Raw genomic sequence first — 72,089 nt, forward strand, 5'->3', positions numbered from 1 at the left:
TCATATATGGCAACATATAACATTTAGCACATAAAGCATTTTAGGCAACTTTCCTAAAATAAACTAGTGCTCGTGTCTAAAACACAACAGACACACATCTCAAAATTTCACTTAGCATTCTAAGTTTAAGTCTAGAAATCCTACAAATTCCTAGTTCGCATAAACTAATGCTCTGATACCAACTGTGACATCCCCAAAATCTCGGCCAGAAAAGACCGGTTTTCATTTATGCTTTTAAAATATTTTCAGAGTAAATCCTTTTGATTTGAAAGAGTTGCGGAATTTGTTCCCAAAAACAAAACATGATAAAACATTGTTTACCGAAGCATTTCATAAAAGAAATGTATTTTCATTATAATCAAAACTCGGGGTGTCATGTTCCGATACAGACCAATAAGCATAAACGAATACATTACAAGTCATATAACAAATATAAACATATGCAGACTTGTAAACAAAACAACTTGATGGTTCATCCATCTCATGCCCTTCCGCCACTACCTGTAATACAATTTAAAACTGAGTGGGTCAGGCTTGGGAGCCTGGTGAGCATATAGGGTTTTCAACCCACAATAAATATCATATTTAATTTTCACCAACCAACAATAACCCAATTACCCATTCCCGTTATTCTCACTTTAATGTCCCTAAAACAACTAACATAAGGGACCTAGTCTAAGAATATTTCATCGGGGCGACAACACATGCTTCGGGGGTACCTCAGCAATATAAGTCAAATAAGGCAACCATGAGGGGGATGGAGTACAACGAATGAACACCCAAGTTCATTAAAACCTACAGGTGGCGAACCTGCTAATGTTTCCACAAGACTGTCTAGAATAGTCAGTGGTCGTCATCTAAACTCCGCTAGATGACTCAATCAAACAACAACGAGGCCTCTCATCTATTTATTACACACCAACGGTCTACCCATGTTCTACCCAACATATTAGTAGATAAAAAATATACATTTGTATACATAGTTTAAAGAAAACCTGTATAGCATGCTTTAATCAACACATATATCACATAACAGATGAGGCACACACACACATAACACATATCTCATAAAGAAATAAGCAGATATGTAAGATAGAAGAGAGTGAATACTCATTCACACATAACACAACCAAATATATACACATAGCACGTATTTTTATATAAAATACTTCGTATTATTGTATTAGAAAGAAAATAACTACACACTCACATGATCAGAAGATGATCGGACAGCACTACGGCTTATAGAAGTAGTATTCCTCAGCAGATCTGGAAGATCTTCACAAAAATCGACTTTTCGCGGGCAGAGCTTCGACTCGGGAACCGCACTTCTCGGGATCTTCGGGATCTCGATACTTGCCTCGGGGCTAGAGTATGATACCGGGACTTCGGGATAGCTTCGGGGGGTTTTGCGCAGAGCTTCGACACGAAAATGAGAGGGAATTGGCAAAAATACCCGGAACCCTCGCATCCTATTTATAGGAGGCTGGAGCCTCGGAGTACGCGGGGCGTACTGCGTTACGCGGGGCGTACTGCCCAAAACGTCATTGCTTACGTATCCGAAGTGCTCGAGTGCGAGTGTCGACATCCCTCGGAGTACACGGGGCGTACCTTGGATCAGATCGGTGACTCCTTCGGATAATGCTTCCGAATTTTGATTTAAATATAAATACAAAATGATTAATAAACTTCGGAAATTCATAACTTCTTCATACGAACTCCGTTTTCGACGTTCTTTATATCCACGCGAAGGTGAGACCACGCTCTACGACTTTCGTTTAGACTCCGTCGGCTAATTTTGACTTGATTTTTATTAATTATTTTTAATAGGCCGGGACAGAAACTTTCGTTATAAATTCATAACTTCTTCGTTTGACGTCCGTTCTCGCCTAACTTTTTATCGTTTCAATACCAACAACGAGATCTTCGATTCTCATTTAGATTGCTTCGGCTAACAACCGCTCGATCTCAAATCGAGTAAAACAGGCTGTATATCGCTAAGCCGGAACTTCGATAAATCATAACTTCCTCATACGAAGTCAGATTTGGGCGTTCTATATATATTCGGAAACCTCGTTTCAATTACTACAACATTAACCAAAGATATTAAGTTTATTTTACACTTAAATTTTGACGCTTATTTTTATTCTTAATTAATCAAACCACATAATTAAGCAATTAAGCACAAAACACATAATACTCAAATAATACACTTTTACTATTTCAAAACGGGTTACAAAGGTCAACCTAGACTATTACATTGCTACAAATGGCAAGCCCGAAACACAGGCGTTACATCAAAGATTTTCGTGCAAAGAGTGTAAAAGAAAAAGAAATAAAGCAACTCTTTTAAGGATATTCTGTGATGTCAATAATGACACGAAACTGATGATCCCGGGCACGAATCTCTTCCTTTAAGGTAAAGAGAGACCTTAAAGTGTTAGTGTGGATTCCCGTTGAATTACGATCAAACACTTATTAATAAATGTTGAAAGGCTTCTTTTAATTAGGCTAAATAAGGGTGGCTTTCACTTTGATTCAGCAATTCTATTCTTGAAGTAAGAAAGAAAGTGAACAAAGTACTTGTGAGACCGGTGTAGCCTGTTGAACAAGTAGGTAGGAATTTATTTTAAATTGGCTTGGAAAATTATAAAATCTCAGAAAAAAATAAAAACTGGATCCCAAGGGAAGAAATGTTATGTTGTTTAACAATTTCATAGGAATCACACAAAAGAAAGTTTGAGATTTCATTAGGGTACATTCGTCAATCCTTTGGTGAAAACTTGAGCAAATTAATTGTTCACCGTCAATTCATTAGGTGTTGAATTTGGGGTTTCACTCAGCTCGTAGTGACACGAAACTAAGATCATAAACACAGATGTTGTGTAACCATAAACCTCAGTGGTAATTTATGAGAGTCTCAAGGGTTACGATGAGGAAACGAATGTAATGGAGAAATAAAATGGAGATGGTGTAAGAAAACATAGTACCTCTGCTGTGAAAATAAGGACCAAGCAGGAAACTCTTAACTCATGTGAGAAGAGAGTGAGGTAGCTCACGATTAGAATAAATGTGTTAGCCTTATTGGGAAGACAAGGTTTGTGTATACCAGGTCATGAAGACTATTATTCAAAATCTTATTAGGCTTGGGACACATACAGCAGCATGCTTCTAGGGACACTTAAGTAATTCATCAAATTATATTCCCATAAGCGAACGAACACACAAAAAAAAAAGAAAAATATTTTTGGTGTTTTTAAGAGAAAAAAAAGAGAAAACCGAACCCGAACGTTCGGTTGGTTTCGGTTGGGAAAAAAATGAAAAACCGAACCCGAGCAATCGGTTGGTTTTGGTTCCAGAAAATTTTGAAAAACCGAACCCGAACCTTCAGTTGGTTTCGGTTCAACAAAATTTTGAAAAACCGAACCCGAACCTTCCGTAGGTTTCGGTTTTGGAAAATTTTGAGAAACCAAGGAATTTAGACATGCAATTGGAAAATACTTTTAACACAAAGAAAATCAAAATTGTACAAGAAATATACAATAGAGAAAAACTACCTTTGAAGTGATGAGCGAGTCAGATGGTTTAACCGAACTCGAACGTTCGGTTGGTTTCGCTTCTTACGTTTGAGGTTGAGAGGTAGTGTGAGGTACTGACTCTGATTCCATCATACCTAGCCCTTGCAATATTTTATTGAATGATGCTTCAGGAAGAGCTTTGGTAAAGACGTCAGCCAGTTGATCAGTGGTTCTTACGAAGTGAACTTCGACGTTTCCATCTTCCACATGATCTTTGATGAAGTGATACCTCAGTGCTATGTGTTTGGTTTTAGAGTGTTGCACTGGGTTATGATAGATCCTAATTGCACTTTCAGAGTCACAATATAGTGGGATCTTCTTCATGTTGAGTCCATAGTCTCGAAGTTGAATCTGGATCCAAATCACTTGTGATGTGCAGGATGCAGCGGCAATGTATTCCGCTTCGGCAGTAGACAACGACACACACGTTTGTTTCTTGGATTGCCAGATGACCAACTTCCCGTCAAGGAATTGACAGCCACCAGTTGTGCTTTTTCTGTCGAGTCCACATCCTCCAAGGTCAGCATCAGAATAGGCTTGAACGAAGAAGCCTGAGTTGGATGGATACCATAGACCTAAGGAGGTGGTTCGCTTTAGATAGCGTAGGATGTTCTTCACTGCAAGCATGTGAGGTTCGCGTGGGTTTGCCTGAAATCGAGCACAATAACACACAAAAAACATGATGTCAGCCTGCTAGCAGTAAGATACATTAGTGAGCCTATCATTTGACGATAGAGCGTGAAATCGACAGCCGGTTTGTCTAGAGATGGGGTAAGCTTGGTGCCGAATGCCATTGGGACTTTGACTTTTGAGTCTCCCATCATGCCAAACTTTGCTAGGAGAGTCTTCGTGTAAGCTTCCTGATTGATAAAGATGCCTTCGGGTCCCTATCTTATATTTAAACCAAGGAAAAAGTTAATAGGACCCATTGAGCTCATTTCAAACTTAGTCTCCATCAACTTTCTGAATTCAGCTGTTAAGCTGGGATTCATGGAGCCAAAGATGATGTCATCGACATAAATTTGAACTATCATAAGGTGGTTACCTTCCTTTTTGCGGAAGAAGGTTGGGTCAACTGAACCTTGTTTGAATTTAGACATCTTCAAAAATTTAGTTAGCGTTTCATACCAGGCTCTCGGAGCTTGTTTGAGGCCGTACACAGCTTTATCCAGAATATAGCAATGATTTGGATACTTTTCGTTCACGAACCCAGGAGGTTGCTCCACATACACAGTTTCTTCGAGTTCTCCATTGAGAAATGCACACTTGACGTCCATTTGGAAAACTTCAAAGTTTTTGTGGGCAGCATAAGCCAGAAATATTCTAACAGATTCTAGCCTAGCTACTGGAGCGAAAGTCTCTTCATAGTCTATCCCTTCCTCCTGACAGTATCCCTTTACCACCAGACGAGCCTTGTTCCTTATAACATTACCTTCCTTGTCCATTTTGTTCCTAAAAACCCATTTGAGACCAACAACCGAAGCATCTGGAGGAGTTGGAATGAGGCGCCAGACTTTGTTCCTTTCAAATTCGTTCAGTTCGTCTTGCATTGCTTGAACCCAATCAGAGTGATCGAGGGCAGTGTTAACTGTCTTCAGTTCAACTTTTGATACGAATGAGTTAAACATACAAAACTCAACCTTTGAAAATAAGGATGTCTGTTTTGCCTTCAGTTGTGATCGGGTCAGAACCTTTTCAGATACATCACCAACTACTTGAGAGATAGGATGATCTCTGGTCCATTTGGTAAGAGGAGGGTAATTCGGATCAAAGGTTGGATCTAGTTCAGCATTGATCATTTCTTCTGGCTCAGATTGGCTATCGTAATCAAGCGTCATATCATCATGCTCCCCCTCGATTGATAAGCTTTGAGAAACTTGAGGTTCTGGGATTACTTGTGGTGCTGGACTTTCAGGCATTGAAGCACCTTCGGTTGGAGAGGCACCTTCGGTTGGAGAGACACCTTCGGTTGGTGAAGGGCCTTCGGTTGATGAAGGACCTTCGGTTGAAGTTGTAGAACTTGGCTCCGCTTGGACTTGTGAGCTTGGCTCCCCCTCGACTGAAGCATTGTTGGATAGAGAGTCATCAGTAGTCGATCCGCCTTCATACATTCTCCTTGCAGCATCTTCGACAATCCGCTTCATGTGATCAACTTTGTTGTCTGCTGCACCTGCTTCTGAGAGAGAAGCTTTCTCTGGTTCGTCAAAGAGCTCCAGAAATTTATCATATAAGTTAGCGATCGAGACTGTGACTTGCCCAGTTTGAGGAAAGATTTCCCCAGCGATGTCTTCTTTGGCTTGTAGCTTTTTGACATAGCCATCGTTAAAGGTCACATAGCTTTTTGAGGAAAGATGCCCAGTTAGTGATGTCTCTTCAATTTTTCTCGAACGCTTGTTTAGGACTCTGTATGCCTTGGATGTGAGCGAGTATCCCAGAAAAATTCCCATGTCGGCTTTGACGTCGAACTTGTTGCGGTGTTCTTTAGAGTTAAAGATGAAACACCGAGAGCCGAACACATGGAAAAATTTCACATTGGGCTTTCTATTATTGAGAATCTCGTATGATAGCGTGAATCTCTTGTTGAGATAAGACCTGTTCTGTGTAAAACAAGCAGCATAAATAGCATCAGCTCAAAAATAAAGAGGTAAGGAAGCGAAACTTAGCATAGTTCGGGCAGCTTCACACAAAGATCGGTTTCGTCTTTCGACAATTCTGTTCTGTTGTGGTGTGTAGGGAGCTGAGAAGTTGTGACTAATTCCCTTTTCTGCAAGAAACTCTTCAAACTCCTTGTTCTTGAATTCCAGACCATTGTCGCTCCTAATGTTGTGAACGACCTTCTTGAGCTGTACTTCAATCTGCTTAATGAACAATTTCAGCTTATGAGTCGCTTCAGATTTGAGCTTTAGAAAGAACACCCATGTAAATCGTGAAAAGTCATCAACAATAACAAGAATATACTTGTTACCACCGATGCTTTCAATAGATGAAGGACCACACAAGTCGATATGAAGTAATTCGAGTGGTTCAACAACTTTTGTGTTAATTACAGATGGGTGACTTTGACGACTCTGCTTCCCCATTTCGCATGCAGCACACAAATGATCTCTGTCGAACTTGAGCAATGGAAGACCCCTAACGTGACCTCCAGTGACAAGTCGGTTGATATCTTTAAAGTTGAGATGAGAGAGTCTTCGGTGCCACAACCAGCTTTCATCGGATTAAGCTTTTGATAACAAGCATATAGCTGGGTTTCCTTTGATAGGTTTAAGGTTTAAGGGAAACATTTCACCCTTTCGCTCCGACTTGAGAATTACCTTCTTTGTCTTTTTCTCAATAATTTCAGAACCTTCATCATCGAATGAGACTTTTAGACCTGTACCTCCAACAAGCTAAGATTCACTGATGAGGTTGTGTTGGATTCCTTCTACATAAGCCACCTTCCTTATAGTAAAGTCACCATTTGTTATCATCCCGTATCCCTTTATGGTGCCGAAAGAATTATTTCCAAACTTGACGTTGCCACCATTTGCAAGAGATCTGTATTCCCTGAGCTCCTCTTTCCTCCCTGTCATGTGACGTGAGCAGCCACTATCGATGTACCATTCTTCCTCGAACTGCTCGTCACTTATAACCTGCAAAAATTAAGCAGATTTAGGAACCCAAAGTTTCTTGGGTCCACGTGAGCTTTTCATGGGAACAGGAATAGTAAGAGAGATGTCAACTAGATATGTTCGTTTTATGAGTGTTGTTTCATCTTTCTTTTTAATGGTAAAAACTTTTATCTTATTAGGATTGGGTGCGTTCGGTTTGGACTCTGGTTTGGATTCATTGACCTTCTGCTTGCCCCTTTGTTCAGCTGACGGATGAGATTTTTGAGAATGAACAGAATCAGCTTTAGAGTGAGATGGAGATGAATTGGTAGAAGAATTAGAAGAAGTAGAAGAAGTGGGTTTAGATGGAGAGGACTTCTTGGCTGGAGACTCTAGGTGACCCTTTTGCTTTTGATCATTGGAGGGACATACCTTAGAGTTTTGTTCTCTTTTGACTTCAGAACCGAACCTTTGCTTTCGGTTGGACTCGTCTTGTGAACCGAACCTTGGCTTTCGGTTGAAGTCTTTCTCAGAACCGAACCTTTGCTTTCGGTTTGTATTTTCTTGTGAACCGAACCTTGGCTTTCGGTTGTTGTGACTTTCAAACTTTTCGACAGGATTGTTTTCATACTTCAGATTCTTGTCTTGATGAGAGAAGTATGCATTTTGGGATTGCCAGAATTGTCTCCTTTCTGAGAGATTCTTCCTATATCTTTGGTTCCTTTCTCGCTTCTTATTCCTCATCTGCTTTGGTTGATGATGAACATTAGCTTTCGTTTTCGGTTTCTCCTTGGCTGGTTCCTTTTGAATTGAAGGAGTTTTACTTTGAGCCGAGGGAGTAGAGGGAATATCTGAAGGAATTTCACTTTGAGCTGAGGGAGTAGAGGGAACGTCTTCTTTTGCCGAACTTTCATCCTCCTGAGGAATATCTTTCGTACCACTAGTGCTTGGCTCATCGAAATTATCCGGCTTATTCAAGGGTTCAGGTATGTATCTACATTTACTCATCCAGGAGGTTCTTTCAGATAAGCCAACCGTTTCGTTTGCATTATCTATTGGAGCAGACCAGAAGTACTCATCATAGCCATCAACATTGTCTTCGTTTACAATAGCTGTGAGTTCAGCTGTTTGATGTTCGGTTACTCCAGTCACCTTGTATACTTGATTCGGAGTGGTTCTGACCTTTTGATACACAACTGCTTTCTCTGCTAATTTCGGGGACTTTTGTTGGGACAATCGAGCGAACTCCACAGAATTTTCAGAGATAAGATTCTTGTGGTTTTCAGGTTCGCTTTTAACAAATTCTGAGCAGTCAACCGTGTCTTCTACAGAAATTTCACTCATGTTGTCGTCTTCGTTAAGCTCAGATGCATTTTCAACATCAATTTTGTTTTCTGAGCTTACGTTGGCGTTTAAAGAGTCAAATTTTTGTATGGTTTCGGTTCTCAGTTTAAGTCTATCATTTTCATCCAAAAGATTTTTAAGCATGTCCTTGTGGTCCTTGGATTTAATGAAGGACTCAATTTTGTCCAGTCCATACATGTATGTCGGATTGACATCATCAGACGATATCACTCTCACAATTGTAGGCTTCGGCATCGATTTCATCCTCCTTAAACTCAAGGAAGGGCAAAATCATGCGATGGATCTTTTGGCCTATTTCACAGTCCAAGTGAAGCTGAGTAATATTAGAATATAGACGTTTTGCAATTAAACAAAAAACATTCCGCTGTTTTAACAATTTTAAATTATCTCTTTGCAAATAAATGTTTTCGTCTTTAACTTTAACTAATTCAGACTCCTTCAACTCGATCCACATTCGCCGCTCCTCACTCTTCGACGCCACCCTACTTAATTGATCAGTTAGGTTAGAATTGGTGACTCGAGTTTGAGTTAAGCTACTATCTAGATGAGAAATTCTTGTATTAACGTTTTTTAGTTCTTTCTCATATGAGGATGGTGGTACTTTAGATTAAATGAAAACCGATTGTACCTTCTTTATCAGTTCATCAAGTTCATTGAACTGCTGGCTGAGTGGTTTGGCCGTAAAGCACATGTCCTCCTGCACCTTCGGTCCATCGCTTCCACCATCAGTGTTGTATCCCCTCATTTGAGATACGTCAGACACCATGAAGCATCTTCCTGCACTGCTCTCCTCCTTTGTCACATAAGCCTTTCCATGGGTAGGTTTCCTCACTTCATCATCTTCTGAGTCGGTAGACCAAACTTCCGTGCTACCGAACTCGTCATCAGCAACCGAACCCTGCACAATAAGAGCATTAATAGAAGGGTTAGCGGTAGACTTCTTCTTTCTCAACTCATCCAGCCTCTTCTGCAACACAGCTTCCTCATCCTTTCCATCATCCTTTTCAACCATGTTCTTAAGGACACAATCCTTAGCATAGTGGTTTTTCCCACCACAGTAGTAACAGCTTACTCCGGAATCGCCATCCACCATCGGTTCCTTCTTGGGCTCCTCACCCTTCGGTTCATTGTTCACCTTTTCTGAGCTGTAACTCCCCTGCCAGTTTCGGTTTTTATTGCTGGGGAATCTCTTCTTTATGAACCTCTTGGGATTGGACACCATCATGGCATAATCCTCAGACGTGAGGTCATACTCCTCCAAGTTGAGGTCTTCATCCTCCATCACAGCTTTACTTTTTGATAGGAGGGCCAACGAACCAAGGCTTGAAACAACGTTCTTCTCTTGCAGCACAATCTTCTCTTGGGACTTGAGAATACCCACTAGTTTCGCCAAAGAGTATGATTTAAACTGCTCATGGGCTTTGACTGTAGAAACCACTGCTCTCCATTTAGACCTCAGACCATTTAAGAAAGTAACCTTCTGCTCGATAAGCTTCCATTCAATATCGTGTTTGATCATCTTGCTAAGAAGATGATTGAAGCGATCGAACGTCTGGGTCACTGTTTCTTCGGCTCCTTGCCTGAATTCTCCAAACTCAGATAAGAGCAAGGTTTGGATAGAATGTTCAAGATCCTCGTTTGTAGAATACAGTTCGCGAAGTCTATCCCAAACTTCCTTCGCTGTCGTGCATGAGCTGACCAACCTAAAGGTGTCGGATTGAAGGGCGAATCTGATTAACCTTAACGCCTTGATATTGCACTGGAATTTGTCCTTCTCGTCTTGTGCAATATCCTTAACATCCTTCAGCAGATCATTGTACTCCTTTTGTGTCTTAATAATCCTGGACGTTGCAGAATGAGAAAACGGTCCATTAATGATGCCTTCCCATATGAGGTATCCATTATCCTCAGATCCAATCACGTAGTCTTCGAAGTGATGCGCCCATACTTCATAGTCATGGGTGTATAAGATTGGAATCTTTTTCGTCAAACCGATGCTGTTGGAAATATTAATAGGATTTGATTGCGTATCGTCCATTATGATCGAAAAAAAAAACCTGTTCAAAGATCAGACTTGTAATAAAGCAGATTAGGGCAAAACAATAAATATCAAGGTACGTCAATAATGAGATGATGGCTCAATAAATATCAGTAATTGCGGAAAAACCCTAATTGAAACCTTTTCACAGAAAAGATGTGTATTGATTACACAGCCTCCCGCTCTGATACCAATTGATGAGATTAAATTAACCTTTAATCTATGAAGATCGATTAGATCTTGAACAAGTAATTAAATATAAATCTGTGAGAACACGCAAATAAGAACGAGACAAGATTGAATCAAACGTGTCGAATGATTAAAAAAAATCCTCAGAAGAGCTCGATTAAGAACATCAACTGTAGAGGATTAGAAGGTTACAAGAACGATTAAAGAAACCTGCAAATACTATCGTTAAGCTCTGATCTATAGTTCTAATCCTTATTAATCATTGACCTAATATGCATGCAAGCATATACTTTTATATTTAACATAGTGGGCTCTCGGTTGGACAGCCCAAACCGGAGTGTAAACAAAATAACTAAACAGCCGAGCCCAAAGGACGCAGTCTTCAAAATAATCTTCAGCCCAACACCAACCCTTAAACTTAAGTCCAAATGGCAAGCCCAACACAAGGCCCTAAGATATATATATATATATATATATATATATATATATATATATATATATATATATATATATATATATATATATATATATATATATATTCCTCTGATCCAAAATCTCCAATACATGAAGCCCAAAATCCAAGCCCAACACTTAAGGCCCAACACGAGATTTAGCCCAAAAGCCCACAATGAGATTATGCGGGGCATACCTCCCTTGGTACTCTCAGCATACTCACAAATCCTGATCGGGGAAACTAGACCAATACGCGGCGCATACTAGGACTTACGCGGGGTGTAATGCTCAGGTCTAGAAACTCCATTTTCGGCTAAACCGCTTTAGCCCAAAGCATCCAAACCTCAGGGAAGCTTTGTTACAAGCTCCTAACTGATAAAGCTGGCAACTTTATCGGTTTGAATGTCTTAATGGGACCAAACTTCCAAAATAACCATTAAGACTCTCTTAAATCCTCTTAACACATGCATGAAGAAGTCTAGGCGAACAAGTTCTCATTTTTATGAATCAATGCAACCCAATACACTTAAAAGTGTTGGATTAGTGTCTAAGTCCGTAACTATAGTTGGTATATACTTGACCCGATCCTGCATGGTCTATTTGGGTTGCATGACATCATGCATTTTGATAGACTAAAATGAGAGAAATAACACTTAAGCTTTATTCATATATTATAAGTTCTAAAATATTAATTAATAAGATTATTTAATTAGTATTGATCAAGAATTGATCTAGAATTAATTAAATGATCAAAAGAAGACTAATTAAATATATGGGTAGATTGTGTAAATAATCCATACTTGTATAGTAGGCTAAGACTCCATGGATTATCAAGTTGGGCTAAAACCCATAGGATACTCCATGGATGCTCCATGGTGTATTTGAACCCATGGATCTAAGGAAATGCGAAGCCATGACAATTAGGGTTTACCCTAATTGTAACAACTATATAAGCATCTTATTCTTGTGCAAAATCAGCCACTATGTGTGTATGTAGAGGGCAAGCCGATTTCATGAAGTGTGCAGTTTTTTCTCAAGTTATTCCAAGTGCATTTGGTGCTGTGTGATCCATTTGAGGTGTCACACTTGGGGAACTAGGCTCTTGAGCTCGATGGAATCAACCACCAACAAAGAGGTATGTAATTCTACTAGATTTTATATTACTTGTACTTCATAATATGCTAGTTAGGATAAATACCTTGGAAATTGATATTTGCATGTATAATAGAGAAAACATAGATCTAAGGTATTTAAGGTTGCATGTACACCATAAGAGTGTTAGAATGCTGAAAACCCAATAGTGGTATCAGAGCCTAGGCTTGTTTTCACTTATACTTGCAAAATTGGCTTAAAAAACAAAGTTTTGTGCTGTCTGGATAGGGACTCGATGAGTCCATAAAGGGACTCGACGAGTCCAAGGAAAAACTCATCTAACTCGCCGAGTTGGTTCATGCACTCGACGATTTGGACCCCCAAACAAGATATCTTCGAGTTTTGGTGCTGGAATTGGTCTAGAATCATTACCTTTAACTGTTTTGGACTTATAAAACCTATTTTTTAATGTGGTAATGATTATGCTAAACCAATTTCAATGCTATAATCAAAGTTTCAAGTTTTATATGTGTTTATGTAATTCTTGAAAAATTGGTTATTATGAATGTTCATGCTTATGAGTTTTGTTAGATTATAGAAATTATGTGCAAATTGTTTGTTAGTATAATTCATGATCATGATAAAATTGTATGGACTCCATAACTTGTCATCAAGTTATGGATTACCAAAAGTTTTTTTTTGTGTTGCATTGTTTTATGAGTAATTTAGATTGATGAAACATATTATTTGTTAGTTGCTTTCAATCCATATTAATCCAAAAGAAGTTCATAAAAGGTATTTTTGTAACTTGTCATCAAAGTAACATAAAAGGTCACATTTATGAATCTTAAAGCTCATAAAAGTTGCATAGGTTACACAAAAAATGAAGAGTCTTTTCATTAAATTGTTTTGATGACTCCAAGTTATGGATGTTTAAGAGTCGCTTCTTTAAAAGTGTTATTAAAGAATAAGAGGTTACATAAAAATGAAGAGTCTTCATTTTAATGAACCATTAAACTCATAAGTTATGAAATGAAAGGTTTTAAATAGTTTCAAAACTTGCCCTCAAGTTTTGAAATTTGTAAAGTTTCACACACATTAATGCTTTAATTCCAAACTCTACAATTTTAAAAGTTAAAATTCAAACTTTATGAACTTCATTAAATTAATTCAAGTGTTTAATTAAAAGAGTTAATAATTCCATAAAGACATGTTTAAGTTTAATTAAATTAAGAGTATAGTTTAATTAATAGATTAAACCACCAAGTATTTTAAATGTTTAAAATACAACCTTATACTATTATTATAATTTTAATTATATAGATATGTGTAAGATAAAATCAATCTTACCATTAGTAGGCCTCATTCACGAAGCCGGTCTATAAGGGGGGTATAAGGTTACTACCTATAAAATGGCAGTTTAATGGGTGTCCACTCTTACCCACCACTTCCTTGACTGATGGGGGGTCGTTAGCCGAACTGGTAGGAAATGACTATAATTCTCCCTTCATTAAAAGTATAATGATAAATACTAAGTAACTAAACACTTATAAATTCCCAATCTTAGTTACTTAGGAAAATGTGAAATGGTGCTAACCCATGAAATTACACTTTGCACCTTTGTTAAGTCGTTAGTGGAGCGTGTGTGGTTAACCGGCACACTAACATGGGACTGACAATGTGTGGCAAAGGGTGACTTAAGTTTTATCATAGATCGGTGGAGTGTGTGTGGTTAACTGGCACATTGATTAAGTTATAAAATTAAGGGTACCAAGTCAATTTGCATGGTTATTCACACCTTGTTTGTGATCCTCGGCATCCCAGTCACAAAGTTGAGAGGGCACAATTGAGATTCAAACATGTCGTTGAAAGTTCAATGTATCTCAAAAGATTTAGGAGTTTTAAATCCAATTAAAACTTAATGAATAATTTCGTTTTTCATGGTCGAAATTGGTAAATCGTCATTTACCTACCTACAAATATTCTATAGCTTGGATTACAGCATCCCTCTCCCAAGTTATAAAATAGTTTGTTGGGTCCTAGCCTTAATATTTCATATTGGGTGTTATGTTAAGGACTTTAAATCAACTAACTTGAATTTCTCCCTTATGGATGTCTCCTTTAGACATCTATGGTCTTCCTAAATCTATAGGAACAAGCTTCCTAATGAAGATGATATCCCAAAAGGCAATTAAGGTGAAAGACTAATCCCTTTATTGAGCACTAATGGGACTGGAAATCACACTTCATTTCCTCCACCTCCTCCAGTAAATCTCCCTATCCCACATGTTTCATGACTTGATAAGTTCTAAGTCACTCAATCCCTATTGGCAACAAAGTCTATATGTGCTTAGGTCTTGGAGTTTAAGTCACATATTGACAAGCCGAGAGTGTCGGGTGTCGGAGTCTCGAGGTAGCTAGTTGTTGACTTGGTTCTTCAGTCACTCCCCGATGACAGATCACGACATGACCCTTAATGATCTTACCTATTTGCTTAGTGATGCTGAATCAGCAATGATTTGGAGCATTGGTAAAGCAAATTAGATTGGAAGATCTACTTCCCAAACCTATTTGGACATTGACAATGGTGACGTTGGAAGTCTAGAAAGACTTTCTCATCCCAATTGAAAGGGTATCCGCCATGGTCAAGTCGTTTGACCTAATGTTAAAGAGAAATGCTAAGTTTGTGAAAGTCCCGTACACCATTTCCAAAGAGTCCATATATTTCTTTTGCCAATAAAAGGGACATTGGTTGCGAAGCTGCCGAATTTACGTAAATGTCCATAAGGAAAGTAAAGTCAAATGTTTGACTCTACTTTAGGAAGAGCCCATTATCTAACTCTATTAAGATCCTGTTTCAAGATTCTTAATACATAATGCAATGTAATTGCATTTTGATGTTTTGGAAGAATCAAAGGAAGCTTAAAGAAAGAGTGTGTTGATTCTGATCGCATGGTCCGATGACCAGAATTTTGAGCCGCTGCATAAGAGTTATGAAATATTGCTAGGAATAGATAACAACAAGTTTTCATATGTATTTGCATTGTAAGGATAAGTTTTTTCCGCAAGTTTAAAATAAAAGAAAATATTGTTTTTTTATTTATTTTTTAAGTATCCTTATAATGGCACTTGTGAAAAAAAATTGTTGTTTATATGTTCCCATTGATAAGCAATATTGGTAAATGGATTTGATTCTTTCATTTGTGGTAGTCTCATAATTTACCAAATAAGGAAAGAATCTCATCACCCAAGTTTCATTTGGATAGAAACTTGGAATCATGCAAGTTGTATTGTGTGATGAATGAGAATTTTCATCTTTGGGAAATTAAGACTAAGACCTTGTTCACATGTATGTGTGAGTCAAGTGAAGGACTAAAGGATTGGGTACACTTGGTTGTGTGCTGGTCAGGTCCACCACAAAGGTTGATAAGATTATTCGTTATGATTTACTAAAGTTTAGAAAATAGGGTTATGCTTACAAGTTTAAGAGTAATTCTGAAATATTGGAAACGTTTCAATGTATGACTAAACGGATAAGAAGAATCAAATAAGGCAGAAAGATAAAAGTTTCTCCAATCTGAAGAGATGGGAGAGTACTTGAGTATCTTGTTTTATGATTATCTTAGTGATTATGAAACCATATCACAATTGATTCTCTAAGGACACCTTAGTGCATTTGTTTGGATACGGAGAGGAATCATGAATAATTGAAATGGTTAAATCAAAAGATAAATCATACTTTGTTCCAAATCAAATCTTAGAGTCACACTCCAAGATTGAGCCTTGAGTGACATAATATTAAGAAAGGTTTAAAACACTTGTCAAATATAGGGTAAAATGTTTTCTTACTCTTGTACATTTGAAATTGGTAAGTTGTGATGTTTTGGATAAAATAAAGACCAATTAAGGCCAATTGTGTGAAGTGTTTGTCTTGATTAGAATTCACACTATCTCTTAAATATTTGACAAGAGAGTCTTATCTGTCAAGAGGATAGTGGAAGTCTAAAAGATCCTGAAATAATTTCAAGAACTAATCAAGAGTATTGTTAATCACTAGCCCATGACCTTCAGTCCATATGTGTTTGGATTTTTCACTTGTCTTGTGATTAAGGTTATGACAAATTCACATGGATAGGAACACTTCCACCATAAAATCTAAGTGTTATAAGGTTTCTCTCCGATTCATGAAAATGATGGTGAGGAAACTCTTTCACTAAGTAGATTTAAGTAGATAGCAGTTATGATATTTGCATTATCATGTCGTTAGTGGAGTGTGTGTGGTTAACCGGCACACTAACTAGTGAGAATGGAAAAAGGTCTAGACAAACATGTGAACTATCTAAGGAAAGGTGTAGGATTTTGATAAAGTTTTATAAAAGCATCTCGTATCAGAAATCTGAACTTTGGTAAGAAAGTCAATAAAGTGTTGATTTCTAGAAGTCAAGCTGATTTCTAGGTACATGTCAAAGCTAGTGGGGGCATAAGTATCATGCTAGTAAGATAATAATCATTCTTCTAGTGGGAGCATGATTATTGTGTTAAGTGTTGCAAATAAGCAATTTTAATTATAGAAAACAAAAGTTTCAATTCGCTTTGAAAACTTCTTTTGCTATAATTAAGGGAGGGGATTTTATACTTCATTCCAATTCTAAAAGCTTAGATTGAGATTTTAATCAACTTTAGTCAAGGATATATATGAATGTTATGTTGGAATGGTTCAACATAAGGAAATTCTATATATGTTTCATTCTAAAAATTCGATTATGATTACGGCATACCTCTTCATAGTTCGAATTATGAGAACATGGCAAATAAAATCTTTTTATAGCATGAATCGTGTCCCATATGCTTCGGATATAGGTTCGATTACATGTGTTGTAATCTATTCCAAATTTTCCAAATGCCTAGGACATTAGGAGGGAAAAAGGAATAGAATTAGACATGACTAAAATGATTAAGCAATTTTCGAGGACAATCTGAGGTTTACCAAAGATTGGTCACTCATGGACAATTGGAAGTATAGAGTAAGGACCATATTGACATATTTTGAAAAGAGGCAACTCTTGTTCAAAAGTGATGGTCAAAATGGGAATATGGAATTGTTTCCATAGGTGGAAGTTATTCTTTGAATCTATGTAAGATTAAAGAACTTAATGCAAAGAAGGATGTTCAAAGGAATGTACTTTGAATTCGAGATTTCATTTCCATGGGATTGTATTCCATTGGACATACTTTGTAATGTCTGTTGCCAAGTCCTTGTGACTTGTGTGCATACTCATTATGTGACAACCCGATATTTCGAGTCAATGTAATGTAAAACCGATCAAATTTAGGTCAAAATGTAACCTTCCTAAAATCTTATTCGGATTAAATAAAGTAGTAGGAATCATATCAAGGTTTGCGTACATAAAAAGAACGTCCAAATCTGACTTCAGATGAGGAAGTTATGAATTTTTGAAGAAATTCCTTAACCACGTCATTTTAATAAATAAATAATAAAAATAATTTCGGAATTTGCCAACGGAATCTAAACGAAAGTTGTAGATCATGGTCTCACCTTCGCGTGGATATAAAGAACGTCAAAAACGGAGTTCGTATGAGGGAGATATGAATTTTTGAAGTTTATTTAAAATAAATATGAATTTAATTATAAATTCCCGGTAATATCCGAAGGGGAGTCATCGGATTGGACCGAAGTACGCCTTGCGTACCTTCGTACGCCCCGCGTACTGAGATCGAGGGTCTCGGATCGTCCACGTCGCACTATCCGAAGAATCTAACCCGTCCGACCCGTCCGAAGCTCCGACCCGTCCGACCCGCTGTCCCGTCCGACCCGCCGTCCCATCCGACCCGCGTACCCAGCAACCCGTCCCATCCGAACCGAGGCATTCGAGGCTTCGGTCATGCATGACGTACGCGTACGTGCTGCGTACGAGCGTACGCCCCGCGTACGGAGGCGGTTCAGCCTTCCTATAAATAGGATGCGAGGCTTTCCAAAAATGTTGCTCATTTCTCTCCTCTCTCTCACAACCTTGCCTCGTTTTCCGTGCCCGTTATAACCCGAAGCTCTGGTCTTTTTGCTCAAGTCCCGAGGGTCGATTTACTCCCGAGATTCCCGAGAATCCCGAGAAAAATCCGTTTTCCGAGACGAAACTCTGTCCGGTTTTCCATCTCGCTTTCTTCAATCAATCATGTGAGTTTCATACCCCTTAATCAACCTGTTAAATATTCTAAATGCTTTTATATGCTTTCAAAGGGCGGGGGGGAATACGAGTTAAATACTTATAGTTATTGTTTCAATCACATGTGATTGCACTAATCACATGTGATTAATAACTAGGGAAATAGTGATTTTATCACTATTCAAACTATCTATCAAACTGTTTTACTTCTAAATGTTTTCCAAACCCATTTACTTTTCGAATTTACACTGCAACTGTGATTTAAACAAATGTTCCTTATACTTAATCTGTTTTAATCAAATCTACGCCTTCAAATTGTTTTATAGATTGACATCAAGTCAATCTTTCTTTAAAAATAATACTTATGTTTCAAATGTCTTATAAATACTTATTTATGTTTTTATATTATAAATTGCATGCCCATATATGTATAGACGTATAAATAATGTTTAAAGGGCTTAGGAAGGCTATCCACCCTATTTCCTTTTCCTCGATTTGGATGTGGTCTGGTGGGATTTTGGGTGACCATCCGAAGGTCGTTTCCATGTTAATTACATATCAAATATACATATATAGACATAAAAGTACTTCCATAATCATACGTACTAGACGCACCGTTAACAAGTTACCATCGGGGTAACACAGAACCATACTATTACAACTGCTAGATCAATGAGTCAGTTCATTCATGAGTCTATACTAGGAAGATAATATATACAACTATACTACGAGAACATATACAACTATTCTAGAACAAGAAACATTTCATCACATATGCAAGAATACGATAACAAATGTGATCCACTGTATCGGAGCATGCCTTAAATGTCATGGCCCGAGTTGTAGCCAGAATTCTCTTGGAGGGAGAGCGTTGAGTTTGCGTATAGATCTATACTGGATTGACTATCCTACACCTTGCTGCTAGCTACAGCCGGACCTGCAGGTCTGCGGGTGCCAAACGTCATTCCGTTATCACGACCGTTCTTTATGTCGTTTGTTATCAGTCGATAGTATGGTGCAATTATCACATTATACCTTAATATAAATCCGGTTTAAGGTAGTAGTAATTAGTACAACAGTAGTTCTTATTATACAAAGCTACAGTACTACAATGATTTACCCATTACATATTTTGGTGATAAACTCACTTAAGCATTAATGTACAAACTATATTTTATCAAATGATAGTTATACTTGGGTAATTACACACTCTTACAACAGACGAGTTTACAAAACAGTTAAGCCTTCGTAGAAGGTTACTTTTATAGAAAATATAGGATTTTCTGAGAGATTCAAACTTTTGCAAACACTTTTAAACATTTACTTACATTTTTTACAAACCTATACATTGAGACAGGTTCAAACGTTTTTGACAATGAACATTGACACTAAAATACTTATGAACTCACCAGCTTAATGCTGATCTACTCTTTCAAAATAACTTGTATTCTCAGGTCATCAGTAGACAGGTACCGATGCCAGCTTTTGAGATGATGGAGCGTACTCAAGACTCATCATTTTATTATTTTGAGTTACGTTATATTTTTGGTGTCTAAAACTGTACAGAACACGCATGTATTAAATTTATATATTTAATGCAATGGATGATGTTGTTTGCCTATTTACATTTACTGTGTTGTGATTACCTTACATGACGTCCTCCGCCCCAGAACGTTTCCGCCGTTCTTGGTTTTGGGGTGTGACACATTACAAGAGGATCATTGCATATAAGTTTAGAATCTAACAAGATTACGATAAATGACAAGAATTTGGTGTTCTTACATTTATTGTAAAGGATTTGGGATTGTGAAATGAGCATCATTGAAATGTTGTCAATCGATCTGTTTCACAAAGAGAGGACCACATGTGAACATAGTGTGCATACTTGGAGTATGGCATAGCTATTGTTTGGACGAACATAGTGTGCATGCTTGGAGCATGGCATGACTATTGTCTCAATTCAAGTATTAAGTTGATTAATCGAAACATGAAATAATGAGTAATCACTATGGTCCTTAGATAAAAGGTGTTTTTATTTACACTTAAAGTATTGGGGCCATACAAGATTAGTATTATTTTTGTGTTTCACTTTGCATGTTTTGACTTCCAGAATAACTAGGTCGTTCTTCCTGAACGACTAAGTTATTCAAACCATCCACAATTGGTCATATGTTGGAAGTAGATATGAGTTAAGACTGTCATGAATCTGGCTTGTAAGATTTGTCTAAGGTGCATTAGACATAGAAATGGTTGCTACAACATTCATGAGTGCTCAAAAGTTCTGAGTATTGGATTCAACCCATGCTCATTTTAATCACTTCATGGATTTTATCACGAGTGAATCATGAGATGGTAATATCTTCTATTCTTCAAACCTAGAGATATGAGTTGTTGACTACGAGTTGGTTATACATTGATTGCATGAAAACGCATTGGTAACTCGATGTTATAAAATGTGCCTTTGTGTATGATTCAACAAGTAGTCAGTACAAGCATATGAGTCGAAGTTTATCCATTCCTTTTAACCTTAATGGGATAAAAGCGATATCTGTAGGCCCCTCGATGATTTAGTGATGACAAAATGTAAGTGCTCGGCCGGTCCTGGACTAATTTGATTTGTTCAATTAGTCGGTCGTCATAAATCGGAAATCGGGAAACATCGAATGGACAGAGAGAATGATTATAATCCATGTCTCAGTCCATATGATATCTAGAATGGAGGAATATATGATCACTTATCTAATGGACGCGTCATTGATTTGTTCAGAGTTCAGCAGCAGCTTTTAAGAGCTACGATTGTTGGTCAGGTTGTGAAGGCGTACTTGCAATAATAGTTATTAGACTTATCCAAGTGGGAGACTGTTGGATTAGTGTCTAAGTCCGTAACTATAATTGACATATACTTGACCTGACCCGGCATGGTCCATTTGGGTTGCATGGCATCATGCATTTGGATAGACTAAAATGAGAGAAATAACACTTAAGCTTTATTAATATATTATAAGTTCAGATATATTAATCAGATTATTTAATTAGTATTGATCAAGAATTGATCTAGAATTAATTAAGTGGTCAAAAGAAGACTAATTAAATATATGGGTTGATTGTGTAAAACATCCATACTTGTATAGTAGGCTAAGACTTCATGGATTATCAAGTTGGGCTAAAATCCATAGGATACTCCATGGATGCTCCATGGTGTATTTGAACCCATGGATCTAAGGAAATGGAAAGCCATGACAATTAGGGTATACCCTAATTGTAACAAATATATAAGCATCTTATTCTTGTGCAAAATCGGCCGCTATGTGTGTATGTAGAGGGCAAGCCGATTTCATGAAGTGTGCATTTTTCTATCAAGTTATTCCAAGTGCATTCGATGTTGTGTGAACCATTTGAGGTGTCACACTTAGGGCACTAGGCTCTTGAGCTCCAAGGAATCAAGCACCAACAAAGAGGTATGTAATTCTACTAGATTATATATTACTTGTACTTCATAATATGCTAGTTAGGATAAATACCTTGGAAATTGATATTTGCATGTATAATAGAGAAAACATAGATCCAAGGTATTTAGGGTTGCATGTACACCATAAGAGTGTTAGAATGCTCAAAACCCAACAAAAAGGACAGGAGATTCGCTATGGAGTTCACCAAACTCACAAAGTTCCAATCTTAGGACATCAAACCCTAAAAATGGACCCAAAACAAGAACTAGCACAACAATGAGAAAGTTTCAAACTTTATAGCTCTGGAAGATGCACCAACAAGGGTAGAACTCATATCCACAAGCTATCCTCTTTCAAGACTCCTTCTTCAACAAGAGCTTCACCAAAAACACTTAAATGAGCCACCACACTCACACAAGCCATGGAAACGAGATTAGGGTTTTGAGAGGAGTTGGAAGCTGGAAATGGTGGCTGAAAATGAGGCCATCATGTTCCTTAAATAGGGTTACCTAAAAATAATAGGATTTATATTCTCTGCATAGTACGCCCAGCGTACTAGGTTGTCTTCGCGTCCATGCTATGCACATAAGTATGCTGAGTGTACACATACTTACGCCCTGCGTACTCATTTTCCAGCCATTTCTCAATAAGAACTAAACTTGCCAAAGCTTCAAAGTATCATAGCTTCTTCATTATAAGTCGGTTTCCAACGAATATCATATCCACGGAAAGGTGGCGAGAAGCCCTACGCTTCTTGTAACTCATCACAACTTCAAGGCTTCCTCATGCCTGGGTTACAGCCCACGAACCGTAATTCATAGACGATCCGAAATAAGATGTTATGGTTCTAGGGGTTGCATGTAACCATGTAAGATAACCTGATATCTCTTGATCTAGGCTTTGTTGTCTATTCCTTGTTTGTTTATTGCTCAAGAGTAGATCACATGTTCGACTGTCTATTCTTCCTTTGAGTATATAGAAATCTGAATTCATTTAGTGATCTTCCAGTTGTGGTGTAGTGTGATGTATAAGACCTTGTATGTTGTAATGACTTGTTACATAGGTAGATTAGTGTAAACCGATGTATGTATTGTTGTATTGTTTGATTGTCTGTTTGTTATATATGTTGACATATTAAGGTGTGGGTTGAAGCGGTCATGCTTTGTGTGGTAGGCCAAGATACCCATTCGGGCCAACGATGTGCTGAAGGCCAAGTGCAGACGAGCTATATGCTGAAGGCAAGTGGGGAGAACCAGTCTTGGATTGAAGGCCATTATATGTATGCTTGTATGTATATTGTGGTATATTTTTTGGGAAAACTCACTAAGCTTTGGCTCACTACAAGAAAAATAGCCTTTTACGACGCGCAAACAACGACACTCATTGATTTATGTTACGCAATGGAGAGTGATGTTAAAAAAGTGTCATCTCTTCAAAAAATTTAAGGATTTAGGTCATGCATTATTGTGTGCCCTTAAAATAGTGTCTAAACAAAAACAAAAAAAACACGGAGGGCACCTATAACAAAATGTGTGTCGTCTAAAGACGTCGCTTTATAAATTTTAATGGAACGCGCGTTCCATCCGGGGGAAAATGAAATCCTAAAAAATTAAAAACCCTGCATCTTTTTCTTCTTTCCCCTTTCCCAGATTATCGACACTCCTTCCTTTCCCTCTTGTCTCTCTCGGTCGCTACCTAGGGTTTTTATTGAAATGTTGAATAGATTGACTGAGGTAACCAAAGGTCAAGCGAACCGGGAAAGGGTAGTGAAATCTACTGTTACTCTTTGAAATCGGATACAATCCTACCTTCGCCCCATGCCTCTTGTATCTATCAGTTGCTACCTAGGGTTTTTCGTGAAAGCTTGAATTGATCGACTAGGGTAACTAAAGGGTAAGCGAACCACGAAAGGGAAGCAATAAATCCAACACTCACTCGTAAATCGATTCTACTGGATAAGGTTTCAATTTGGGGCTCTTTACATTGCTATCGATTCTACTTTCATTCAAGCTTACATCGACTTTTTTTGGTATACAGTAACCGAAGCTTACAATCTCATCGATTCCAGTTTCTCTCTCTGAATAAAAATATCTCATATTCTCTAAAAGCCCTAAACCAGCCACCGCCGACTATAACCTCCGCCATCATTCATGTTGTCTTACTTCCCAGATGGGATGTGTTTGTGCGCGAGAAGACTGAACAAAAAATGGAAAAAAAAAAAGAAAATACGAGAGAGAGAGAGAGAGAGAGAGAGAGAAAAGATTTTAAGGCCGAGGAGAAGATGCATCAGAGTTGTGGTACTGTTCTTAACGTATTTTCAAAATACAATAACCTTATTATGGGCTTGAAGAAAAAGATGATCGTTTCCTCTGTTTTTCAGTTCTAGATGTTACGGGTTCGCCGTGATATGGTTTAGAGAAGTGTACATCATCTCTGAAGGTCACAATCATCCATACCTAATTTTCAATTTCTCTCTCTCTCTCTCTCTAAACATCTCATCTTTTCTTTCTTTCTAAAACCCTAGCCTATCATCATTGCAGAGGAATTTTCGTGCTGTTTTCCACCATCTGTGTTGGACCAAACCAGTTTTCAGTTGACCAAGATTTGAATTGGAAAAAAAAAAAAGAAGAATTTTCGTTGTGCTGGTGGCTGACGGGACACAAAAGCCAATCGGTTGGGGCTTGTACAACTCGTGATCTATGTTCTGATCGAAAAGGGGTAGGTATTTCCTTGAATATCTATCTATCAATTTACAAAGAAGAAAATGAATTGATCGATTTATATTATTAATCACAAGTGTCATCACTGAATCTCTCCACATTGGATTTGATTAGAGTTGGTATAGCTTCTAGTAATGTGATAAGAGCATCAGAAGATAATCGGTTAGAAAATCATATTGTCTGCTAAAACTTAAAAGTATGATATGGTTCCTTCTTGATGTATGAGTTTCCTATTCTTTAATATTCTGATGCAGGTCACTTATATTGAGGTCAGACCTTGGGGAGATGTACAAACTAAGTTATAGTTTGTGGGCTTCTCGATAATCCTGCATAATGAGCAGTTGAGTGGGCAAGGGAGATCATGTATATTTTTATCTCATGAAATCCTGGAACTTTTGTTGCCCTGATGAAATTTACATTATATCCTATGGGTGTGGGGTATTCATCAATATCAATAGTCTGTACAGTGTTGAGCTTTATAGGCCTCTAATATTGGACAGAAGTTTCTTATGTGAAACTAAAGTAAGATGGTTTGATGGGTGAAAACCTTCTCCATCCTGGTGTTGCCAACCGTGTATTGGAACTGTTGTTGAGTTCTTGTACCACAGTTGCATTAGTGGTCAATTTTGTCCTCAACATTTTTATACTCATCATCCTCTCTCTTAAGGTATTCAACTTTTCTAAATTTTTATAATGAGTCTTGATTCTTTTTGATGATATATTTGGTCATGCAGACAATATTTTTTGATGAGCTGCATGCAACTGAATCACGGAAAATGGTGGAGAGACTAGTTAATTATGTTATCTACAAGGGAACCAATGGCCAAGGCTAAGAAGCTCTCCTATAACCATCTTTTCCATCTTTCCTGCCATAGATCTTGGTACAATTCCATATCATATTTTTTATCTTTATTTCCATTAAAGTTTATATATATATATATATATATATATATATATATGTATGTATATATATATATATATATATATATATATATATATATATATATATATATATATATATATATATATATGTATCGTTTGATTGATGATGTGGCACATCTTGAAAGATTAAGAATACTTGCATTTATGGTGGGGTTCCAAAGGGTCCTCATGATTTACAGAAAGGTAGGTGGTGATAAGCTCAAACGTATCAATCAATCTTCTAGGAATTGAAGGCATTGAAAACTGAATTAAGGTCTATATATATATATATATATATATATATATATATATATATATATATATATATATATATATATATATATATATATATATATATATATATATATATATAAGCATTTTCTCATGGGTAATATTTTACTTGTAGTGTGTGATCCCTCACCTGTCTTTAGGTGGGGAAGTGTTTTGGGCTGGTCAACATCACAAATCTTGTCTTGGCTATGTTGCAAGATACAACATAGACAGCATGGTAATTTTACTCTCACTTACATATGTTTGTCTTTTTGATATAAATAAATATAAAATGAAAACTAATTCCTTAATCTGTTGCAGGTGGCCTCTGGACAAATAGCTAGCACTGAACTGTTGCACTTAGCTATGTTCAGAAAGTGTTTGAAAAGGTAACAAACTCAAAATTTTCAATAATTAGTATATGTTATGAGATTTAATTCAAAGTTATCAATAATTAATTGTGATTTTTGTCTCGCTTTGCATAGGTTTCTCTAGCAACTGATATGATGTACAATTAAGCTCTTTCAATCTGTTGGGACATACAACACCCATCCATGCTTGACCCCTTCTACTTGTGGGCCTATTTCTTGATTACTGGTTAACAGAAAAGAGAGTCGACATGTTTAAATATGATCTTTCCTATATGGTAAGTAAGAGTATATTTATACAACTATAAACGAGTGATTGTTAACATAATCATGGTTTTATCTGTGTAGTGTTTTAAAGTCTCAAATCTTTGAGTTTCTAACAGCTATCAAATAAACAATTATTTGCTATTCTACATTGACTCTAAACAGAAGGGTAAACAAAAACAACAATACCCAAATCCCATATGAAACATGAGCCCTTAATGGAGGATAAAAGTAAGAATGTAAATACTATACAAAAAGCACATATAGATTAAAAAAGATACTAGGAACTATACTAATCCACTACCCTGATTTTAAGCCTAAACAGAAGGGTAAAATGGTCATATATTCACGTTTACAGATTTCATTCGCTTAAAAGTGAAACAGATGATGTGTATACAGCACTTGATGAAAAAAACATGCCATTAGTGATATACAACAAACACTTGTTATTATTACATTTAGTGTTTAGGTACAACCTCAACAAAGTTGCACAATACAAGCAACTTACACTTGAGGAAGCAGAAGAAAAGATAAAAAAAACAGAAGGAAAACTGTAGATGGGTATGAAAGATGGATGATGAAAGCTGCAAACAATGGTGCAGCTGCTTTTGGTGAAGTTGAAAGGCCTGATGACAAGGAAGGTGGTGGTGGTGGAGGTGGTGGCAGAGGGCGTAAAAACAATAATGCAGATGATGATGAAGGGAATGTGTCATATAGAGGAGAAGAAGATGAGGATGAAGAGTTTGCAAGGAAAAATAGACTTGGACTTAATAAAAGAGGGAGTGATGATGATGAGGAATGCCCTAGAGGTGGTGATCTTGATTTTGATGATGATGATATTGAGAAAGGTGTTGTTTTGTTATTTGGATAATGGAACGGAATGACACATTCCATTTACTACTTGAATTTGAATTTTCCATGAGAAATGAAAATAGGTTGTTTGTTTATTTGTAATTATATGTGAGATTTCAGGTGATGAGTGGGAGCATGAGGAGATTTTCACAGATGATGATGAAGCAGTTGGTAATGATCCTGAAGAGCGTGAAGACTTATTAGCCCCTGAAATCCCTGCTCCTCCTGAAATCAAACAGGTTCACTTTAAAAAAATAGATAAAATTAAAATATTGTTTTTTAAAACATTAAATAATATATATAATATCCAAGATGAAGGCGATGAGGTTACAAAGGCCGCTGTGATGGACTCGTTCAATTTCCATTTCTACCCCTTGTGGCTACTTCAACACTTGACCAAATAAAGGTTTCAAGAGGCCCATAAATCGATCGGTTTCTTCTTCAATCTGATATTGAAAACACCAAAGACGTGTTATGCATATATTCACGTGTAAGACACACACACACACGTACATGTACATTTTCCTCTGTTTTAAAAATGATTCATTCTATTAAAAGCTGTAAATTTTTTTTCTATATTTAGGCACAGAAGTTGATAAGCCTTTGTGGGTGGGAGCCAAGGTGGCTTCCAAATATTCAAGATTGCGAAGAACATTCTGCTCAATCAGCTAAAAATGGTGTTTCTTTTAATCCTAGTAAACATCATAACCCTAATAAGAAAACAATATCCAAAGATTCTTCAAAGAAGGAAACTAGATCCCCCTTATTGGATTGCAGTTTATATGGGGCCACAGTAAGAATCTTGGATTTCATTCATGTAAATCGTCCTTCCCGTTTTTCCCCCAACAACATCGATGTCCCTGAAGCAAGTAAAAATATTGTAATCACACATGGAATAAGTGCAGCAACTGGAATTAATGGATGGGTTGAAGCTGAACAACAAACAGAAGACATTGATGAAGCTGCAACTACATGAATGGATTTAAATCTTACAATGGGAATTGGATTGTCTCAAAAAAGACCTATATCTGACTTATACCAAGACCCAAATCTCGGTCAGGCTGCAGGCAGTGAGGTCGGGGGTCGGGCAGCTTCGTATGAATTCTGGGGCCCAAACAAAAGAAATGTATATGAAGGTGGGAGTACAGTGGATAGGCCACAGGGGATTATCCCCCATACAAATTACATTGAAGGTGTTGTCATTAACCAATATGCTGATGAAGTCAACGATAGTAAACGGGCATGTGGGTCCGGGTCTTACAAATGGGACTACTCATCTGGTGCGGGTCCCAGTCGGGTTTCATATTTTGATATTGACATAAATGCCCTACCTCATTCCACTAAAGATTCAGCAAAAGCTTCATCTGTTATAGCAATGGACACTTTTATGTCACAGTGATGATGATAATGATTCAATGGAGAGTGTTGAAAATCATCCTGGATATGTAGGAGGAGATGCGGTTAATTACCCTTCAGTGTCTAGTGTTAAAAGCCCGGATAACCAGGGGAAAAATAGGACAAATGATGAAGAGGTTTTGAATCTTATGGGTCATGGAAAAGACGGTTTTACCCTTGCGATTAGTGGAGGAGGGAGTGTGGGAATGGGTGTAAGTCATGAAGCTGAGATTCAGGGGTCGGATGGGTTGATTCATAGAAGTGGAAGTGATGTTGGGAATTTCTCTGTAGCAGGGGTCGAGGTGGGGGTGGGATCCACCTCCACCTCAAGTGGTGGTGGTTGTGGGTGACAGTTGACTTTGGGTGCTTTGGATGGGTTTCAATAAACCCAATCAAACCCTTGAATCTAAATCAGGTAACATGTACAAATGGTTTGGTTTAATCGTTATTTTATTTATTTATTTATTGTGAACAGGGCTTGGCCACTTGAAGTCATACTCACACCTCTATGCTTCTTCTCTTGTGGTTTATGAACAAACAATGGGCATTAGCATGTGGAGATATTTTACGAAACTATAAAACTCTCATGCTTCCTTTGGGGTTTTGGTTCTCTTAATGATTGTACTAGAATGTTTGTGTGATTGATATGCAGGTGTTACTCTTGGGGCAAGTTTATATGGAGAAAAATGTGCATCAAGTTCAGCTGATGGGATCGAGAATCAGGTGGATGGTAGTTTATACTTTATTATTATTATTATTATTATTATTATTATTATTATTATTATTATTATTATTATTATTTGGAATAAGGGGAATGAAATGAAAAGATCCCCTGTGATGAGTTTAGTGGGTTGATGAATTTGCTCCTCTGAATGAGAGTGATTTCTTGTTCCTAAAAACTTATGATACTTTTTTGCGGACAAAAATGCCCCTGTGTGCCTAATATTAGAGCCAAGCTGTTAGTCCTTCAAATCACGAGTACATGAATTCCATCTAGCTATATATATATATATATATATATATATATATATATATATATATATATATATATATATATCCTGATAGGATTAGCCTTTGTTTGTTTCAATTGGTGGGTCAAACAATACAAGAAATGTTTACAATCACAAAGGATGTCAAAGAAGGTAGGACCAGAAATTCATACATGATGGAATTAACTTTCCCTCACATAAGTTTGGCTATACAAAGGTCTATCATTTAGTAATAGAGGCACAAGTAACAGAATATGGAATTAAGAATCATATTGCGGAAGCAAGTGAAGCATTGTCTGAAAGTTGTATGTATTATCTGATTTTTACAGGACATGGTGTTGTGTCAAGGCATGAAGCATTGGAACGTGCAAGGAGACACAATGTTGATTTAGTTGAGGTATAAATTATAATAAGTCATAACTGTTATAACAATATATATATATATATATATATATATATATATATATATATATATATATATATATAAAAGTGAATCTAGAACTATTCCATCATTGTGGAACTTTCAACACTGATCAGGTTTCTCACCTGACCTTTTTATAAAATTTTCAAGTTATTTTGTTTTCAAATCAACGTATTGAATTTGACAAATAAAATGTGATATTTCTATATTGTTGGTTTTCAACCTTAACAGTGATTCAGATTTGCAAATGGCTAATGCTTACAGGACCATGAGGAATGTCATGGAAAAACTGGAAAGAGACTTGATGTTATCAACCACATGGTTCTGTGGGGAAAGCTGCAAGGAGGTAAGAAGTCAGCTCCCAAATATACCTTGTGTCATACAGGTTTGCTATTTTTTAGTTTTTTAAATATTTTTTTCTGTTTTTTCATGGCAGGAATTCATTGTTATGTGCAAATTTGTTGTGGGCTTAAGCCGGCAATTTATCAGATCGGTCATACCTTCTGAACGTAAGATCTATTCCTATTTCCTTTCATATTTCAAAAATAAAGAAAAATAACATTACAACCTTAATTGGTTACCTTCTATCTTATAAACTGTTAAATGTTGTTGTGTACGATGGAATGCATGCATTGCTCTAGTCTGCGGAAATGCTTTTATTTGGTAAGTGATACCTAAACCTTGAGAAATGTCAATTTTATCCTTGAAAACCTTAAAGGAAATAGTACATTTCAATAATTGACTACTTTTGAGAGGTGGCTTCTCTCCCTCATTTACCGTACATTTCATTTGATGCCTACTACTGCACTTATAATATAAGGGTAAAAAAAGGTTTATAAATCTCTTGTAGAGTTGTATTTTATGAGGAAAGATTCAAGAATGAAGAAAAGTAAGTAATCTTATGATATTGTGATTGTCCCTTTTTCTGGATCAGGTTTAATTTGGATTTCAAGCTCACCAGCATCTCCAAGTAATGAGGGATCCGTTACACTTAAGAATATCAGCTTATCAAGAGCATCACTTGCATTACTAAAAGAAGGTTTTTTGTTAGAACTTTTGTTTTTAAAAACAATAAAAGATGGAAATCAAGCATGAAACATGTAGACTGTAGAGATGTTTTTACATGTAAATTTATATATTGTAAGAAATAGAATTGTAAGACATTAAATTTTATGAAATGGATTATATTTTTTGTATATGATATTTTATTTTATATTGTGAGGCATTAAATGAAAATTTAATTTGAAAATTAGTAAATCTATAAAAAATAATTTTTTTTTAACATTTAAAATTATGATACGCAAACATGCGTGTCATCTTCATTTATGACATGGCCTTTCTTGACAGAGGCTTTCTTGATACGTATTGTGTGTCATTAACACACGCGTCGTAAGGTTATGACACGCGAATGCATATCGTCTTCCTTTATGACAGGGCCTTCCTTGATACGCATTGCGTGTCGTAACCGCGCGTCGTAAATGCGCGTCATAAATGCGCGTCGTAAATGCGCGTCGTCTCTCTTTATGACAGGGCCTTCCTTGACACGCATTTGCGCGTCGTCTGAGCGTTTTACGACGCGCAATGAGCGTCGTAAAAGGCCCTTTTTCTAGTAGTGGCTTATATTTGTGGATTAAATCTTTTCAGGTACTTCCAATAATGTAACATCCAAAAAAACACAACCAAATTTTTTTTTATATTGTTATAAAACCCATATCCAATCAGAGTAAAAATCGAAAATCATGTATCATGTAACATCCCAAAAACACGGGACAAAAATTTCATTTTTCAATCAATATTTAGTAAAATCATTTGCAAATAAACATAGTCTGATCAAACCATTTCATAAACATTTACTAAGTCTAAAAACCAAAACAGGTGATCCATTAAAATGTCAGAGTATAAATCCCAGAACAATCCCATGAATGCGGAAACAATGTGTGTGTATGAAGTGTCGCTACCGTGCCAGCTCCTTCCCCTTCAACGAAGAGGTACCTAAAACCAAAACTGAAAACCGTAAGCACGAAGCTTAGTGAGTTTCCCCCACTGTACCACATACCATTTAACCACATAACATACATATATGGTCAGGCATATCTGGGTGCCTGACCTACCCCTTCGGTCCACTCGACCAGGTACTGACTAGCATATTTGGGTGTTGGCCTCCCCTTCAGTCCTCTCGACCGGATACTGACTAGCATATCTGGGTGCTGGCCTCCCCTTCAATCCTCTCGACCGAATACTGGGGACTATTTCACCCCCTACTACTACCGCATAACACATATCACATAATCTACCTAGCATGGTTGGGCATGACCGCCCCTTCGGCCCTATTGACTGGTAATTTGGGGACTATCCCCCCTACTATTACTAGCACATAGCATCAAATCGTACTAGCACATAACATAGCACAGGTAGTAGCAAACCTAGATGAATATCACAGAGACAATCATCTAACATACAACTTCTACTGGCGGGCCGACATTGTGGCCGTAGACCCACCGCTACTGGAAGGTAACTCAACTCGTAGTTGTTGCTGATCTGCGCGGGAACTCTCCAACTGCTGCTATTGCTCCGGAAATCCTCCGGCTATAAATCCCACAAAACACACTATCAGAGTCTAATATCTACTCTTTGGGTAAAATGACCGTTTTACCCCTGATCAAGTCAAGTCAAAGTCAAAGTCAACTTTCAGTTGACTCGACTCGCCGAGTTGGGCCTCCAACTCGTCGAGTCCCTAATCAATCAATTGCCCTTACTCTTGTCCCTACTCGTCAAGTTTGGCATTGACTCGACGAGTTCAGCTCTATAAACATATCCAATGATTCTTCATCCGACTCGTCGAGTTGTATGAACGACTCGTCGATTTTATCTTCATCAGATGAACACTCAGGTTTGGACTCACCGAGTTGTATGAATAACTCGTCGAGTCTGCTCTTGAGGTAACAAGGTTGCCTTGGACTCGCCGAGTCATGGCATTGACTCGCCGAGTCCCTCCATTACTGAGTATGGCTTCCGATTCACTGAGTCCACCAATAACCCACTGATCCCCACTTGGTATAACTCAAAAGGGGAAAAAATCGAGGACTCGCAACTCGACTTGACGAGTATGAAGAACGAACCGCCGACTCGTATGCATGCAATCACTATTAACTCGATTCTGCTTGAATCAAGTTCATTCCATTCATAGATCTAGGTTCTTAGGGCTTAATTAACACGTAAAGTTTCCAACTTTACGTGTATATATGCATCGATGAAGGTTAGAAGGCTTAAAATGCACTAAAAGAGTAGATCTAGGGCTTTTCATGCAATATGGCTCCATAAAGATATTAGATCTGAGCTCCTGGAGCTCAATCATGCCTATATCTGAAGTCCCTTAACATAATAAGCTTATTACTCAAAGATCAAGACTAGAAGAGGCCTCAAAATGACTCTCTTAAGCTCTTAATGATATAATAATGAAGGAACAGAAAGGGTTTCGAGTTATACCTTACTAAACTCTGAAATGGATTCAAAGCCCTTGCTCTTCTCCTTCTTCATTGGTCCTAACTTCCTCCTCTTCTACAAAACTTCAAGGAATTCACACAAAAGCACTTAAATTACCAAGGGAAGGGTTAGGGTTTCATGAGGGACGTTTTGGTGGTGAATAGGGGCCGACATGAGGCACAATAGGATGCTTAAATAGGGTGCAAACTCTTGAAATTAGGGTTTCATTCAGACAGCGGGGACTCGTCGAGTCCAGAATATGGACTCGTCGAGTCACCAACTTAAACGTGCTCAAAAACCCGGCTCTACTCGGCGAGTCGGACCTACAACTCGCTGAATCCAAGGCAAAAATACAAAATACTTAGATGAAATTACATACCAAGAACCAGGTGCTACAAATCTCCCCCACTTATTTTAGACTTCGTCCTCGAAGTCTGCTGCTCGATCCTGAAACAACTCGGGGTAGTGCTCCATCATCTCTCCCACCGGCTCCCACGTCCACTCCGATTCCTTCTGGTGCTGACATTGCACCTTTACAAGTTCCACCCTCTTGTTCCTAAGGTCCTTCGTCTTCCTATCAAGGATTTCCACATGCCACTCGATGTAATCCAGGCTGTCATCGACCTGAATATCCTCCAAAGGAACCACTGCCGAGTCGTCCACCAAACACTTTCTTAACTGAGAGACGTGGAAGGTGCTGTGGAACTGGCTGAGTTTGGCCGGCAGATCCAACCTATACGACACCTTGCCCACCCGGGCTATAACCCTGAATGGCCCGATGTACCTTGGGCCCAACTTGCCTTGTTTTCTGAAACGGATGACACCTTTCCATGGCGACACCTTCAGAAGAACCATATCTCCGACTTGGAATTCCATGTCTGAACGGCGCTTGTCAGCATAACTTTTCTGCTGACTCTGTGCAGTCTAAAGCCTGCTCCGAACTTGCTAAATCTTCTCGATCGTCTTGAGCACCACTTCGGTGCTCCCCATGACCCTGTGGCCAACCTCACCCCAACATATTGGGGTCCTGCACCTCCTCCCGTATAACATCTTGAAGGGAGGACGGTCAATACTCGCGTGGTAGCTATTGTTGTATGAGAACTCAGCTAAAGGAAGATAGGTATCCCAACTACCACCAAAGTCTAGCACATACGCCCGTAACATATCCTCCAGAGTCTGGATGGTCCACTCATTCTGACCATCCGTCTGCGGGTGGAAGGCGGTGCTAAAATGCAGACGAGTTCCCAACTCGTCATGAAATTTCTTCCAAAACTTGGAAGTGAAACGGACATCTCTGTCTGATATCACTGACACCGACACCCCATGCCGCGCCACTATCTCCCTGATATAGATATCGACCAACTTTTCGGTCGAGATACTCTCCTGGATTGGAATAAAAATGGGCGCTCTTGGTCAATCGATCCACGATGACCCAAATCGAATCAACTCCTTGCACGGTCCAGGGAAGCTTTGTGATAAAATCCATCGTAATACATTCCCATTTCCACAACGGGATATCCAACGGCTGCATCTTGCCGTGCGGTCTCTGATGCTCGGCCTTGACCTTCCTACAGGTCAAGCACCGCTCTACATACCAAGCCACGTCCCGCTTTATGCAGGGCCACCAATAGTCTAGATGAAGATCCCTATACATCTACGTCGCCCCTGGATGAATGGAGAACCAGGATTTGTGTGCCTCCTCCATCAATATCTGGCGTACGCCCCCGTGATACAGTACCCACACCCTACGGTGTAGTGCTAATAATCCTTGGCTATCGTAATCGAAGGAGGAAACCTTACCCACTATACGCTCACTCTTCCGATGTTCCTCCTTCATGGCCTCCTGCTAGGCCTCCCGAATCTGCTCCAAAAGCGGATTCACCACTGTCATCCGCATGTAGATACCTCTGATCGGCGCCGCCTTGCGACTAAGCGTATCGGCCACGACATTGGCCTTCCCCGGATGGTAAAGGATCTCGCAATCATAACCCTTTACCACATCAAGCCACCGACGCTTTCTCATATTCAGATTTGGCTGGTCCATGAGATACCTCAAACTCTTGTGGTCCGTGTAAATCGTACAACGAACCCCATAGAGGTAATGACGCCAAATCTTGAGGGCGAAAACTGATGGGTTTTGGTCATAAGACATCCTATGTGCTCATACAAACCCTAATGCTTGGATCTAGGTTTCTCTATTGTACATGCTTTGAATCCAATACTATAAACCCTAATTCTAGCATATGGAAATCAATATTAACATATAATTAGGTTTAAGATATTACCTTGATTGTTATGTAGCAATAACAATCCCAATTCCTCCTTTGAATTGACTTTGGAAGGCTTAGAGTCATAAGTGTCACTCCTCTAATGGTTCACAAACCCCATAAGCAAGAGGATGAAGAGGAGAGAGGATGGAGGCTGCCCAAAACGTGTGAAAACCCTAGAAGAGAAGTTCCCCACGTTTTTGAGCCTTAAGGGTTCTATATATAGTGAGGCTATTAGGGTTATCTAATAAGGAAACCCTAATTTGGTTGCTTAAGCCCTAAGCAACCCATAGACTCCTTTAATCAAGCCCATGGACGAAATTCTTATGGGTTTCCCCATAGAATTCGTCCACCTCTTGATTCAAGGCAATCCATGGCCCAAATTGCAATTATCCTATAATTACAATTCCAGTCCCTTAAGTTTAATTAAACTCTTTTAGTCACAAAACTAATTACCAATTAATTATTGACTATTATTAATTAAACAATATGATTTCTCCTTTAATATATTATTCCCATAATATATTAATAAATCATATTTAATCCTTTCTCTCCATAATTCATCCTATCAAGTTGCTTTGGTGAAGGCAACCCAAAAGGACCATGCACCATCGGGTCAAGTACATACCAAAATAGTTATGGACTTAGACACAAATCCAACAGTCTCCCACTTGGATAAGTCTAATAACTATTATGCGTATGACTTCAAATCCTGATCTACAATCGTAGCTTTCCAAAGCCGCTGTCAACTCTGATCCTATCAGATACGCGTGTCCTTAGATAAGGGATCATATATTCCTCCATTCTAGATATCATATGAGATATGATTTCAAATCATTCTCTTTGTACTACTTCTCGATTTCTGATTTATGACGACAGACTAATTGAACAAATCAAATTAGCCCTATCCCAGCCGAGCATTTACGTTTGTCATCACTAAACCATCGAGGGGCCCAAAAGATATCGCTTTTATCCTACTTTGAATAAAAGGAACGGATAAACTTTGATACAATGCTCGCTTGCACTCACGCACCGAATCACACACAACAATATGTTTTATAACACCAAGTTACTAGTGCGTTTACATATTATCAATGTGCAACCGATTTGCAAGATACAACTCACACATCTCGGTTTCAAGAATATAAGATGTTATCGTCTAACCAATCACTCGTGATACAATCCATGGAGTGATCCAAGTGAGCGTGGGTCTAATCCAATGCTCAAATCACATTCATAAGCACTCATGAACGTTGCAGCAAACAATTACTTATGTCTAATACTCTTTCAGACAATCCACACACCAAATCACGACACTCTTCATTCATATCTACTTCCAACATATGAACGACTGTGGCCCGTTTGAATAATTCGATTATTCTTAATAAACCCAATTATTCTGGAAGTCAAAACATGCAAATGTGAAACACAAGAATAATACTAATCCCATATGGCCTCAACCCTTTGAGCATAAATAAAACACCTTTTATTTATCACCATATTGATTACTCATTATTCGTCGTTTCGGGTAATCAACTTCTTACTTGAATTATTACACTTGTCCCATGCTCCTAGCATGCACACAATGTTTACCTACGGTTCTTACTTTGTGAAATAGATCAGATTGAACGCATTTCCAATCCTTCTCATTTCACAACTCCAAATCCGTTTTCCATAAGTTAAAGAATATCAAATTCTTGCTACTTATAGAATATGCTAGATTCTAACATTCTATGCAACTATCCTTTCGTAATGTCATTGCACCAAAGTCACAAAGACTATTGCCAATGATATTACAAAGTCCTCTATCGGAGATTGTTACAAGACAATTCCATAGACGTGATGTCTCTCACTCAAAGTACATTCTTTGAACATCCTTTTGCATAGAAGTTTCTAATCTAGTCATAGATTTCTCAATATTCAATTCCCAATATGGACACACTTCCATATGTTCCATATGACAACTCATTCTTAATAGAATCTTATCTATTCGTAATGATGTCGATATGGTCCATCCAATATGGAAACATTTCCATATTTTCCAATACTATACTTCCAACTACTCACAAGCGACCAATTCTTGTCGAACTTTGGATTCCTTTGATAGTTGTTTAATTATTTTAGTCAAAACCAATTCTAGTCCCTTTTCCCTCTAAATGCGCTCGACATTTGGAAAATTTTAGAATGGTCAAACATTAAAGCATTTGCAATCGATCCTATACTCGAAGCGTATGGGACACAACGCATAATGTTTTATTTGCTATGTTCTCAAAATTCGAATTGTGAAGAGGGATGCCGTAATCATAATCGAAATTTTAAGAACACACTTTGTACCTTTGACTAAATTTTATTCACATTTCTCAACCTAAACCTTTAGATTTGAAATGAAGCATAATATTCTCTCCCTTAATTATAGCAAAACGACTCTTCAACTATTGTGACTTTGAAAAGTATGACTCATGTTTTCTATAATTAATATTGCTAACCTTTCAATACTTGCCTTAATCATCATACAATCATAACATTTATGCTCCCACTATCATGATGATTATTATAAAACATAACACTTATGCTCCCACTAGCTTCGACATGTATTCATAAACATCTTCACTTCCAGAAAAACAATACTTATTGAATTTCTTAAGTTTATGTTTCTAATACTTAGTGCTTTGATAATCTTTTATCAAGGCTTCTTGAACTTATACACCTTTGCCTTCGATAGTTCATATGTGTGTGTAAACAATTGCCAAACCTCACAATTCAAATTATGGAAAGGGATGCCGTAACCATAATTGAATTCGAGAATGCAATTTTACAATCACTATCTTCTTAAAATCTCTCTTAGTGAAAGCATTTCCTCACAATCATTTTCATGAAGGTGGAAATCTTATGACACTTAGATTTGAGCGGTGTGTGTATTCCTATCCATGTGAATTTGTTAAAACTAAAGTTTACGACAAATTCAAACTCATATGGACCGAACTTTCTTAATCTTGATTTCTTGCCTTTATGGTAGCACAGCTGCCCACCATGTCTTCCAAGTAGTTAAGCAGCTCACCCTTTCCTATCAATGTACCTTTCATCGATTAAGGTGCTTTGCCTTTTATGCATTCAAAATGAGAACTCATAGAACTTACATGCATAATTAACTTAATTGGAACAACACAGAATCAAAATATTGTCAACACGATAGGTTGTAAACCTCAACTCGTGTGCTAGTGATGATCGTTAAGGTTTATTTGATTTGTTCTTGAAACCTTTCAAGACCATTAAAGCTCCCACTGACTCCTTGACATATAAGATACTTTTGTCAATAAACATTTCTTGACAAACAAATATTCAAGAGTTAGTGTAGCTTTTATCAAAAACACTTCATAAATTGGTCCTAGTCGGTCTTTGTCTTATTCAAGACATCACAACTTTCCACATTTGATGAATGTTGTAAAGCTTTAATACTTTTCACTCATTGTCACAATCTTAACTTTAAGACTTGTTATTGAAACGAAGTATGATTGACTTATTGATTTAACCATTTCTTCAATTCTTGATTCCTCTTCTTACAATTGTACTAAGACTCACTTAGAGGATCAATTGAGATATGGTTCTTAATCATTAAGACCTATCATAAAGCATAAAAGGTACTCTCCCTTCTTCTTAGAATGGAGAAACTTTTATCTCTCTGCCTTCTTGATTCTTCTTATTCGTTCTGCTATTGATTTAAACTTTTTCAATCAACTAAGAATTACACTTAATCTTATAAGTATAATCATATTTACTAAACCTTTAGTAAATCATGACGAATATCTTGTTAATATTATGGTGGACTTGATCAACACGCAACATTGTGTGCTCGAACTCTTAGCCCTTCACTTGACACTTTGTCAATGAATTTGTCTAATTTCCAAATATGAAATTTCTCATTCATCGTGCAACCAAGTTGCGTGATTCCAAATTTCTGTCCAATTGAAACTTTGGGCGATGAGAAACTCTCCCTATTTGGTAAATTCTCGACTTTCCATAAATAACATAATAAGAACCAAATCCATTATTGCTAATAATAGAAACATTTTAACATCAATTTTTCATACACGCCATTGTAAGGATAAATAAATAAAATTTAAAATCAAAAATTTATTTTATTGCGGAAAAAATTTTGTCCTTACAATGCAACTCATTGAAAAACTTATGCTAATACATCTTTCTTAGCAATCTAATTCTAACTCTAAGTAGTAGCTCAAGAATCTAATCTTCGAGAAATGCGATCGAAATCCCCTTTACGGTTAGATTTTGCTCACTTTTTCCCTTAAGCTCCCTTTCTTTTCTTCGATCCTACAAAACATCATTTGTAATCTTATTACATTATGTATTAAGAATCTAGAATAGAAGCTTAAAAGAGATAGTCAATGGATTTTACCTATATTAGAGCCATACGTTTTGACTCTCCCATCTCTTAGATCTCTTAGGTAAATAGGGCAGCTTCGTCTGCAATGCCCCTTCTCTTGGCAATAAAACAAATCGACTCTTTTGGAACAACACATGGAACTACTTCAGACATTGCCTTTCTCTTATGATCAAACTTTTCGATCATAGCATGTCTTTAGTTGCTATTGTTTATATCCATAGAGGTCTCGAAGGCAGATTCACCAATCAACTTTGCTTTTCTATTGCGCCAAATCATTGCAGATTCAGCAGCAATAAGCATATAGGTGGGATCTATAAGGGTCACGTCGTAGTTCATCATATAGTACTCTCTTACGAACTCACTATATGAGTTGGGAAGTGACTGAAGAACCCAATCAACAGCCATTTCCTCACAGACAACGGATCCCAACATTCTTAACTTATCAATGTGTGACTTCATCCCTAGGACGTGTGCACACACAGACTTTCCTTCTTTATGTTTACTTGCCAAAAGGGCTTGAGTGATCTTGAACTTTTCAAGCCTTTGAACTTGTGGGTTAGGGAGAATAATTGGAGGAGGAGGAGGAAGTGAAGCATGATCTCTTGTTCCTCGATTGAATCGTGGAATATCATCTTCATGTGGAATGCTTGTTCCACGGGATTTGAGAAGACCATAGTTGTCGAACTTTGACATCTACAAAACGGGAGAAAAATGAATTCAAGTTAGTTGATAGATTGAGTCCTTGGTAGATCACCCAAATGAAATTCCAAGGCTAGGACCCAACACAATACGCTACAACCTAGAAAAGGGATGCCGTAATCTAGTTGCAGAATATTTGAAGGTAAGTGAATGACGATTCACTAATTTCCACCATGAAAAACGAAAAAGAAATTTAAGTTTTAAATCTATGAAAACTCCTAGATCCTTTGAGATACATTGAACTTTCAATGGCATGTTTATATCTCGATATGCCCCTCTTGTTTGTGACTGGGATGCCGAGGATCACAAAGCGGGTGTGAATAACCATGCAAACTACATGGTGCCCTCACATGTTACAGTCACCTATTCGATGTGCCGGTAAACCACACACGCTCCACCGAACTATGACAAACATTGAGTCACCCTTTGCTACCTTTGCTTAGAACCATTTAGTGTGCCGGTTAACCACACACGCTCCACCAACGTCTTTGCAAGGGCACAAAGTGTAATTTCATGGAATTGCATCAATTCACTTTTGCCTAAGTAACTAAGATTGGGAATTTTATGAAAACATTTAGTTACTTTAGTAATTCATTATACTTATAATGGAAGGTTTCGTCCTATCCTACCCGTTCAGCTAACGACCCTCCACTAGTCAAGAGTGCGGTGGGTAAGAGTGGATACCCATTCAATCGCCATTTTATAGGCAATTTCCTTAAACACCCCTTATAGACTAGCTTTGTGAATGAGGCCTACTAACGGTAAGACTGACTTTTACTCATACATATATATACTGTTAGACTTTTAATGTTATATATATTATAGGGTGTATTTTAACACTTTTAAAATACTATGTGGTCTAATTTAACAATTATACTTTTAATTCAATTAAATTGTAAACCTAAACTTTTATGGATTTATTAAATCTCTTTTAATTATACACCTTAATTAATTAATAAAACCATAAGGGTGTGATTTGAACTTTTTCAAAACTATACTAGAGTTTTAGAATTTAACATTCCTAATTAAACTTTTAATACTCTTTTAAATTCCAAAACTTGAGGGCAAGTTTTGAAAAATTTCAACACATTAGGGTTTAGAATTTAAATATACATCAAAATTAAACTATTTAATCAAAATTTAAATTCCAAAACTTGAGGGCAAGTTTTGAAACCTTTTTCAAAACATTAGGGTTTTAACTATTTAAATTTCAAAACAACAAAACTTTTGGGTTCAAATTTAAAATATAAAACCTAAAGGGATTAATTTGAAACTATTCCAAACTTTGTCAAGAATATTCTAGATCACATAATTCAAATAAGGCAATTAACTATAATTGGTGGTTATCTAATTAGATCTAGTTCAAATTCTTGCAAGATAATGATGAAATAATTTACATAACTTAACATATATCAAATAAGGTAACAATTATCTAATTAGATGACCAAAATCTTTTATTTTGACAAGGATAATCATAAGGGATTAACAAAATTCGAATTTTATTATGTTTAAACAATTATGGCAATTATCCTAAGTCATAACAGGTAAAAATCCCGAAAATCCGCCTGTCTGACGAGTTGACTCGTCGAGTCAGCCTTGGACTCGTCGAGTCTGCATGGACTCGGCGAGTTCAGCCATGGACTCGGCGAGTCCAGCCTCCAGAATCCAAAAAATCGAATTTTCCAGTTATATCAAGCATCAATACAATAGAAACCAATCTAGTCTCTGATACCACTGATGGGTTTTGGTCATAAGACATCCTATGTGCTCATACAAACCCTAATGCTTGGATCTAGGTTTCTCTATTGTACATGCTTTGAATCCAATACTATAAACCCTAATTCTAGCATATGGAAATCAATATTAACATATAATTAGGTTTAAGATATTACCTTGATTGTTATGTAGCAATAACAATCCCAATTCCTCCTTTGAATTGACTTTGGAAGGCTTAGAGTCACAAGTGTCACTCCTCTAATGGTTCACAAACCCCATAAGCAAGAGGATGAAGAGGAGAGAGGATGGAGGCTGCCCAAAACGTGTGAAAACCCTAGAAGAGAAGTTCCCCACGTTTTTGAGCCTTAAGGGTTCTATATATAGTGAGGCTATTAGGGTTATCTAATAAGGAAACCCTAATTTGGTTGCTTAAGCCCTAAGCAACCCATAGACTCCTTTAATCAAGCCCATGGACGAAATTCTTATGGGTTTCCCCATAGAATTCGTCCACCTCTTGATTCAAGGCAATCCATGGCCCAAATTGCAATTATCCTATAATTACAATTCCAGTCCCTTAAGTTTAATTAAACTCTTTTAGTCACAAAACTAATTACCAATTAATTATTGACTATTATTAATTAAACAATATGATTTCTCCTTTAATATATTATTCCCATAATATATTAATAAATCATATTTAATCCTTTCTCTCCATAATTCATCCTATCAAGTTGCTTTGGTGAAGGCAACCCAAAAGGACCATGCACCATCGGGTCAAGTACATACCAAAATAGTTATGGACTTAGACACTAATCCAACAAAAACAACAGCCCCCAACTCCAAATCATGTGTCAGGTAGTTCGCCTTGTGAGGCTTCAGCTACCTCAACGCATAGGCAATGACATGCCCTCTCTGCATCAATATTGTGCCCAAACCTGCGATGGATGCATCGCAGTACACAACAAAATCCTCCATGCCCTCTGGCAGGGCTAAGATTGGCGCCTCGCACAATCTCTGTCTCAGTTTCTCGAATGTGGCCTACTGATTAGGCCCCCAACGGAAGACCACGACTTTCCTTGTTACCCTGGTCAGGGGTAATGCTATCTTGGAGAGATCCTAGATGAATCTCCGATAGTAGCCTGCTAATCCCAGGAAACTCCAAATCTCGGATGGAGACTTCGGAATCTCCCATCTGATCACGGCCTCCACCTTGGCCGGGTCTACTGAAATCCCGTTCTGGTTGACAAGGTGCCCAACAAACTGCACCTCGCACAACCAAAACTCACATTTGGAGAAATTGGCGTACAAGCTCTCCCTCCTCAAGGTCTCCAAAACCTTTCTTAGATGCTCCTCGTGATCCTCCTGCATCTTGGAATAAACCAAGATGTCACCAATGAAAACTATCACAGACCGATCCAACATCGGTCTGCACACGCGGTTCATGAGGTCCATGAACGTGGCAGGAGCATTGGTAAGCCCAAACGGCATCACCACGAACTCATAATGGCCATAACGCGTACGAAACGCGGTCTTCTGCACATCCTCCTCTCTGACCCTCATCTGATGATAGCCTGAACACAAATCGATCTTGGAGAACCAAGATGCTCCCTGCAACTGATCAAAGAGGTCATCAATCCTCGGTAGTGGGTAATGGTTCTTCACTGTTACCTTATTTAGCTCCCGATAATCAATACACATCCGATGCGACCCGTCCTTCTTCTTTACAAACAGGATCGGGGCTTCCCAGGGTGAACTGCTCGGTCGAATGAATCCCTTGTCTAACAGCTCCTGTAGCTGTGTAGACAACTCCTACATCTCAGGAGGAGCCAACCGATATGGTGCCTTGGCTATCGGAGCCGCACCCGGAACTAGGTCAATCCTGAACTCCACCTGTCGCTCCGGAGGTATCCCAGGCAGCTCCTCGGGGAATACATCTGCGAACTCTCGTACTACGGGCACATCGCCCACAGTTGCCCTACCCGCCTCCCGGGTATCCATAGCATACGCGACATAACATGCGCAACCCTGCTGACGTAACGCCTAGCTCTCGCTGTTGAACACAAAACTGGTCCTTGCTGTGGTCTCTTACCCTGAATTACTAACTCTCCCCCACTTGGGGTCCTGATTCGCACCAGCTGCTGAGCGCAATCTATCACTGCCCCATTGGGGCTGAGCCAATCCATGCCTATAATCACCTTTTTTCAATGCAATGGAATGGGAACCAAATCCACCAAGTAGCGCTCCTCAAACAATCTCAAAACACAATCTCGGAAAACCTCAGATGCTCGCACCGACCGATCGTCCGCAATCTCCACCTCTAAAGGGAAATCCAACATGCCCGAAGACTCAGAAAACTTCTTGCTAAGCGCAAGGGAAACAAACGATCGGGTGACACCCGAGTCAAACAACACCTGAACTGGGATACCGTTCACATGGAACGATCCTAAACGTATATACACAGAGTACATATCAATAACATAAAGATCATATAAATAAGTCAGAGGGAAAGAATCATACCCGTCACCACATCAGGTGCGGCGCGTGCCTCCTCGGTAGTCAGCTGAAATGCCCGAATCCTCACCACTGGAGCCTCTGTCTTGCCCTGCCTGCCATCAATGATACGCAGGGTCGTTGGAGCTGGCGCCTTTACTGGCGTTGATGTTGTCAACTGGGGGCAATTGGCCTTCTTGTAGCCCTTCTGGTTGCAGTGTAAACACAGCAACTCATACGTCTTTATCACAGGTGCAGGGGCGGTACAATCCCTGCTGAAGTTCCCGGACTTTCCGCACTTATAGCAGCCTGACGACCCCAACTTGCACGCTCCCTCATGCGTCTTGCCACATTTCCTGCAGCGGCCCCGCCCCTGTTGGCCTTTAGGCCCCGCATCCGATCCCTTGGGCTTCTTCCTTGAAGCCCCCATAACATGCCCCTCTTCCGCATTCCTCTTCCGGATGTGCTCCAAATCTATATCCCGCTCCCTCGCCCTGGCAATTATAGAATCCAAAGTAGGGCAAGCTGAAAAACTGACATGCTCCCGAATGTCGGCTCGCAGCATGTCGTGGTAGCGGGTCCTCCTCATGTCCTCATCACCCGCATACTGGGGCACCAGTAATGCCCTCTCCCGGAACTTGGCGGTGATCTGCACCACAGTCTCCGTGGTCTGCCTCATATCCAAGAATTCCCTAGCTAACTGTTGGAGCTCCACTGCAGGTGCGAACTCCCCTCTGAACCGTGTCACAATGTCTAACCATGTCATAGCCTCAACAGTCGAGGCTCCCAGAGAGTCACCAACCGACTCCCACCAATCCCTAGCTCGGTCCCTCAGACATCCTGCTGCATATCGTACCTTCGGCCCCTCGGGGTAGAAGCTGGTCAGCTGTGCAGACTCAATGTCTGCAATCCATCGTCTGGCAGCAATGGGGTCCTTTGCCCCATGGAAATCTGGCGCACCACTTCCCCTAAAGTCCTTAAAGGACAGTATGCAAGATCCTGACTGGCCAGATGCCATGTCACTCCTGAACGCCCTGAGGCGGTCCTCCATCAACTAAACTATCCCTTCCTTGATCGACCCGAAAATGATGAGGGTCGACTCAAGGATGCCTCTGGTGATCTCTGACAAGATGAACTCGCGTAGCCTCTCATCCACTGGTTCGGAACCTGAACCCGAACCCGATCTGTAACAGCCCGAAATTCAGGTTCAACTATTTAACCCTTCATCTTTTCTAAGTTGTCATTTTGGGCCCTTTGTGATTGAGTGTTAAGCTTGTGAGTACACTGGGCGTACAAGGAGTACGATGCGCGTACTAGCACGCTTATTCTATAAGAGGTTCCATTCGGGTACGCTGTTCGTACCTAGGGTTACGCCGGGCGTAACCGGCCCAGACTCCAAACCCTAATCTGACTTGAGGGCTATAAAAGGAATAAGATGGTCTTGTCCCTCAGCCACCATCTTTCAGAAAGAAACCCTAAGAGATCTTTTCCCTTCGTTTTTAGCTTGGGTGTGAGTGTTCTAAGCTTTAAAGTGCCTTTTTAAGGTGGAAAGAGAGAAGAGGAGACCATTTTGGAGGCTAGAAGTTGGTGGTCAAGTGTGGATCTGAGGACTATAAAGGTTGGAGCTTCTTCCTGAGGTAAAAAGTTCAGATCTTGGCTTGTAGTTTTTATGGTGTGCTTCTTGGACCAATTTCTAGGGTTTTTAGTGCCAAGATGGAGACTTTTTGAGCAAATAGTCTCTATTGGCCTAGATCTATCATATTCCAGAGCTATATGAGTTGTATGTTCATAAAAATGCAATCTTGGACGTGAATGTTGAGCCATGCATGAGATCTAGACTCTTGGAGGTGAAAGGAAAGGTGTTAGAAGGTGTGGGGAGCCTTTATAGCATGCAAAGGCTTAAAGGTTTTCGACTTTATGGATTAAGAAGTGTTAAAATGGCCAGATCTGGAATATGGGGTTAGGTCTTAATCGTTTAAGACATTATAATAAGGAAGTGAGAAACTGGGATGTACGCTGGGCGTAATCCCAGTACGCGCCGCGTAATGGGTCGTGTTCCCCGTTTCTGGAATGCAAGGGTATGCCCCGTGTACAGGAGCCGGTATGCCCCGCGTACTGCTTGCTGTTGACTTTTGTTGACTTTTAGGGTTTTGGTCAACAAGTGGACTTTCGAGTCGGGGAGGGGTAAAATGGTTTTTTACCCTTCTGTGGGAAAGTGAAAAAGGACGTAGCATAGCCTTGGAAGCCGATATTAATTAGAATGATTATTTGTTGAATTTAGGCGGTGCCAGGTCGTTGTTTCGAGATTTCCGAGATATCGAGCATGTGAGATTTTAGACATCATACGAGGTGAGTCTTCTCACTATAATGTACCAGAAAGGTACCTATGTGTGACCAGAAGGTCCTGTATGCTATGAGATGCATGTCTTGTATGATATGTGTTGTATGTTCTGTATGCGTTATGTATGTGATATGTATGTTATGTATGATATGGGCCGGAAGGCATTATGACGTGGACCGGAAGGTCAGGGAGTCATGGACCGGAAGGTCGATACGAGTAGGACCAGAAGGTCTACTGGGACTGGGACGGAAGTCCCCTGAGACACATGGACCGAAAGGTCGTGTTGAGCATGGCCTGGAAAGGCGTATATGTGTAAGGGTGTTTTGGGGAACTCACTAAGTATGTATGCTTACAGTTGTTGTGTTATGTGTTTCAGGTACTAGCAAGGACCGTGGAAAGGCGTCGGCGTGACTCGTACACACTAGAGAGAGGATTTGATTTTTTTGTGATCTTGGGAAACAATATGCTTTGATAACCAATGTTGGGTATTTTATAAAATATTTATGTGAAAATGGTTGTGACAAAAATTAAATTTTTTGCTTTGAAATTTACGTTGTTACACGATCCCTCTCCTGAACTACCAACTGCTAGCCTCGGACGTAGTACCACCATTCTGCAATACATAACAACAACTGTGAGTGGTACTAATACACCTTAGAGGGATCACCTCCACTACAAGTTCCCTGGTCTTGTCTCAACCTTTCTTAATCCAGGTACGGATCCTCTGCTTTCAGTAGTACGGGCCCATACTACCTTCCACATCTATCCGTACCTTCCTCAAGGTCTGCCTTGACTCCACCAAGTCACTCGTACTACTACTGATCTCTACTACTCTCATCCTAGGCTTGCCGTAGGGAAATCTTTGACTCCACCCAATCTAATCCTCAGCTACTGAAGGTCTCCTTGTAATGCCAATTAGCCATCACATGAATACCATCACATGCGACGAGGCTCAGATAATCCTTCGAGTAAAAGACTCGTCCCTATAACAGCTAGACTCAAACGAGAGCTGGCAATAGGGCCAAATCCAGCACTCTGAGATTATTCAACCATGATCACATGTGGCATGATGTATTCACCTAATGGCTAACTCCCATCACTCTGAGTCCTACAAAGCACGAAGCAAGCAGCATTCGGATACATGAAACTACTCAAGCATATCTATCCTCATAACGAGAAACTGTACTAGCATAGGCATAACCTAAACGGGCCATCCCATTGCTGTCTACTCAATACTAGCATGCAATTTTAATACACTGAAGCACATAAAGCAGGCACATAAGGCATCACTCCTAGATCCTTAGTCCTATTCTAGCATGATGTTCTACTGAAACTGATAAACGTAACATAAGCTTGTATGGGTACTTTGGGAAATCCTTACTTGAGCTCGGCCGGTCGTGCACATCGCACACTTTGTTCCTTCTTAAATCTATTTACTTAGCCTTTTAGAAAACATTTTCTTCTTTAAAATCTTTTAATCCCTCAATTTGAGTTCAGACACCCCCGAAGGTGTGTCCGAATCCCTCAAACCAGGGCTCTGATACCAACTTGTAACATCCCCAAAATACGGGCCAAAAATTTCATTTTTCAAACAATATTTAGTAAAATCATTTGCAAATAAACATAGTCTGATCAAACCATTTCATAAACATTTACTAAGTCTGAAAACCAAAACAGATGATCCATTAAAATGTCAGAGTATAAATCCCAGAACAATCCCATGAATGCGAAAACAGTGTGTGTGTATGAAGTGCCGCTACCGCGCTAGCTCCTTCCCCTTCGACGAAGAGGTACCTGAAACCAAAACTGAAAACCGTAAGTGCAAAGATTAGTGAGTTTCCCCCACTGTACCACATATCATTTAACCACATAACATACATATATAGTCAAGCATATCTGGGTGCCCGACCTACCCCTTCGGTCCTCTCGACCGGCTACAGACTAGCATATCTGGGTGTTGGCCTCCCTTTCGGTCCTCTCGATCGGATACTGACTAGCATATCTGGGTGCTGGCCTCCCCTTCGGTCCTTTCGACCGGATACTGGGGACTATTTCACCCCCTACTACTACCGCATAACACATATCAGATAATCTACCTAGCATGGCTGGGCATGACCGCCCCTTCGGCACTATCGACCGGTAATCTGGGGACTATCCCCCCTACTGCCACTAGCACATAGCATCATATCATACTAGCACATAACATAGCACAGGTAGTAGCAAACCTAGATGAATATCACGGAGACAATCATCTAACATTCAACTTTTACTGGTGGGCCGACATTGTGGCCGTAGACCCACCGCTACTGGAAGGTAACTCAACTCGTAGTTGTTGCTGATCTGCGCGGGAACTCTCCAACTGCTGCTATTGCTCCGGAAATCCTCCGGCTATAAATCCCACAAAACACACTATCAGAGTCTAATATCTACTCTTTGGGTAAAATGACCGTTTTACCCCTGATCAAGTCAAGTCAAAGTCAAAGTCAACTTTCGGTTGACTCGACTCGCCGAGTTGGGCCTCCAACTCGTCGAGTCCCTAATCAATCAATTGCCCTTACTCTTGTCCCTACTCGTCGAGTTTGGCATTGACTCGACGAGTTCACCTCTATTCACATATCCAATGATTCTTCATCTGACTCGCCGAGTTGTATGAACAATTCCTCGAGTTTATCTTCATCAGATGAACACTCAGGTCTGGACTCGCCGAGTTGTATGAACAACTCGTCGAGTCTGCTCTTGAGGCAAGAAGGTTGCCTTGGACTCGCCGAGTCAGGGCATTGACTCGTCGAGTCCCTCCATTACTGAGTCTGACTTCCGATTCACTAAGTCCACCAATAACCCAATGATCCCCACTCGGTATAACTCAAAAGGGGAAAAAAATCGGGGACTCGCGACTCACCTCGACGAGTATGAAGAACGACTCGCTGAGTCGTATGCATGCAATCACTATTAACTTGATTCTGCTTGAATCCAGTTCATTCCATTCATAGATCTAGGTTCTTAGGGCTTGATTAACACTTAAAGTTTCCAACTTTACGTGTATATATGCATCGATGAAGGTTCGAAGGCTCAAAATGCACTAAAAGAGTAGATCTAGGGCTTTTCATGCAATATGGCTCCATAAAGATATTAGATCTGAGCTCCTGGAGCTCAATCATGCCTAGATCTGAAGTCCCTTAACATAATAAGATTATTACTCAAAGATCAAGACTAGAAGAGGCCTCAAAATGACTATCTTAAGCTCTTAATGATATAATAATGAAGAAACAGAAAGGGTTTCGAGTTATACCTTACTAAACTCTAAAATGGATTCAAAGCCCTTGCTCTTCTCCTTCTTCTTTGGTCCTAACTTCCTCTTCTTCTACAAAACTTCAAGGAATTCACACAAAAGCACTTAAATTACCAAGGGAAAGGTTAGGGTTTCGTGAGGGACGTTCTGGTGGTGAATGGGGGCCGACATGAGGCACAATAGGATGCTTAAATAGGGTGCAAACCCTTGAAATTAGAGTTTCATTCAGACAGCGGGGACTCGCCGAGTCGCCAACTTAAACGTTCTCAAAAACCCGGCTCTACTCGGCGAGTCGGACCTACAACTCGCCGAGTTCAAGGCAAAAATACAAAATAGTTAGATGAAATTACATACCAAGAACCAGGTGCTACATACCATGTATCTCAAACATCATAATAAAATCCAGTGCATAAAACATGTGCTAAAATATCATAGTAAAAATCCCAGGCTAATGATGGTGGAGTGTGCCATGCGATCATCCCGAGCTCTTCCCCTTGCTACCGGAAGTACCTGAAATCAAAACTAAAACTGTAAGCATGAAGCTTAGTGAGTCTCCCCAAACCACCACATATCATACACAAAGCATAACATACATAATATAACTCTGGGACTACTCCCACTGCATCGGGACGAATCCCGGCATCGGACTCCTACCCGGCATCGGGCTCACCCCGGTATCCGACCACATCGGGCATCGGGCTCGCCCCGGCACATACATAACATATCGCATATCATAAACACATAACATAATCACATAACTTGCATCGGGCTTACCCCGACATCAGACCGAAGTCCGGAACATAACACATAACATATGACATAACTACATCTATTGCATCGGGTTTACCCCGGAACACATAACACATAACACATAATCATGCATGAATCACAAAGACATCAAACATTTATAACTACTGCTCAGGACCACCCCCGACATCGCACCGAAGTCCGGAAGTATATATCTACATCGGGCTAACCCCGACATACTCTACTACTTAAACGGGCCGGCATTGGTGCCTTAGACCTGTTTTTACTGGAGGAAAACTCCCACGTCTCCTGGGCTGACTCTATACAATAATACATAGTGAGAACACTGAGGATACTACTAAAGGTAAATGGACCAAATTACCCCTGCTCTAACTTTGGGCTCCCTCCAAGGCCCAAATCAAACTAATCCTCCTAAGTCCACCAATGGCCCACTAAAGACCCACTAATGGCCCAATTTTCTAAATTGGGCCTAAATCCTCATATGGGCCCTACATAAGCCCAAAGATGCCTTTGGTACAAAATCTGACTTCTGATGGACTTAATGAGGCCCAATAGCTGACAAGTCCAACAATTGGCCCAATCTGAGGCCCAAAATGCAAACGCCCAATTCTGATGAGTACTCGAGGCGTACTCATCTGTACGCAGCGCGTACCTGTTGCATGGCTTGTATGCTGCGCGTACTAGCTGGTACGCCCAACGTACTCCCCTGTTAAGCTCCTTTCCACATTAAGCACTTAATACTCAGTCCCTGAAGCTACAACTGCAGATCCAAGTCCGTTTCATCATTCTAATCCATAAAGTCGATCACTTGGTGGCTTGCAACCCACCAAATGAGCCCAAACATGAAGTAATGACAACTAATTCCATAGAAGTGTCTTGATCTCATGCATGGCCTCATAATGTCCTCAAAGCTTGCAACTTTACAGATAAAGGAACTCATTAAGCCTCAAGGGTGGCAACCCTAAGATCAAATTCGAAGTTTCATGATCAAGATCCAAACTTTGGACCTAAAGAGGTCCAAAACTTCCAAAACCTTAGATCTAAACTTTGAGGAAGAAAGTTAAGAGCTTTATACCTCCTCTAGATGCCAAAAGATGAGTTTAATCCAGATCTTTGAGCTCAAGGCACTCAAAGGCTTCTCCTCCAACCTCTCATTTTCTTCTACAAAGCTTTCCTTCACCAAAATTAGCTCACAAAGGTCAAACACACACAACAATGGAGTATGGGGCGCAATAAGGGTTTTATGAGGGTGAGGGGACTAGTAAGAAGCCAGGGGTATGGCTATAATGGGGTATTTATATGACTTAAACCCTAAAATTTAGGGTTTGCTATCTGCTCACGTATGTTGCGCGTACGCCTGGTATGTTGCGTATACGTGTGCGCGTCCCCCAAATCCGATGCAGAACACTACGCCCCGCATACACCCAGGCTACACCCAACGTACGTCTTATGGGCTGCCCAAATCATTGGCCCAAATGCTTAAGTCCAATCCAATAGTCCTTTTTATCTATACTTGGCCCAACCATAAATTAAGAAGAATTAATTAATAAATACCTCGAAAGTCGATCGTTACAGATAATTGTGGGAAGACAAAGGTGTGATTGTGTACACACTTATCATCAACATTGCTATTACATATTTATTATTATACTCTGATTTTCGTATAATCTTAATTTGAACAAATGAGATTTCTTAACTTTGGGTTTTTATGAAAAATGAAGTTTTATCTCCACCAATAATGTAAATTTTTGTTGTAAAAAAATGGGACGTTATTTACGCCTCATAGAGTTTCTAATTGAGTTTATTCTAAAATTGTAATAGATTTTTTTAAAGGAAAACAACTAGATTATAGCCCGCGTTAAACGCGGGAAACGCATAAAAAACATATAATTGTTTATAGATATTGTATAATGATTATAAAAAAATATATGGTTATTGGTATTATTGAAATGTGTAGAAAATACATTGAAAACGATAAATATATATAATCATTGAAAGATCTCTTTGTAGACATAATTTTTTGTTTTATTAGTTGAACGACTTTCCTTGTCTCATATAGTTATGATATTTATACATTTATAAGCATTTTAATTAGACTTTCCTTGCATAATAATGTTATCTAATTTAAACATATATTGACAACCAATATACCGTTTTTTCTATTGCATTAAATATTGACAGCTATTTCATTTATTCAAATAAAGTTATGTAATATAATTTATAAAATGTTAAATGTTATATAAATTTAATTTTAGTATATCATCAATGGAAATTCTTTTCTAAATCATGATTGATTTATTTTAAATTAATTATAAATATAAATGCTAGCTTTTATGTTTGTTCTTATTTATTTGGTGTTTGCAAGAACTCTGTATTAGTTTTGGCGCAACTTTGAATAATTTTAGTATATCATCAATGTAATTTGACATATCTTTCAATTATATGAAATATCAAATAATGACATTTCATTACTATTGTGATAATTTAGTTTATATATTGTATTTTCACTAATCTTAACGGTCTTATTTTTTCTAATAACCATAACGCTTTTACTAAATGTACTTTTTACAAATCTCCTAACATCTTATAATTTTTATCTCACTTTATAATTTTTCATAACTATGTTATTTTGAAGATTGACTGCTTTAATAGTGTTTTTTTCAGTCTATTCAATTTTATATTTCATTGTACAACATCATCGTTTGTATATATTCTGAAATTTCACTTTAAAAATGTTTAATGTTTACACCTTGATATTAATTTTTTTTAATAAACACATCTAATAATTATGGAATATATATCTCATTTTAATTAACATTCACTTCCTTTATTATATCAAATTCTTCGTTAAACGGATATACTTTTGGAAAATAATAATTATAATAGGGCAGCATTATCTAAGATGTAAATGTTTGATATACTTTTGGAGAAAAAAAATTAGGATCATTAAAAAAAATTATATAAAGAAAATACAAATTTAAATTTGTTGAAATTATGGATGAAATTATTGGCGAAAATTTATTTTGGAGAGAGTTGTCTTTTGTAAGGTATAATAATATTATAAAATTTGAAATATCTATATTTGTTGTGTAAATTAATAAATTTTATTGTTACTATATAAAGATAAAAAAAGTAGGTTGATATGATATACAAAAACATAATAATTTCAATGATATTTTTAAAATCATGCTAAAATTAACCAGATTCTTATGACATAAAAATTTAAAAAAAAAATCATAATCATCTCTAATATATAAAAATAACATTTTTGTAATTAATGTCAGTTCCAAGATAGTTAATTTTTGTTTTGTTAAAGGTACCTAATATCTTTTCATGTTTATTTGAAAATTTTCAAAAAAGTAGTTAACTGATATCATGTAATTTGTGACAAAGAAAATCGAAATATATTAATACATACATTTGATATAGGAACAAAAAATAATCGAAAAAAATATAAAAAGCGAAAGAAGGTACTGACCTTCTAGTGCACAAGAGCGAATGTTTATAGCAGAGAATGATGATGGAAGTTATAAGCAATATTAACGATGTTGTAGGAGAAGGTTTGAAGAAAATAAACGATTGAAAATAAATGTGAGCCGCGGATTCAATGATGAATCGTATATGTATGTGATAATTTGAATATGATTTTTCGATATTAATGATTTCCTAATAAAAAAAGATTTTATATTAATGGTTTACTAATATAAACGGATTTATATTAATGGTTGATATTAAGGCCTTGATTGAAATGAATTGTTAGTAATATGTTTTTAAAATTGACCATATTAAAATTTTCATAATTGAAAATTCAAGATGTAAAATATGGAAAACTTTTATTGGAATTAAATGCATTCCATTTCAACGAATGTAAGTTATTGATTGATGATTCGAAAGCATTTATTGGAATTAAATACATTCTATATTGGGAAGATGACATCAGCAATTTGATCTACGGGTGGAAAAAATAAGTTTGAAATACAATCAATGGTCCAGATTATTTAAGATGATGTAATAAGGTTTCTCTTTTAATAATATTTAAGATATTATTAAAACGAAAGGATGACTAAGCGAGAAGCTCGAGTCATATTAAAAAAAAAAAAAAAAAAAAAAAAAAAAAAAAAAAAAAAAAACTTTATATTAGATAGTATTAATTATTTGGATAGTTAGGATAGTATTTATGGTTGTCATAGTTTCCATATTTAGTCTTAGTAATTAATATTCTCTCAAGTACTCTATAAATACCTTTTTTGAGTACAAGAGAATGCATGGCTTGAATTACAATATCTATCATATGTAATCAAGTCAAACACATCAGTTAATTATAATTTGTTGTATAATTACATGATACGTACGCACGAGGAACAAAAAACATAACAATAAACATGAAAACTCACACTTTTCTCCTAGCTTACAAATGTGGTAGGTGTTATTTATTTAAGAGAAAGAGAGGCTACAATATGGAAAAACTGAAGGTTTTCCAGAATCTCCTCGGCTTTGTTTGTAGCCCGGTTAGCCACCCGCAAAAAGAGCTCGTCCCCAAGCTTATCTCCGATGTGAGCGTCCACCAGAACCCCACTGACACTCCTGCAGCTGTTGGCTAGAGCCCTACCCACCTCCGCCGCATCATCTGGCCGGTTGACCACCAACGGGCTCCCTCCTTGGAATACCTCCAGCTTCTTTATGCTAAACGACCCGTTCGCTTCCACCACCTCCTTGAAGTCTTGTAAGCTTGGGGCATACACCGGAATGTTGAAATCATCTCGCTTCTCACTCGTTATTAGTCCCTGCAAGCATCGTCATACAATATCCGTTAGTTAAATGATATATATATATATATATATATATATATATATATATATATATATATATATATATATATATATATATATATATATTCATGTTTTCCTGTGTGTTAAAAGCCTTAAATTATCGCGCGAATGAAAGAAATAGAGTAGGAGAGAGTAGTAGTAGTAGTTTTAATTGGTTGGTTGAGTGGGGGAGAAATGAATGATAGAGTACGGTAGCACATATATGAAAAGTGGAAATTATGAATGATACGATATGAGTACCTCTTGGACAAGATCATTCCATGCATCCTGAAAATGGGTCCCGAATAGTAAGCCTGCCCCACCCTGGTCAGTGGGATCCTCTGACGTCCGACCCAGTAGAGCAATAAACATTGACCCACCCTTTTTCATTTCTTTGGATCTCATCTTTAGAAATGCTGCAAGATCCGTCTGGAATTGTCTCCGATATGCATTTGCAGTGCTTTTATTTGCACCGTGAATAAATATCTTTCCTTTGTTGTATGTCGTCGATGATTTCTCCAGTACAATTTCTGGCACCTGTAAAATTATATATATATATATATATATATATATATATATATATATATATATATATATATATATATATATATATATATATATATATATATATATATATATATATATATATATATATATATATATATATATATATATATATATATATATAAATGAACAACCATGGTTAAATTAAAATTTCAATTAACTAACTAAAGGATGCTGGTTAAGTTATGGTATTTCACTATATATTAACGAACCTGAGAGAGCCAATGCAAGGAAAACGCCGAGTAGAAAACATCAATTGATTTTGCGGGAAACAACCGGCGGTAGAAGGAGCCAGGGACACCGGCAGCAAAGAAAGAGCGGTGGCCCGTGGAGGCAAGACACTCTTCCATGCTACCGACATCCTGGTTGGCCAGCGGCGGGAGGAGCTGGAAGAGAGTGTTGAAGTCATTGGAAGGAAGGTCGGCGAAGAAAGCAGAGAACTCGGGTAGATCCGAGTGTCCGGATGCCTCGTAACGCTTGATGATATGTTGGATGATGACGTTGACGATGAATATGGTGTTGCTTCCGCTGGAGCAACCAAGATCCGCCACCACAAAAGGTATTTCCGGCGAGTTCAGGTGAACACCGTCGAGTGTTTCCTTCAAAAGGTGTAGCATTGAGCGAGCATGCTTTGCCTGCATGCATGCACCATGACACGTCAATTCATCAATTGAATTTTAAAAAACGAAGGCGATGAGATCAAATAAATTAAGACCGATGTTCATTTGTTTTGCATTTGGAGGAATATTTATGATCGATCTTGTAAATGAATGAAGAGGGAAAGTCGTGATCCAGATTTAGAAGCTAGTTAGAACGAGTATGGAATATATAAAATAAATTAAAGCGGAAATCAGGAAAGAATGGAAACCTGGGCTTGAGAGTTGTTGGCGTAACTGGTTTCGCCTTTGCCTCCTTTCATGCTAAGAAGCCTTTCAAGCTTAATGTTTGATGAAACCACCACATTGTTTTCACCCGAGGGAGGACCCATTTCTTCTTCTTCTTCTTCTTCAACTACTGATCTCTTTACCTTCTCAAAATAACCACAACCACCTCCATATATATATGTATATGTATGTGTATATATACACAGGAAAAGGGTACTTACGGAATTTACTTACTTTCATCACTATGCTCCTAAAAAATTGATTTGGTAAAAAGTAATGTGTTATTGACCACGACCACAACCATAACTTCTTAACCATACGTTAACTTAAATTAGATTTCCAACTTTTAAGTTTGAATACAATATAGATCTTATAATTTTTAGAAAACTAATTACAAGAAATCAAAATATATATTTTATTTTATATTTATATAACTTACTTAGCAATTAATATAATATGATATTTTAAAACTATTTCTTATTTATATTTTTCTAATCGTATAGAACAGTATAAAAAAATTGATTTAAAAGTTTGATGCTATAAAAAATAAAATCAAAAATGCATTTTAAAGATATAATAAAATTATTGATTGACATCATGCCTTCTTATATAAGTATCAAGAAATTGAGGAATTCCATGGAGTACATTAAATTTTAGGGACAATACAAAAGCCTTTGAATTTTATCAAGTTCTAATTAGTATTAGGCCTAACTTAGCGGTGATGGCAAGCTTCAAACTTTTACAAGCTGTAACGAGTCACGTCGTTAGTAAGGCGTAACTTAAAATGACGATTTTGTTGATATATATATATATATATATATATATATATATATATATATATATATATATATATATATATATATATATATATATATATATATATATTCTACTATTATTTATTTTTATATATATACATATATAACTTAAGACGACATTTTGTTAAAGTTTGACGTTAAATACAAGTCATAGAGTCATGATGAAGCCATGATGGACTTTTTAGAACCTTGGATTTTATGCACATATTCGAAAAAACCTACTAATTTTATATGTAAAAATCATAATAATTCAGTAGTTGACTTGTTAAAACTTTCATTTTTGTGAGTTGTAGCATTCTCATGTGTCTCTTACTTCTGATATGTTAAATTTTAATGTCTAAAATGACAATGTATCCATTATTTTCCCCATCAAAGTCAATATAAACACATTAGAAGCATATAAACTTTCAATTCCAAACTAACCGATGCAATTTTTCATCTCGAAGGCTTCATATTCATCGATGTCAAGCTTTAAAATTTCGTAAGCGGTAAATCATAATGCTTAACGCACAATGCTAAAGTGCATAAGTGACGTTGTGGTGTTGAGACAATATGTTGGACTCATGGACTATCAATAGCCTATATAGGAGATTTATAGGTTGTCTAGTTTTTTAGGTAAAATATTAAAAGTTCATTTGTAAGTGAAGGTTGTCTTTTATCTGATCCATTACATTATCTACATGAATCAGTCAATGATTGACATGATTTCAAGTTGATCAGCATATGAATACCAAATCAATGTTACAAAGATATTCTTCATAAAATACATATATAAAGTTGAAGGAAAACAAGTTTATGTTGGCGTTGTTACTTAGAGTTATTCCAGTGATGTTATAACAAGTTTAATGTTGATTGATGTGGTTGTTTTGTTGTTTATAAAGATATTTGTATTGGACTTGCCATAAAGTATATATCAATGAATTAACATTTTTCTATTTTGTGTTATATGACTGAAAAGTACATTCCATATATATGTACGACATCATAGACCATGTCCTTCATTGTAGAATTAACCAGCATTAAAAAATATCAAATATACATGCACCATATGACATAAGCTTGGACCATATAACAGTAGTATATGATAACAATGCTACATAGATCAAACATATGGGTCATATGTATTCTATCTATATGGACCACTATACATATGCGAGCAACACATGCTTTATCCATGGACCATCAAATACATTTAACAAGTTACATAGCAACATGGACCACTTAATCATTCTGGTTGCATTTCAAATTGATCATAAATTGTAAACAATATGTGGTTGTGTATTCCAATTATAGGTAACAAAATGTTTACGAAAAGACCGACCAAATTCACTATCAAATTTTGTCCCTATTATACTATTTCCACAGTATACCCATCTCATACTACTAACTAATCTAACTTTATTGTATTATTAAAGCTTGCATCACCCCTTACTTTTCATTAACAACTTTATCTAACTTTTATTACTTTCCTTAAAGTTGCTTAGTTGTCTTCAATACCAAGTTATTCACCATAAGCAACCCTATATCTTTCACTATCTAAAATAACATGTCCTTGACTTTCTCTAGTACCAACACCTATTTATTTTGTCTAAGCTACAACATCTTTAGTAACATTAATAACATAAGCATCTTCATTCTCCTTAAGGTATTGTAAGACATAAGAGTTTCAATGTTACCTCAGACTATTATAAATATAATTAGAACTATAAACAAATGAAACTTCAATACTTCAGTTACATACCATTTACATGCCATTTTCAACATGTTTTTCTACTTGATGCACTACTTCTACATGTTGAAAAGGAGTGCTAATTCACGTGGTTCGTAACCAAATTATTAATAAACTCTTAGATGCATTTGAACATCGACTGCCTCAACTTGAAGACTTGTCAATCAATTTATTTAGCAAAAATCATTTCGTAAACTATGTCAACTTTTCAAATATTTCCTATAGCAGTAAATGCATCAACTTTCACCAATTTATTAGTAGAAACTGTGATATCCCCAAAATCTCGGCCAGAAAAGACCGGTTTCATTTATGCTTTTTAAACATTTTCAGAGTAAATCCTTTTCATTTTAAAAGAGATGCGGAATTTTTTCCCAAAAACAAAACATGATGTAACAGCCCGGATTTCCAGGTATCTTTTATGCTTATGTTTTTGGTGTTTTGTGAGGGGACTCAGCGAGTTGGAGCTCAGACTTGCCAAGTAGGATCGCGGTTCTGGACGCGGGTTCGCGCCTGGACTCGGCGAGTCCAAGGTATGGACTCGGCAAGTCCGCGCTGTTTAATGAAACCCTAATTTCTCAGGTTTGGGACCTATTTAAAGGGCCTTAAGGCCGTCATTTGTGCTCACGAGACCCCTGAGTGAAACCCTAGCGAGTTTGAGCGTTTGGAGCAAAGTAAGGAGCCATTATTGACCTTGGAGGTGTTATATTGCAAGGGAAAGGAAGCAATAGCTAAGGGGAATCAAGAGAAGCCACTTCCTGAAAGATTTGAGGCCAGAACATCACATTTGAGGTACTACTTTCGAGCTATTTTCTGTTATGTTGATGTTTTTGTTGATTTACGGCTTATTGAGCCCTTTTGTGGTTAGATCTAGTGCTTCCTTGGTCCCTTAAGTGAATTAGGTTATAGATCTGGACCTTTGGAGGTCCAGAGTGTCTCTTGTCCCAAGCTTTTTATGAATCCATGAGGGTTTTGGATTGGGGTCTTTGTGCTTAAGGTCAAAACACCATTTATGAGTCATGGGGTGTGTTATGAGCACCAAGTTATGGACTTTACGTGATGAATTAGCTTAGGAGGGCCAGATCTATGAGTTGTTGGAGCGGATCTGACCTCAGAAGCAAGTTTGAGTTGATGCATGGCATGGACTCGCCGAGTCTGAAGAACAGACTCGGCGAGTAGCATGAAGATTGTCCTTGACCACTCAGTGAGTGGTCCAGCCGAGTTATGAGTTGACTCAGTGAGTCAGGGAGAGTTAGAGAGGGTTGACAGGTGGACTGAGTCGAACTGGAACTCGTCGAGTTGTTCTTGAGACTCGGCGAGTTGAGTCGGGGTGGCCCCGCGATTCATACCAGGTGGAACTCATCGAGTCAGGGGAATACTCGACGTGTCAAAAAGGGAATCCTAGAGAGTTGGTGAAAACGCTTAGACTCGCCGAGTCGCCCTAGTGCACTCGCCGAGTCCGGTCAAAGTTGACCGTTGACCGTTGACCAGAGTTGACCAGTGTTGACTTGATAGGGGTAGTCAACCTTAGTGGTAAAAGTGTTAATTAAGAGACATATGATGTTATAGGAGGATTATAGCTCGGAGGATCGAGCACGAGTGATTCTAGGATTCGCGAGTTATCGAGATACGCGAGGTGAGTCTTCTCAATATACTTTACCTTGAGTAGGTAACTAGAGTTACGTGAACAGAGTATTTGTATGTTATATGTATGGGTTGTGTTGTACTGCATTATTTCTATGTGATTTATGTTGGATTAGTGTCTAAGTCCATAACTATTTTGGTATGTACTTGACCCGATTATGAGCATGGTCCTTTTAGGTTGCCTTCACCATAGCAATATGTAGGATGAATTAAGGAGAGAAAGGTTTAAATATGATTTATTAATATATTATGAGAATAATATATTAAAGGAGAAATCATATTGTTTAATTAATATTGGTCAAGAATTAATTGATAATTAATTTTGTGGCTAAAAGAGATTAATTAAATTTAGGGGACTGGACTGCAATTATTGGATAATTGAGTTATTGGGCTAAGGAATGCTAAAGGAAAGAGGGGTGAACGAAATTATGATGAAAGCCCATCATATTTTCGTCCATGGCCTTATCCAGAAGGTTCCATGGGCTGCTTAGAGTTTAAGCTGTCCATTAGGGTTTTGACTGAAACCCTAGCAGCCCACACAAGTATATAAAGGACCCTTAGGCTCCAAAAACGTGGACAACTGATTCTCTAGGGTTTCTAGTCATTTTTGGGCAGCCTCTCTTCTTCTCCTCTTCATCCAAGTTGCATAAGGTGTTTGTGACTGCATTAGAGGTGCAGCACTTGAGGCACTAAGCTTTTGAAGCCAATCCAAGCAAGGAATTGATTGTTATTACTATATAACAATTAAAGGTAATTCTATAAACCCTAATTCAGTTTATAATATGTTAGATCTAAGGTTATTAGTCTTGGATTCAAAACATGTACAATAGAGAAACCTAGATCCAAGCATTAGGGTTTGTATGAGCACATAAGATTGTTCTTATGCATAAAACCTATCAGTGGTATCAGAGCCTTGATTGGTTTCAGTTGTATGTGATGCTTAACTGCTTTATTTGATGAAAATCGAGTTTTTTAGCCTCTGCCCGACCTGACTCGGCGAGTCAGTGGATGAACTCGGCGAGTCTGTCTGACTCGGCGAGTCCAGTCCCTGACTCGGCGAGTCCAGGGGTCAGACAGAGGGATTTTCGGGTTTTGGCTGCTGTTTTGACTTGGATTTGATGCCTAATTTGTTTTTTGAAGTTAAAATCTGATTTTTTATCTTAATTATATGTTTATCCTTGCCAAAACAATAGATAATTTCAAATCTTTTAAATATTGGTTGTTTATATGATAAATATGGATTATTTCAAATTATTTGGTAATTATCTAGTGACTAAAATAAGATTAGGTCAAATATAGATAATTATGAAATTAATTGTTTAATTTGAATTATTTGTTGTTTGATCCCTAATGTTTTGAAATGTTTCAAAACTTGCGCTCAAGTTTTGGAATTTAAAATTTGACTAAAAGTTTAATTTTGAAATGTTAAATTCTAAAACCCTAGTAATTTGAAAAGTTCAAATCACACCCTTATGGTTTTATTAATTAATTAAAGTGTATAATTAAAAGTGATTTAATAAACCCATAAAGTCTTGGTTTACATTTAATTAAATTAAAAGTATAAATTTACTAAATTAAACCACCTAGTATTTTAAAAGTGTAAAATACACCCTATATTATATATAACATTAAAAGTCTAATATTATATATATGTATGAGTAAACAGTCAGTCTTACCGTTAGTGGGCCTCATTCACGAAGCTGGTCTATAAGGGGTGTTTAAGGAAATTGCCTATAAAATGGCGATTGAATGGGTATCCACTCTTACCCACCGCACTCTTGACTAGTGGAGGGTCATTAGCCGAACGGGTAGGATAGGATAGAAACCTTCCATTATAAGTATAATGAAGTACAAAGTAACTAAATGCTTTTTCAAATTCCCAAAGCATAGTTACTTTAGGCAAAATGTGAAATTGTATGCTAACCCATGGAATTACACTTCGCACCCTTGTCAAACTTTAGTGGAGCGTGTGTGGTTAATCAGCACACTAATTTGGGGATGACATTGGTGGCGAAGGGTGGCTCGATGCTTATCATAGATCAATGGAGCGTGTGTGGCTAACCGGCACATTGATTAGGTGATAGTAACATTGGGTGCACCACGTGATTCGTATGGTTATTCACACCTTGTTTGTGATCCTCGGCATCCCAGTCACAAATAGTAGGGCATAATCGAGATTAAACATGCCATTGAAATGTTCAATGAATCTCAAAAGATCTAGGAGTTTCAATTCATTTAAAGCTTAATCTTCTTTTTCGTTTTTCATGGTGGAAATTGGTAAATCGTCATTTACCTACCTTCAAATATTCTGCAACTAGATTACGGCATCCCTCTTCTAGGTTGTAGAGTATTGTGTTGGATCCTAGCTTGATGTTTCATTTGGGTGTTGCATCAAGAATTCTAATCAATTAAACTTGAATTTTCTCCCGTTTTGTAGATGTCTACATCTTACAATGGTCTTCCCAAATCCTTTGGAACAAGCTTTCCAAATAAAGATGACGTTCTGAGATACGATCAAAGAAATGAGAGTCATGCTTCACTTCCTCCACCTCCTCCAATTGTTCTCCCTGACCCACAAGTTCAAAGGCTTGAAAAGTTCAAGCTCACTCAAGCCCTTTTGGCGAGTAAACACGAAGATCGGAAACCTGTGTGTGCACACGTCTTAGAGATGAAGTCACACATTGATAGGTTAAGCATGTTGGGTGTCGAGATTTCAAGCGAGTTGGCTGTTGACTGGGTTCTTCAGTCACTTCCTGAATCATATAGTGAGTTCGTAAGAGAGTACTATATGATGGACCACGACGTGACCCTAATTGATCTCACCTATTTTCTTATAGCTACTGAATCAGCAATGATTTGGCATGCTGGTCAAGCAAATTTGTCTGGTGAATCAAACTCCCAAACTTGAATGGACACTGGCAACATTGGAAGTCCAGAAAGAACTAAGTCTGTGATTGTCCGATGTGTTGTGCCAAAGGAGTCCATTTGCTTTTATTGCCAAGAGAAGGGGCATTGGAGACGAAGCTGCCCTAACTACCTAAGAGATCTAAGAGATGGGAGAGTCAAGACGTATGGCTCTACTTCAGGTAAAATCCACTATCTAACTCTTTTAAGTTCCTATTCTAGATTCTTAATACATGATGTGATAAGATTGCATTTTGATGTTTTGTAGGATCGAAGAAAAGAGAGGAAGCTTAAGGGAAGAAGTGAGCTGAATCTAATCGTGAAGAAATGGATTTCGATCGCATTACTTGAAGATTGGATTCTTGAGCTGCTACTTCGAGTTAGAATAGATTGTTAAGAAATATGTAATAACATAGTTTTCCAATTGAATTGCATTGTAAGGACAAATTTTTTCCGCAATAAAATGAATTTTGATTTTATCTTATTTATTTATCCTTGCGATGGCATGTATGAAAAATTGATGTTTGAATGTTTCTATTATTAGCAACAATGGATTTGATTCTTAATTATGTTATTTGTGGAAATGTCAAAGGTTTACCAAATAGGGAGAGTTTCTCATCGCCCAAGTTTCAATTGGACAGAAACTTGGAATCATGCAATGTGTATTGTATGATGAATGAAAAACTTTCACATTTTGGAAGATTAGACTAATTCTTTGGCAAAGTGTCAATTGAAGGACAAGGAGATCAAGTACACAAGGTTGTGCGTTGATCAAGTCCACCACAAGAGTGACAAAGATATTCGTCATGATTTACTAAAGTTTAGTAAATATGATTATACTTATAAGATTAAGTGTAATTCTGAGTTGATTGAAAAGGTTTCAATGAATAGTAGAACGAATAAAGAAGAATCAGGTAGGCAGAAAGATAAAAGTTTCTCTGTTCTAAGAAGAAGGGAGAGTACCTTTTATTGTGCTTTATGATAAGTCTTAATGATTAAGCACCATGTCTAAATTGATCCTCTAAGTGAGTCTTAGTGCAATTGTATGTATGAGAAGAGGAATCAAGTATTGTAGAAATGGTTAAATCAATAAGTCAATCATACTTCGTTCCAATGTCAAGTCTTAGAGTCAAGATTGTGACATTGAGTGAAAAGTCTTAAGTAGGTATATAACACTCATCAAATGTGGAATTTAGAAAAAGGTTTCCTTATTCTTGCACATTAGAAATTGGTAAGTTGTGCTGTCTTGGATAAGACAAAGACCAACTAGGACCAATTATGTGAAGTTGTTTTGTCCTGATAAGAACTACACTAACTCTTGAGTATTTTCCTTGTCAAGAAATGTTTCTTGACAAGAGAATATTATATGTCAAAGAGTCAGTGGGAATCCTAATGGTCTTGAAAGGTTTCAAGAACAAATCAAGAATAAACCTTATCAATCATCACTAGCACACGACTTGAGGTTTACAACCTATCGTGCTGACATTATTTTGTTTCTGTGCCATTCCAATTGAGTTAATTGTGTATATGAGTTCTATGGGTTCTCATTTGAATGCATACTAGAACCTGAGTCGATGGAAAGTAAATTGATATGTAAGGACAAGTTACTAAACTACTTGGAAGACATGGTGGGCACTTGTGTTACCATAGGGCAAGAAATCAAGATTAAGAAAGTTCAGTCCATATGAGTTTGGATTTGTCGCAAACCTTGGTTTTGGCAAATTCACATGGATAGGAACTCATACACCATAAAATCTAAGTTTCATAAGATTCCCTCCTTCATGAAAATGACTGTGAGGAAATACTTTCACTAAGAGAGGTTTTAAGAAGATAGCAATTGTGAAAAATTGTATTCTCACATTCGATTATGGTTACGGCATCCCTTTCCATAGTTCGAATTGTGAGATTTGGCAATTAGTTTGAACATTTGGAACTTAGTAACATAAATTCTAAATTGCTTAAACACACATATGAGCTATCTAAGGTGAAGGTGTATAAGTTTAAGAAGCTTAGATAAAGGCTTATCGAAGCATCTGGTATTAGAAATATGAATTTCAGAAATTCAATATGCTTTGTTTTCTGGAAGTTCATTTGTTTTCTAAATACATGTCAAAGCTAGTGGGAGCATAAGTGTTATGCTTATATGATAATAATCATCATGATAGTGGGAGCATAAGTGTTATGATTATTATGGCAAGTATTGAAAGGTAGAAATATTAATTATAGAAAAACAAAGATTCAATTTGCAAAGTTGCATGGGTTGAAAAGTTGTTTTGATATAATTAAGGGAGAGAATATTATACGTCGTTTCAAAATCTAAAGCTTCGATTGAGAAATTTTAATAGTTTCAGTCAAAGGATACATTGTGAGTTCTTAAAATTCGATTATGATTACGGCATCCCTCTTCATAGTTCGAATTATGAGAACATGACACATAAAATATTATGGCAAAAAATTGGTAAAGTATCATATCTTTATGTGAGACATTATGCATCGTGTCCCATACACTTCGGGTATAGGATCGATTGCAAATGCTATAATAATTTACCATTCTAAATTTTTTTTTCAAATGTCTAGCGCATTAAGAGGGAAAAAAGGACTAGAATGGGTTTTGACTAAAATTATTAAACAACTATCAAAGGACGATCCAAAGTTCGCTGAGGATTGGTCGCTTGTGAGTAGTTGGAAGTATGGTATTGGATGAACCAGATCGACATTATTATGAACAGATAAGATTCTATTAAGAATGAGTTGTCATATGGCAAATGTGGAAATGTTTCCATATTGGGAGTTGGATATTAAGAATCTATGTCTAGATTAGAAACTTTTATGCAAGAAGGATGTTCAAAGGAATGTACTTTGAATGTGAGACTTCACGTCTATAGAATTGTCTTGTAACAATTTCTAAGTAAATACTTTGTAATTTCATTAGCCAAGTCTTGGTGACTATTGTGCTATGACTTTACGAAAGGATCGGTGCGTAAAATGTTAGAATCTAGCATATTCTAGTAGTGGAAGAACCTTGTGTTCTTACACTAATAATGGGGATTGAGGAATTGTGAAATGAGAATCATTGGAAAAGTTTTCAATTGTTATATTTCACAAAGCATGGACCATAGGAAACAAAGTGTGCATGCTTAGAGCATGGGACAGTTGTTGTTGTAATTCAAGTAATGAGTTGACTATCCGAAACATTAAATGATAATAATGAGTAATCAATATGGTGGTTAAATAGAAGTATTTTATTTACTCTCACAAGTTTGGGGCCATATAGCATTAAGTATTATTATTATGTTTCAGTTTGTATGTTTTGACTTCCAGAATAACTAGGTTATTCAAACATCCACAGTCGGTCATACGTTGGGAGTAGGTATGAAGAAAGATTGTCATGAATCTGTCTGTAGATTGTCTGAAGTGTTTAGACATGGCACAAGGTTGCTGCAGAGTTCATGAGTGCTTTGATAAGATTAGAGTATTGGATTAAACCCACACTCACTTGGATCACTTCATGGTTTTATCACGAGTGATTAATGAGACGATAATATTGTATATTCTTGAAACCGAGACGTGTGAGTTGTTATTTGTTGGTCGGTTGCACATTGATAATAAGTAAACACACCAGTAACTTGGTGTTATAAAACTTATTGTTGTGTATGATTCGATCAGTAAATGCAAGTGAGCATTTGAGTCAAAGTTTATCCATTCCTTTTACCAAAAGTGGGATAAAAGCGATATTTGTGGGCCCCTCGATGATTTAATGATGACACCTAAGCGCTTGGCCAAGCCGAGACTAAGTTGATGTGTTCAACTGTAGTCTGTTATCAGTCGTCATAAATCGGAAGTCGGGAAACAGTATAAAGAGAATGATTAAATTTCATGTCTTATGTCTATACGATATCTTGAGAATGGAGGAATATATAATCCCTTATCTATAGGACACGCTATCTGATAAGATCAGAGTTGACAACAGCTTTTGAAAGCTACGATTGCTGATCAGGTTCTGAAGTGATACGGAAAATAGTTATTAGACTTATCCAAGTGGGAGACTGTTGGATTAGTGTCTAAGTCCATAACTATTTTGGTATGTACTTGACCCGATTATGTGCATGGTCCTTTTGGGTTGCCTTCACCATAGCAATATGTAGGATGAATTAAGGAGAGAAAAGTTTAAATATGATTTATTAATATATTACGAGAATAATATATTAAAGGAGAAATCATATTGTTTAATTAATATTAGTCAAGAATTAATTGATAATTAATTTTGTGGCTAAAAGAGATTAATTAAATTTAGGGGACTGGACTGCAATTATTGGATAATTGAGTTATTGGGCTAAGGAATGCTAAAGGAACAAGGGGTGAACGAAATTATGATGAAAGCCCATCATATTTTCGTCCATGGCCTTATCCAGAAGGTTCCATTGGCTGCTTAGAGTTTAAGCTGTCCATTAGGGTTTTGACTGAAACCCTAGCAGCCCACACAAGTATATAAAGGACCCCTTAGGCTCCAAAAACGTGGACAACTGATTCTCTGGGGTTTCTAGTCGTTTTTGGGCAGCCTCTCTTCTTCTCCTCTTCATCCAAGTTGCATAAGGTGTTTGTGACTCCATTAGAGGTGCAACACTTGAGGCACTAAGCTTTTGAAGCCAATCCAATCAAGGAATTGATTGTTATTACTATATAACAATTAAAGGTAATTCTATAAACCCTAATTCAGTTTATAATATGTTAGATCTAAGGTTATTAGTCTTGGATTCAAAGCATGTACAATAGAGAAACCTAGATCCAAGCATTAGGGTTCGTATGAGCACATAAGATTGTTCTTATGCATAAAACCCATCAATTTATGTTGTGCATGTTTTAGAGTTGGAACCGGAAGGTTCACAGAGTTAGAACCTGAGGGTTCACAGAGTTGGGGTGCACGGACCCATAGAGTTATAGCCTCGAGTGGCTATTATGTGTTATGTATATGGTATTTTGGGGAACTCACTAAGCTTTGTGCTTACAGTGTTAGTGTTGTTGTTTCAGGTACTAGCGATGACCGTGGGAAGGCGCCGGCTTGATATGTACACATGCATGGGATTTTCGATATATATATGATCTTGGGATTTTGTATGATGTGATTTGGGATTTAAACTTAATGTTTTTATGAAATTAATGGGAAATGTTTTTATAATATGCGAAAAATTATTTTGAAATTTACGGTGTTACAAGTTGGTATCAGAGCCTTGGTTTGAGGGATTCGAGTACACCTTCGGGCGTATTTGAACTCAAACTGAGGATTTGAGAAGTATTTTCAAAAAGAATAAAAGATTTTGAAAATGCAGAGTAGAGTTGTGTGTACGATCAGTTCGCGCCCGAACGGTGATTTCCCAAAATACCCTTATGTTATGTGATATTGATACTGATATGATGTATTCGCATGCTAGAGTAGGCTAGGTATTCCTATTAGGACTAGAGTGGCCTGATTTGTGATGCCTTAGCCTAGGAAGAGGTGAGATGCTATGAGATGCTTGAGACTGAGTAGGTAGCAGTGAGGGGCTTATGAGAGATCTATTAGAGGGAGGTCTATGCATGATAGAACACTTGGAATTTGGGATCCGAAGAGGAGGACTTGGGGTGTATTCTGATACGGTGTGGACAGTAGTATTGGGCCCGTACTACTGAAAGCACCGGAGCGGTGTACAGCCCAAGTAAGAATCTTTGGAATACCAAGGATCAAGTAGGAAAGAGTTGACGAGTGTGAGTATGCTCGTATGGGTTCTAATTTATTGTATGTTGTATTTCAGAGGTAGATTATGGTGAGGACAGAGATACCGGAGATGTTTTGGTCTATAAAGACCACGCTGATTGAGACCTTTGACGAGCGTTATGCCGCTCTTTCTGAGGCTGCTGTTGCAGCGGCCACCGCGGCTGTTGCTGCCGCAAGGCCGCAAGGTGGTGATGCGTTGCTGTTCCGGGAGTTCAGCAACACAAAACCACCAGAGTTTGATGGGACCCAGGATTCGGTGGCAGCTATGAGGTGGATATCTGATATAGAGGGGTGTTTCTTCACTTGCTCATCTCCTGAGCATTTGAAGGTTCGGTTCGCGTTGAACCAGCTTCGCTTGGGAGCGAAGGACTGGTGGAAGTTTGTGACGGCGCATTTCACACCTTCTGAGCTTGCGGCAGTGACCTGGGAGAGGTTCACTGCCATGTTTCGAGATGAGTACGTTCCCCAGGTGGAGAGGGAGCGTTTGGCCCAGGATTTTCTGACCCTCAAGCAGGGTACTGAGTCAGTTACAGCGATTACCAGGATGTTCCATGAGAGGGTGATGTTCTGCCCTGAGCACGTGTCCACTGAGCAGGCACGTATGAGCCGTTATTTGAGCATTTTGAGGAGGGATATTCGGGAGTTCGCGGCGAAATCCTCGTACCGGACATTTGCTGAGCTTCAGGCAAATGCCTGGAAGAGGGAGATTGAGCTAGAGACTCAGGCCAGGGAAGAGGCGGAGTCTCAGGGGAGGGATCGGCGACCGGCACAGTCTCAGCCGGCAGCCAAGCGGGCCAAGCCCGCTGATCCCAAACCAGGGAGCCAGAAGGGCCGCACTTGTGGGAAGTGCGGCAAGGGTCATGATGGAGTCTGCCGAGCGGGATCTTGCTACAAGTGTGGCAAGGAGGGGCATATGGCCAAGGACTGCCCCAAGGGGTTTGCGGTGTGTTTTCACTGCAACCAGACCGGACACCGGAAGGCGGAGTGTCCGCAGTTACGAGGATCGGCTCAGGGAGCACCTCAGAGATCTGCCCCTGCCGCCATCAGAGCTACAGAGAGTCGGCCGGTGAAGGCCGAGGCGCCGAGGGCACGAGGGAGAGCTTTTCAGCTGACCGCGGAGGAGGTCCGCGCAGCGCCCTATGTCGTGGCTGGTATGTATTCTTTCATGTATTTATTTTGATGTTGAGATATTTATGCTTATGTTATGTTATGCGTAGGTACTTTTCTTGTGAATTCCGTACCTGCCTTAATGTTATTTGACTCGGGTGCGAGTCGGTCTTTTCTATCTTTGGCTTTTAGTCAGCATATCAGTGTTAGTCGTGAGGCGTTGAGTAGGCCTCTGAGAGTTTCCATAGCTAATGAGAGAGTGATATATGCCACGGAGGTTCTCCGAGGTTGCGT

General features: G+C 38.0%; 2 protein-coding genes and 1 long non-coding RNA gene across 3 annotated transcripts; 2 read left to right on the forward strand and 1 right to left on the reverse strand.

Moving 5' to 3' along the window:
* Positions 1 to 26,363: 26,363 nt before the first annotated feature.
* On the forward strand, positions 26,364 to 28,307 carry LOC128127440 (uncharacterized). The gene is made up of 3 exons (XM_052765912.1): positions 26,364 to 27,327; positions 27,452 to 27,672; positions 27,915 to 28,307. Exons 1-3 carry the CDS (start codon positions 27,054 to 27,056, stop codon positions 28,305 to 28,307), a joined length of 888 nt encoding a protein of 295 aa, XP_052621872.1. The 5' UTR covers positions 26,364 to 27,053.
* Positions 28,308 to 29,318: 1,011 nt separating this feature from the next.
* LOC128127033 (uncharacterized) lies at positions 29,319 to 30,643 on the forward strand. Its single transcript, XR_008225062.1, has 4 exons — positions 29,319 to 29,449; positions 30,045 to 30,112; positions 30,401 to 30,482; positions 30,573 to 30,643. It is a non-coding gene; the product is annotated as an uncharacterized LOC128127033 (long non-coding RNA).
* Positions 30,644 to 55,883: 25,240 nt separating this feature from the next.
* On the reverse strand, positions 55,884 to 58,023 carry LOC111898207 (indole-3-acetate O-methyltransferase 1). The gene is made up of 4 exons (XM_023894169.3): positions 57,832 to 58,023; positions 57,176 to 57,598; positions 56,661 to 56,936; positions 55,884 to 56,375 (listed from the first exon to the last, which is right to left on the reverse strand). The coding sequence occupies exons 1-4, from the start codon at positions 57,949 to 57,951 to the stop codon at positions 56,022 to 56,024; spliced, it is 1,173 nt and encodes a 390-aa protein (XP_023749937.1). The 5' UTR covers positions 57,952 to 58,023; the 3' UTR covers positions 55,884 to 56,021.
* Positions 58,024 to 72,089: the final 14,066 nt, after the last annotated feature.

The sequence above is a fragment of the Lactuca sativa genome, chromosome 7, assembly GCF_002870075.4.
Source record: "Lactuca sativa cultivar Salinas chromosome 7, Lsat_Salinas_v11, whole genome shotgun sequence".
NCBI lineage: Eukaryota > Viridiplantae > Streptophyta > Magnoliopsida > Asterales > Asteraceae > Lactuca > Lactuca sativa.

Coding starts and splice junctions, on each gene's coding strand:
- LOC128127440 (XM_052765912.1), top strand. CDS start 27,054: ATGATGAAAGCTGCAAACAATGGTGCAGCTGCTTTTGGTGAAGTTGAA. Junction 27,328..27,451: donor TGATGATGATATTGAGAAAG/GTGTTGTTTTGT, acceptor GTGAGATTTCAG/GTGATGAGTGGGAGCATGAG. Junction 27,673..27,914: donor ATGAGGTTACAAAGGCCGCT/GTGATGGACTCG, acceptor TTCTATATTTAG/GCACAGAAGTTGATAAGCCT.
- LOC111898207 (XM_023894169.3), bottom strand. CDS start 57,951: ATGGGTCCTCCCTCGGGTGAAAACAATGTGGTGGTTTCATCAAACATT. Junction 57,599..57,831: donor CCAACAACTCTCAAGCCCAG/GTTTCCATTCTT, acceptor GCATGCATGCAG/GCAAAGCATGCTCGCTCAAT. Junction 56,937..57,175: donor CCTTGCATTGGCTCTCTCAG/GTTCGTTAATAT, acceptor ATAATTTTACAG/GTGCCAGAAATTGTACTGGA.